The sequence below is a fragment of the Lathyrus oleraceus genome, chromosome 4, assembly GCF_024323335.1.
Source record: "Lathyrus oleraceus cultivar Zhongwan6 chromosome 4, CAAS_Psat_ZW6_1.0, whole genome shotgun sequence".
NCBI classification, from domain to species: domain Eukaryota; kingdom Viridiplantae; phylum Streptophyta; class Magnoliopsida; order Fabales; family Fabaceae; genus Lathyrus; species Lathyrus oleraceus.
Genome location: NC_066582.1, coordinates 236,511,871 through 236,583,959, shown reverse-complemented (window position 1 = coordinate 236,583,959; position 72,089 = coordinate 236,511,871). Strand labels below are relative to the sequence as shown.

Here is a 72,089-nt window from a genome sequence, read left to right as displayed (position 1 = left end):
ATTGGTACAATCAAAACATAGTCTAGCAGTGAAAGGCGTATGGCAACCCTTGGGAGAGATGATTACAACACCAACACCGTTGCCCAACGCATTAGAAGATCCATCGAAAACCATAGTCCATCGGGATTCCCTTTCGGGTCCTTCATTCGGTCCAGGTTCTTCGTAATCAGTAACAAGCATGACATCCTCATCTGGGAACTCAAAATTCATAGATTGGTAGTCATCAACTGCTTGATGAGCCAAATGATCGGCTAACACGCTTCCTTTGATTGCTTTCTGGGTAGTATACTGGATATCATACTCTGTTAAAATCATTTGCCATCTTGCTATTCTTCCAGAGAGGGCAGGTTTCTCAAATATATATTTGATAGGATCCATCTTAGAAATCAATAAAGTGGTGTGATTCAACATATACTGTCTTAGTCGGCGAGCAGCCCAGGCCAAAGCACAGCAAGTTTTCTCAAGCAGTGAGTATCTTGTTTCACAGTCGGTAAACTTTTTGCTAAAGTAGTATATGGCATGCTCTTTTCGACCAGACTCGTCATGTTGCCCCAACACGCACCCCATTGAACTTTCTAACACGGTCAAATACATGATTAGAGGTCTTCCTTCAACTGGTGGTATCAGAATTGGAGGTTCCTGGAGATACTTCTTGATTTTGTCAAAAGCTTCTTGACATTCATCATTCCATATCATCTCTTGATTTTTCCTTAGTAATTTGAAGATGGGTTTGCAGGTAGCGGTCAAATGGGAGATAAATCGGGCAATGTAATTCAAACGTCCCAAGAAACCTCTGACTTCTTTATTTGTACGGGGAACTGGCATTTCTTGAATAGCTCTCACCTTAGCCGGGTCAACCTCAATTCCTTTACCACTGACAATAAAGCCCAAGAGTTTACCGGATCTTACTCCAAAGGTGCATTTGTTCGGGTTTAATCTCAACTTGTATTTCTTCAACCTCTCAAATAGTTTGTATAAATGATCGAGATGTTCTTCTTCAGTATGAGATCTGGCTATCATGTCATCCACATATACCTCTATTTCATGATGGATCATATCATGGAACAAAACCACCATAGCACGCTGGTACGTTGCCCCTGCGTTCTTTAAACCAAATGGCATTACTTTATAACAGAAAGTGCCTCATTGCGTCACAAATGTAGTTTTCTCCATGTCTTCAGGTGCCATTTTAATCTGGTTATAACCCGAGAATCCATCCATGAAGGAGAATACCTTGTGTTGAGCGGTGTTATCTACCAGAACATCAATGTGCGGGAGTGGAAAGTCATCTTTGGGACTTGCTTTATTCAGATCTCTGTAATCGACGCACATTCGCACTTTACCATCCTTCTTCAGTACCGGTACCACATTAGCAACCCATTGAGGATAAGAAGTAACGGCTAGGAAACCGACGTTAAATTGTTTCATAACTTTGGCTTTGATTTTCTCGGACATTTCAGGACGCATGCGACGAACCTTTTGCTTAACAGGATGACAATCTTCCTTCATTGGCAAACGATGCACTACTATATCAGTATCCAGTCCTGGCATGTCTTTATAAGACCAAGCAAAAATCTCTACATATAACATCTGAATCAATCTTCCCTTGACACTGTTTTCCAAGCCTGCTCCTATTTTGACTTCTCTCTTGTCTACTTCATTACCCAGATTTATAATTTCAATCGATTCCTCATGCGGCTGTATAGTCTTTTCCTCTTGCAGTAACAGTCTGGCAAGTTCTCCAGGTACCTCACAATCTTCCTCACTTCCATCCTCGGCTTGGTAGATCGGATTTTCAAAGTCATAATGAACAGTAGCAGGATTATTATCAACAGGATCCAGAGTGGGTATGGATCTGCAATTTGTTACGTGAGTGTGTGTAAGAAAACATAACTTGTTTGGAAGATGACAGGAAAGATAAAGAGCGCAATATTTGAATGCAAAAGTCCATTGATTTATTGAATGCGAATATGCTTATGAAAATGACAAAACCCTTAACAAATTAGCTATTGTGCCCCGGGCATAGACACAATGCTTAAAGAAGTTCAATTAAAAAAATTTGCAACACTAAAATAGACAATAACAATTACTCCTGACTAAAGGAAATCGGGATTGTGTCTTCAGCCTTCCAATTATTGAGTCCGTCACCAATTGTTGGCAAAATCCAGCTATCCAGGTCGCAATCGCTATCAGCATCTTCTACAGCATTAATTTGATCTTTGACTATCTTTTCAGGGTTAAACCCCAGGCCAGACTTATCAGACTTGTACGGTACATCGATCAGTTGACCCCAGCCAGTACGACCAACATCTTCAACCACGGCTTGAGCATCTTTCAGAGAAATCATAGCAGGAGGAGCACGAATAACCTTGGGCACAAGGGGAGTTGGCTTAAGGACAGGACTGGGGGGAGGAACCACTTCAAATGACTGAGAAGGAGTCTCAAAGAATTCACCATCCATCTCGACGTATCTGAAGGCCTGCACACTACTGACAATATATTCTTCTTCTCCACACACAGTGACGATCTTACCCTCTATTGGATACCTCAGCTTTTGATGGAGAGACGAAGCTACAGCACTTGCCCCATGAATCCAAGGGCGTCCCAGCAAGCAGGAATAGGCAGGACGAATGTTCATTACGTGAAAGGTAGTGTTGAAAACTTGAGGTCCTATCTTGATAGGGAGAACCACTTCACCATGGACAACACTCTTCGCACCATCGTAAGCATGCACCACAATGTCACTAGGCTTCAGTTCAATGCTTTTACAGTCAAGTTTATCGAGCACGGCTTTCGGTAGCACATTCAAAGAAGAGCCATTATCGATCAACACATGAGACAAGGTGATCCCCTTACACTCAATGGAGATATGCAGAGCTTTATTGTGATTCTTTCCTGCTGGTGTCAGGTCAGCATCGGAAAAGCCTAGGCCATTGTCAACAGCCAGATGAGCAACATAATTTTCGAACTGATCGACGGATGTCTCCTGAGGTACATGAGCAGTCTTCAAGAATTTTATCAATGCATTGGCATGAGATTCAGAAGATAACAACAAGGATAACATCGAGATCTTAGACGGGGTATGCCCCAACTGTTCTACCACATCAAAATCACTCTTGCGGATGATTTTCAGCATTTCTTCCATTTCCCGTTTGGCAACATCTTCGGTAGTAACTTCGACCGGTGCCCTTGACTGAGAAGGATTGGTAGATTCCTTTCCTCGAGTTTCAGGGACGGGAGGTGAGATTTCTGGAGAAAAGATCCTTCCGCTTCGAGTAACTCTACTAGTCCCAACAATGTCAACGTCATTAGGATTAGCAGAATTATCAACTTGCTTTACGCCATGGATGTAAACATCACCTCCATAATTCCACGGAATGGCCTTGCTTGAGGAATACGGTATTGGGCCAGGTGCAGTAATAATTAGGGAAGCTACCCTGGGCTCAGCAGTAATCTTCACAGGCACTCTAGTAGCGGTAATCTTCACTGGAACTTTGGACCTAGCAATCACGGATATTTATTCAATATGGTTTTCCACCTCAGGAATCTTTTCAAAGAGAATTGTACGATCATCCATCAGCCGTTGAATACCATCTCTCAACTTCAGGCAATCATTGGGTCGGAGTATACAGAGATCACAACTTTCAGCGCAACCTGGAAATAAACCAGCTTGCAATAAATTCTTCTTGATGGTCAGGAGAGGAGACGCTAAGTCGGCTACATTAGAAATGTGAGAATTGTCATCCACAACATTAACAGTCTTGTCATGGTTAGGCATAGGTGCAGTGATGACATTCAGAGTCTCTGGAGGATCAAATTCAATTTCTCCAGCCTCGATCATATCCTGAATCTTATTCTTCAACAACCAACAATCGTTCGTATCATGCCCGGGGCTATCGGAGTGATATGCACACCTGGCATTGGGATTATAACGAGGAGAAGTAGTGTTGACATTTGCAGGGGGGCCCTGAGGGTAATTAGATTTGCCTTTAGCATACCCTGCAGTGCTTGTGCTAAAGTCATATTGATCTTGGTAAACTGCCTTCTGGGCCTGTCTTGTCTGTGTTGGAAGTTTTGAGATGGCGGTGCTGCAATCGTAACTGCTCCAACATCATGGTCACGGTTTTTCTTGTTATGACCCCTTTGACCGTACACAGCATTTGTTTCGTTCTTCCCCTGATAGGACTTTTTGGTGCTTGCAGAGGTAGCCGCCTGTATCTTTCCACTTCGAATGCCGCTCTCCACACGTTCACCTGTCAATATAAGTTCAGTGAAACCCGATGAGGAACTTCCCAATAGATGGCTGTAGAATGGGCCAGTCAGTGTACCCATGAACATGTCTACTAATTCTCGATCAGTCATAGGGGGTTTGACTCTGCCAGCCAAATCTCTCCATTTTTGAGCATATTCTTTGAAGCTTTCTTTAGAGCCCATAGTCACATTCTGCAACTGTAGCCGAGTAGGCGCCAATTCAGAATTGTACTGGTAGTGCTTGTAGAAAGTTGTCGCTAAATCAGTCCAGGTGTGGATGTTAGAGCTCTCGAGCTGGTAATACCACTCCAGTTGTGTGCCAGACAAACTCTCTTGGAAGAAATGGATCCATAGCTTCCTATCAGTGGTATACGGCTGAATCTTTCTCACATAAGCTCTCAGATGCATCTGAGGACAAGACGCACCATCATACTTAGTGAAAGCGGGGACCTTGAATTTGCAGGGAATGACCACATCGGAGACCAGACCTAAGCTTTCGAAATCCAGACCGGGCGCCTTCTGACCCTCCATAGCTAGCATGCGTTCTTCCAACAACTTATACTTATCCTCTTTTGGAGAGTACTGTTCATTTTCATAATCTTCATCGTCGTCCTCCTGGCTGAAAGGATCAGCATTCTCATCTTCTGAATCTGTCCCCTCTTCTTGATCCTTCGGAATTCTAATCTTGACTCCTGCAGCCTGTCCTTTAAGCCTTCTTCCCGGGTTAATGTAACTCACAGGTTTCTTGTCTTTCTTCTGCTCGAGCAAGAGAGCCTTCAGTTCCTCCTGCCCCTTGGATAAGCTCAAGATCATCTCCTGGAATTGAGCATTTTGAGCCTGGAGATCTTTGACAGTTTGTTCGAGAGCCATCTTTCTGTTTAGAAGGAAGACCGTGAGAACATTGATCTTTTAGAATACCTGTTATGCAATGTTATGTTATGCTATGCAATGTATGAAATGTTTTCAAGGACTTTTGGAATTTAACTTTGCGTAAACCACCAAAAAGAGAGGAACTTTTATTAATAATTTCTTTAATCAATGTTCATTACAACAAAATAATAAAATACAATGAAAGCTCAAGTCTCCCAGGGACGGCTTCTTTTTGGGCGAAGATATGCATTGAGTCTTCGTTCCTCATTAAGCTGGCTGGTGAGTTCTAACACTTTCTTCCTTTCAGCACAGAACTGGGCTTCAAAAGTATCCCTTTCCTCTCTCAGCTGGATCCAGGATCTCTTCAATTCTTCAACATCGGTAGGCATATCTGGATAAGGAATGATCTGAGGAGCACCTCTTTCAACTCCTGGTTCAACAATCAGCGGTCCAACTGCAAGATATGGCATGATAAGTTCGCGAGCTCTTGCGCGTACCCATCTGAGATAAGGTTCCATAGGAATAGAATTTTTCTTGCCTAAAGTGCTTCTTTTCACCATGCCCCAAGCTCGTACAAACCTTTGACGGAGACCTTGAGAGTCGTTGTCATAGTCAAACACAGTGCCTTGAAGGATTACTTCATGTGGACCATCTCTTCGAGCATAACCAAATTGACGTAGGGCTAAAGCTGGGTTATAAGTAATACCTCCTCTTATCCCCAGGAGTGGCACGTTAGAGAATTCTCCACAACGGTCAATGATGATAAAATTTCCTTTGGGATGAGAACACCAACGGATGTCTGAATGGGAGAGCGACATTATCCTTTGAGACCATTTCAAATTCTGCTCATTCTTCAAGACTGATTGAGGAAGGTGCGAAATAAACCACCTAGATAATAAAGGTACGCAGCACATGAGAGTCCCTTGCCTTTTCATAGTACGAGTGTGAAGGGAATGCAAAATGTCTCCAAGCAGGGTAGGCACAGGGTTATGAGTGAGAAATATCTTAATAGCATTTATGTCTATGAATTGATCCGGATTAGGAAATAACACCAAACCATAGATTAGTAATGCTAGGACATCTTCGAAAGCATGGACATCCATAACTTTTAGGAATTCTCGGGCCTTATTTATCAGAAATTTGGCAAGTAAACCCTTAACTCCACTTCTTGTTACCCAATTAGTTTCAATGTCAGACTTTGTCATGTGTAAAGCTGCGACAACTTCTTCAGACTTCGGAATCCTTTCTAAACCGCTGAAAGGTATTTGATCAAGGATAGGTATCCCAAGCAGCCTGGAAAATTCTTCTAATGTGGGTACCAACTGATAATCTGGGAATGTGAAGCAATGATGTTTAGGATCGAAGAACTGGAATAGGACTCTCATCATATCTTCCTTGAAACTGGTGGTAACTAAATTGAGGAGAGAACCATGTTTCTTGATGAACTGAGCCTGATCGGGAAGTTCTGACACTAAATCCCTGAGTTGAGGAGAGATTGCTACAAAATTGATCCGGATGGTCTTCTTGAAAGCCATAACCTTACAAAACAGAGCAACGTTAAATCCCTAAGTCCTTGAAATGGTTAGTACAATGCCATGATGTTATGATGTTATGATGTTATGATGTTAAGTAAATAACAAGCACAAGCAAGTCATACAACAATCATCCCTAAGTTTTAAGGCTTGCATGAGTTCCATAGGTAAGTACCCTCCCCACTGAAGTTTGGTTGGTTCCACCTGTCCTAGAATAGTAACCGGGTTCTAGAAGGATCTCAAATCATTGACCTTTCTTTATGTCCACTTCAGTGCAACACCAAGTGGTTGACCAAAGCTTCCCTAAAGTCCAATCTCAAAGAGTGTAGTATCGAGTCTCAACCAACCCCAGTCGGAACCGAAGTCAGTTATCTCACTACTTTCTAATGGCCAGGATGAGTCAATTAGGGTTCTAAAGGTCTGGTTAATACTTTGATGACACCACGCGGATGCCAAATTTTTCCTCAAGTAAACATGAGGAACATCAGGACATCCAAAGTGTCACATTAACCGTAGCCATCATTTTAACCATTCCAGTATACGCCGGATAGTCGCGATGATCTATTGCTACTTACCTAAGGTACACTAGATCCGGGTGTAGGATCTTTCACCCAAGCATAGAATACCCAAGCAATCCCTTAAAAGTAAATCATACAATAAGTGATCTTGTTTTTTTTTTTTGATTTTTTTTTAAGGTAACCTCTCTTTGTCCCCAGCAGAGTCGCCAGTTCTGTCATACGGTGAACTGACTTTGTGTGTTTTTGCTTTGGAAAGCAAATGTCGCGGATAGCAAGAGTCGCCACCGACTTTTCTTTTATCCCATAAGGAAAGGTGGAAAAGAACAGGAAAGACCTTAATTAGATTTTGGGTTCGGGAGGTACATTATACAAAGGGAAGGTGTTAGCACCCTTTGTATCCATGGTTATCCATGGGCTCTTAATTGCTTGATCACTTATGTTATTTTTCTTGTCTGAAAAAGTGTTTGTGAATTGCTTAGAAAATGTTTTGAGAAGAGAGTTTAACTTTGTAATGATTCTTGTATGAATGTATACAAAGTATTTATCTCGTTTAATCTTGAAAGCTGTTTAGAAAAATATAACTTGGTAATGATTCTAGTACGAATGTATACCAAGTGGTGATTTTCTAATAGATGTTTTGCAAAATGTGAGGTGTGAAAAAGTATTTTGAGTCGTGATTCAGCATTTAAGAGTTATACCTACCCAAGGTCTTTATGGGCATTTCCTATCCTTATGAGGGTAGAACTGTCCTTACTATTGAGAAGTAAGTAGTTTCATCCTTTGGATGTAAAAGGGACATCGTAGGGTCATCGATTGGTCATTGAAAGCAACAGTTGTAAGGATACCTTAGCATTCGAAGGGGCGATCATCATTTAACCGTAGGCTACAACGACGGGACATCGAGGGACAAAATCATATATTCGAAGGCAACATCTGAGGGACTATGATTTATCTTATAGGGACATGATGATTTAACCGAAGGGTCTTTGCTAAGTGTATCCCCACATTCGCGGGACATGACCGTAATACCGTAATACCGTAAGGCAACAAAGAGGGGTCCAAGATCACATATTCAAAGGCAGTATTTTACAATCAATTAGGTAGTTGTAATCAATCAGGTAATTAGGTCCATATTATAATCAATTAGGTAATTAGGGTGAATCTTCCCCAGGGTATCCCAAAAATAAAGTGGAATACCCAGCAAGCTACCTTCTCGAGAATACGTGAGCCCTTACAAAATTCAGCAAACAAGTTAGAATACCAAATCAGGGTGCAATCGAGACTTGCACCAAACAAAAGGAACATAGCGGTAGGAATGTCAGACAAAATAACACATGGTTAGAATAAAACAGATCCGATAAGCCTAGAACAGAACAGAAAAATCGGTGACTGTCACGTTCGCTCCTGCCTCGCCTAGCGAAGGCTTAGCGAATGCTCGCTACATGCTCGCTTAGCGATGTGCTAGCGAGCGGCTGCGGGTTCTGGGTTGTAATAACAGTACAATTCCAAAAAGCTCCACACCCTATGGCATCCATCACAGAAATTAAATGGTTAAATAGTCAAGATATTCATACATACTTAAATTCACATGCGAAGCTTAAGATATTTTTATAAATTCAATCATAATGCCATATGCAAATTAAGAACATAAGGCGGTAATAGTAATGCAAACCTGTTTGCAATTGAATTGCAACCTTGTATTGGCAAGTCACTCTTAGGGTTGGCGTCGGATTGAGTTGGGCGGAGATAACCTTGGTGCAGATGAATTTCCTTCGGGGTTTCCTTTAGGGTTGCTCTGAACTCTCTGGGTTAGCCTCCAGGGTTTGCTGTGTTGCTTCTGTGAGGGTTTCCTTGCTAGGGTTTCTGTCTGTCTGCCTCTGTCCTCTTTTTCTGAATGAAGCTCTGCTATTTATAATAGTTTTTGTGACCTGATGGGCTCAGAATGAAGCCCAGAATTTTCTGGTATTCGCAAGCTTCGCTAGGCGAGTGGCGTAGCGAAGGGTTCGCTAGGCAAAGGAGTTGCTCGCCTAGCGAGCATGCCAATTTGAGCCATTTTCTGGATTTGGCCGTCTGTGAGCTGGGTCTTTGTTCCTTTAAGATCAATGCCTTGAAAAATAAGTTGGAGTGCCTTGAAAAATGCCTTGTAATATTAACGGGCAAATTTTGGGGAATGACAGATTGTATTTTCATCCGGATTTTATCCGAAGTATCCGCTGTTGATAGTTTTTTGCTGTATTGGCATATTCCCCAATACATGTATCTTCGAGTCAGCTTGAGTCTTTCCATTGGATCTTTTCCCTTTGGAATTCGGTTCCCCACGCTTTGAGTCGTGACCTGCTCGCACATTTTTATCCCTTTTCTATCCCCAGGAGAGTCCCCAGGGTCTTGGTCCCATGTGTCGCATCCGCGAAAAACAACCGGCTGGAAAAAGAAACAAACAGAGCCGCCACCGTGCGTTATTTATTCCAAAAGAGGGAAAGGAAACGCTCGAAGTAAACCTGGAAAGGAAATGGTCTTACGACCGGAGATTACAAGGATCGGGAATCGGTTACGCAAGGGGAAGGTATTAGCACCCCTCACGTCCGTCGTACTCGACGGGATCCACGCTCAAAAGAATAGAATAAGGTTGCTAAATAACTGCTCAAAGAATGCACACACACTGGAATCAAACACAGATGGAAGAAAACGGAGGAAGCGGACTCGGCATGATGTCGCATCCTGGGCCTACGTAGTTTGTCAGAAACAAACATCAAAGTCAACGTAGTTCGGGGAAATGGGGAACGGGCTCGCTAGGATATCGCATCCTATGCCTATGTATCTCATCTGGAATGAGAATCAGAGCTACCGTAGTTCGGCTCACGCATGCCGAAACAAAACACACGCACAGACGCTGAGACGTCAAAACAAACACACCAATGGAAACAAACTGCCAATGGCTGGTCTTACGTCCGACTCCAAACAACAAACATAAACAAGGAAACCGAATGCCAATCACTGGACTTACATCAGACTCCACACACAACAAACAAACGCACACAGGAAACCGAATGCCAATTGCTGGAATTACATCAGACTCCTAACAACAAACCTAAACAAGGAAACCGAATGCCAATCGCTGGACTTACATCAGACTCCAAGCAAACAAGAGGTTAACCGGACGCTGAGTCGTCAAAAGCAACAAAAAGTTAAACAAACAAACCAACAGGGAGTCTGGTACTCGAGCCGGCTAGCTGTCAAGCAAACGCACACAAAAAAGGAAAAAGGGTGCCCGGAGAGATCTCGTACGATCTCCTGCCTACGTACCTCATCTGGTATGAGGATCAGGGCAACGTAGTTCCCCTTAACAAGGAAGAAACTTTCTCCTAACCAGAGACCGGGAAATAACAAACCAAAATGGAGACTGACTCGAGCCTAATAGTTGTCATGTAATCCACAATAGTCCTAGGTTGAGGTATCTGAAACAAAATCTAACTCGCACAGGCAGCAAGTCAACAACACAACAAGTAAGCAAACGGGTGAACAGGTATCACACACTATATGCAAACAAGAAGGCTCACTGTCATACGGTGAAATGACTTTGTCTGTTTTTGCTTTGGAAAGCAAATGTCGCGGTTAGTAAGAGTCGCCACCGACTTTTCTTTTATCCAATAAGGAAAGGCGGAAAAGAACAGGAAAGACCTTGATTAGATTTTGGGTTCGGGAGGTACATTATACAAAGGGAAGGTGTTAGCACCCTTTGTATCCATGGTTATCCATGGGCTCTTAATTGCTTGATCACTTATGTTATTTTTCTTGTCTGAAAAAAAAGTGTTTGTGAACTGCTTAGAAAATGTTTTGAAGAGAGAGTTTAACTTTGTAATGATTCTTGTACGAATGTATACAAAATATTTATCTCGTTTAATTTTGAAAGCTGTTTAGAAAAATATAACTTGGCAATGATCCTAGTACGAATGTATGCCAAGTGGTGATTTTCTAATAGATATTTTGCAAATTTGTGGGGTGTGAAAAATATTTTAAGTTGTGAGTCAGCAATTAAGAGTTATACCTACCCAGGTCTTTATAGGTATTTCCTATCCTTATGAGGGTAAAACTGTCCTTACTATTGAGAAGTAAGTAGTCTTGTCCTTTGGATGTAAGGGACATCGTAGGGTCATCGATTGGCCATTGAAGGCAACATTTGTAAGGATACCTTAGCATTCGAAGGGACGATCATCATTTAACCGTAGGCTACAGCGACGGGTCATCGAGGGACAAAAGCATATATTCGCAGGCAGCATCCGAGGGACTATGATTTATCTTATAGGGACATGATGATTTAATCGAATGGTCTTTGCTAAGTGTATCCCCACATTCGCGGGACATGACCGTAATGCCGTAATACCGTAAGGCAACAAAGAGAGGGCCAAGATCACATATTCAAAGGCAATATTTTATAATCAATTAGGCAATTAGGATGAATCTCCATATCATAATAAATTAGGTAATTAGGATGAATCTCCACAAGGGTATCCCACAAATAAAGTGGAATACCTAGCAAGCTACCTTTTCCGGGAGTATGTGAACCCTTACAAAATTCAGCAAACAGGTCAGAACACCAAATCAGGGTGCAATCGAGAATTGCACCAAACAAAAGGAATCACAACAGTAATAGGGTCAGGTAAACAATGCATGGCTATGATAAAACATATCAGATGAGCAAAAATCAGAACAGAAAAGTCAGCGACTGTCACGTTCGCTGCTGCCTCGCCTAGCGAGGGCTTAGCGAACACTCGCTACAGGTTCGCTTAGCGATGTGCTAGCGAACGGCTGTGGGTTTTGAATTTAAGAACAGTACGATTTCATCGAGCTCCAAACCCTATGGCATCCATTACAGAAATTACATGGTTAAACATTCAAGATATTATTTTGCACATTCATATATACTTAAACCCATATGCAAAATCTAAGATGTGTTTATAAATTCAATCATAATGCCACACGTAAATTAAGAGCATAAAGCGGTAATGGTAGTGCAAACCTGTTTGCAATTGAATTGCAACGTTGAATTGGCAGATCACTCTTGGTGTCAGATTGAGGTGGGCGGAGGTAACCTTTGTGCAGATGAGTTGCCTTCAGGGTTTCCTTTAGGGTTGCTCTGAATTCTCTTGGTTAGCCTTCAGGGTTTGCTCGGTTACTTCTGTTAGGGTTTCCTTGCTAGGGTTTCTGTCCGTCTCCTTCTGTCCTTTTCTCTCACTGATCTCCATTTTCTGAATGAGGTCTTGGTATTTATAATAGTTTTTGTGACCTGATGGGCTCATAATGAAGCCCAAAAATTCTGGTATTCGCAAGCTTCGCTAGGCGAGTGGCGCAGCGAAGAGTTCGCTAGGCGAATGATTTGGCTCGCCTAGCGAGCAAGCCATTTTAAGCCATTTTCTGGATTTGACCACCTGTGTGCTGGGTCTTTGTTCCTTTAAGATCAATGCCTTGAAAAATGAGTTAGAGTGCCTTGAAAAATGTCTTGCAAGATTAACGGGCAAATTTTGGGGTATGACAGCTGCCCCTGTTCAATATTCTTGAACCGAGAGAGTTAGAATGGTATGTACGCCATTCGTGGTCTGGAGGTGGAAGATTATTGAACACTTAGAATGCCCCAAAAATTTGCACTTGTCAATTAGTGTTGATGGAGATGGGCTTAAAGATGTCATCCAGGAAGTTCGATGATAAGAGCTTCAGAGTGCGTCGTACATCAGACCAATTTGAAGACATGGGTGCCACGTCGGGTCATACGCTAGACCGTATAATCAGTCATCCATTAGGTGGTATTAGGGTGAGTTGAACCTGATGAGATAAGGATCCGAATGGGTCATACCCTGCTGGGGATAAAGGATCAGAATGGATCATACGCTAGATCGTATCTGAATAGCAGAATGAGTCGTCCCTTAGGCGGGTGATTTCACTGGGGATGAAAGATCAGAATGGATCGTACGCTAGATTGTATCTGAGTCGCAGAATGAGCCGTCCATCAGGCTGTATCTGAGGATGAAAGGGGAGTCGTACGCTAGACCAAATTTCAGAATGTACCGCATGCTAGGTAGTATCTGAGGAATAAAGATCAGAATGGATCATACGCTAGATCGTATCTGAGGGGATGAACATCCAAATGGGTTGTACGCTAGACCGTTTTGGAACAGTTGGAGGAACCATACGTTAGGCTGAATCAGAATGAACCGTACGTTAGGCTATGTCTGACAATATTTGTATATGTTGTATTTGCAATAAATGTCTAGGGTGGGCTTAAAGATGCCACCATTAGGAGGATATCAGAGTGCTTGTCGGAATGGATGTTCATGTGGATTATATCTAAAAGATGTAAATGTAATCGATAAAGATGTTCGTCTGAATGGATCTTTATTTTGACCGTATCCGGAGGATAATTAACCTGAAAAATAAAGTTAGCTTCATGCCATGTCATGATGCATGAGATGTTTTATGCTTCTGAAAATAAATGCGCACAATGTATGCATGCGTATGCTGTGAAATGATGTAATGAATGAATTATGCGTCTGAAAAGTTCTTCCAGGGGAAAATAAATCCCAATATTCTGGTTGGAGATACTTGTATTGATGACCCTTTCTTAGCTGGGGATACTTGATTTCTGTCTGATGGTGGAAATATCCAACAGAGCCTGGCTGGGGATGGAAGAGATGACCAGTCTGTCTGGTGATGCCGACCTCTTCTGGGAAATAGCTGGTTTTTGTTGGGGAATAGAATTAGCAACCGGATTCCTTGGAACGCATGGTTAGACCTTCTCCTCGATCCTGAAGTCTTTTAGTAATTGCTATTGCTATTTTATGCATGTATTTTTGATAAAAATCGATCATATTCAAATGCATATATTAATTCAAACTAAATCAATGGACGTTTACGCAAACAAAACAGAGGAAGTAAAACAACAACATTTTTTTTCGAAATAAAATTGTACTGATTTTGAAAGAGGGCCTATAAACAGGCAATTTGTGTACAAGGAGACAGAAATCCTAGTAAGAGGAAATTGTCAATAAAACAAAGAGAAAGCTATGCAGAAAAAGTCCTATTGATTTTAATTCCACTACTGTCATTATGTCTTCAAGCCTCTCATCTCCTGCGGTCGGATAAAAGTGATTAGCTTGTTCAGTCCTTTGAACTTGGGTGAAGCTGACTGAGAACGGGACATAGTCATACGCTTTAATCCCTAATTTTTGCCTGGACCGCCTTTTCAGGTTTTCAGTCCACCAGGATACCCTTTTTTGCCCAAGCCGCCTTTTCAGGTTTTCGACTTGCCGGGTGTACATTTTTATATGTTTATCCCTAATTTTTGCCCGAACCCTTTTGGTTCGCCGGGATGCCCTTACTTTTGCCTAGATACGTCGACCTAGCGGGTCTCTTTTATGCGTAGTATTTTTTAACTATGTCCGCGTTCACAGGATGCGGGAAATCTTCGCCATCCATTGTAGCAAGCATCATGGCTCCACCAGAGAATACCTTCTTAACTACAAATGGCCCTTCGTATGTGGGAGTCCATTTGCCTCTGGGATCACCTTGTGGTAGAATGATACGCTTGATCACCAAGTCGCCAATTTGATACACCTGTCTCTTGACTCTTTTGTTAAATGTCTGGGTCATGCGCTTCTGATATATCTGCCCATGACAAACAGCCGCAAGTCTCTTCTCATCAATCAAAATTAAACATCCACAAACATTGCCTCTTAAGGAGGGCTTCAGACAGGTGCCTGCCAAAGTAACATGACAGGTCTTCCAGACTACATGAAGTCAAAAGAATTATACCTCAGTGGTAAGCAAACCACAAGCTAGCAAAGCAAAGTTCAAGTGAACTCAAAGCAACTTAGGTACCTGTGAAAAGATCTAAACCAATCAGTTCAACTGTACAGACAAACCATCAACAATTAACATCACAGACAGGCAAAGCATCAGGCAACAATGAGCAAGGCATTAGGCAAGCACAAATGAATTGCTCTCAAAGCCTACAAAACACACAAAGGTTAGCCAACAACAACCAATAATCAAGCTCAAATGAATGAACCTCTCCAATCATGGCAATGTGCATCTGAACCTGAAATCACAACTCAAATGATAAGTCCAAACCACTAGGTCAAAGCCTAGGGTCAAAAGAGGATCAAAAAGTCAAAACAGAACTTCAAACTTGACATGAAGCAACTACAAACACATATTGACATATCCTAAAAAGGCTCACATCAAAATCATTAACCAAATGCATTTCATGATCAAGTGAAGTCAAAGGCAATTTCAAAGTTCATATGTGGTCATGATGAATGAAAAATTCAAATCAAAACAGAAATGATTCAAATAAATCTGGAAAAATTCATGAGCAAACAAGACATCTATAACATTCCTCACACAAAAAATCAGAAGCATTGGACATCATTAGGCATGGCAATCACATGGAACAAAATAGACAACCAAATGTGTGACACAAATTGTCACACCAAGTTAGCATGATCATAAAACAGAAATGGAGCATGGGAAAAATATCAAACCAAAGCCAAAATGTCCAGCAATGTGTCTATAATTAGCATGCAAAATTTCACATTCATTGGATAAGTAACAAGCATTTCACAAAGGAAAGAGTAAGGCAAGGTCACAAATGCACATGTGTTCAATAAACCTAGAGCAAATAAATTTCCAGCCAGGCACAACTTGCAAATTCATGATCATAAAAAACTAGACAAAGCAAGGATCATTATGCAAAAAATTGGGAGTGATTTGAAGCATTTTTCAATTTATTATGATTTTTCTAAGTTGGAAGAAAAATTAAAATCAAAGCATGGCAAAGTAGAGGGAAAAGATGAAAATATGAAAGCATTTGAAAAATCTCACTCAGCCGGATTCGAACCCAGCACAAATTCAAAAAGTGGCGCGCCAACACAAAACCCTAACCAGAGAGGAGTCGACGCAAGGCCAGCTATGGTCGACTCAAAACTGTCGAACGGTCGACGCAACATTGCTGTATGGTCGACGCAAAGATGAAAATCAGACACAGAAACCCTAACCAGAAACTGGAGTCGACGCAAGCCAGCTATGGTCGACTCAAAACTGTCGAACGGTCGACGCAACATTGCTGTATGGTCGACGCATGGCTGAAGATCTTCATCTTCTTCATGAAGAAGAAGATGAACAGTGCGCGAACTTCAACATTTTTCCAGAATTTTTTTCAGAACTCAAAAACAAACACATCAACATGAAGCTCTTACAATGGAGAGCAAAGATCAGCAATCATTTAAGCATAAATCATCAAGATCTAAGAGAATCAAGCAAGAACATTCATGGATGTAAAACTTTAAACACTCATATCTTGCTCAATAATGCACCAATTCACACGATTTTTAGATCAGAATCACCAGGAGAACAAGATCTACCAGAATATATACATGAATTTGAGAATTAAGAGATTCGAAAACTGAACCTCTTGAAGAGCAGTTCTTGATTTTGCACGATCCACAGCTTGTAAGTATCCAAATCCACTCTACAATGCTTGAAATGATGTTTGGTGAAGAAAAGGAAGCTTGCACACGTGTAGATCTAGCTTAATCTTGACTTTCCATTTTCAACTTCATGAGCTTCAACCACTTGATTCTTGCACGAATTCTTCAAACAAATACTTGATCTGCACTAAATCAATGCTAGGGAACAAGAATATGAAGTAATATTGCCATGCTATTTGGAAAATTTTTGAATTATGAATGGAAGAAAATTTTGGAGGGAGAGAGAATTTTGGATCTAGAAATGTGAATTGTGATTAACCTCCCCAAATTTTGTTATGATTTAGTATATATACCATGTGCTAATCCTATTTTAATTAAAATTAAGCAAGGTTTAGTTGAAGTTAAGCAAAAACAAGGTGTATGGCAAAAATTGAAAATTTGCATGGTGCATGTAGTAAATGGACGTGAACAGTAACATTTTTTTGATCAAAGTCACTCAAAAATCATTTTTTAAACACATTGGCAATGGCAAAAAGCTCCCATGATGCATATATTTCAAATTTGTGAATCTCCCTCCAAAAATGGCTTGAAAAATCACATGATTTTGTGATGAGATTTTATGAAATGTGATGAATGATTTGGAAATTTCATGTCAAGAGAAGAGTTTTAGAAAAAGAGGCACCAAATTTGGAGTTATGAAACAAAAGTTATGCCCTTTTGAAGTTCCATGTACACTTGGCAATGATTTGACCATATCTCTTCAACCATTCATCAGATGCTCTTGATCTTGGACTTTTTGGAAATGGGAGAGAAAGATATTCAACTTTCATGTTGGACAAAATTTCATTTGAAGCTTCTTTGATGATGCGAGATCAAGTTGAATTTGAATCAAAAACTTTCCATTTTGGGAAACTTTCAATTATAGGTCACTTTCCATTTTTGGAAACTTTTGATCTGACCTCAAATTCTTCAAGATATGCATTTGTAATGATGAATAAGCCTCTTTTGAATGTGAATGAGATGTTGAAACTCATTTCTCCACCTTCTAGCCCTCATTTGACTTTCTGTTGACTTTCTGGTTGACAGATGACTTGAACATGCTCTGATCAGCCTGAGCCTTAACCACTTGATTAAATGGCTCCAAAATGAACCCCTAGCTCTTGTAAGCTCCACATAATAATCATATGATGATCTCCTTCTCAAGAAAGACCTCATCTCTTTGAAAAACCCTGACTGGTAGAATGCAACTGATTAGGGTTGACCAGAGGTCAAAAACCCTAATCCCAAAGAATCTGAGCATGAACAATGAGCCCCTTGAGGATGACATATCCATGATGATGATGATGTACCTTTTCCAATAAGATAATACTCAAGCTCCTTGAAGGACCAAGAAACCCTAACTGAAGCACAAAACCCTCAGATGGTTGGTGATCAATCCAGTAAGACCCTTAGGCTTGAACCTCTTAACCTCTCTATCTTCTGACAAGACCTAGGAGGATGACATCATTATTTCCATATGATATGCAATATGCAAATGCCTAATATCCTAAAACATGAAATGCAACATGTTAAACTAGTCCCAAGAGAGGAGGGCAAATTTTGAGGTGTTACAGCTGCCCCTATTCAATCCACTGTGAACCTGTCGATATGAATAGCCTCGGCTTTCAGATGATCAGGGTGAAGAGTGATTGAATACCAAGAACAGACGAACAATTTGCGCTCCGCTGGGGATTATTATATTTTTTGCTTTTCTTTTACTTTTTCTTGAACCCCGGAACTTTCTGATTGATGATTTTTTCGTTTTTCTTGAACCCCGAACCAATATTTTCTTTCACGCGAATGATCCCGGATCACCGCAGTTGAACCCTGACACCTTCATAGTAGTCTGGTTTGCCAATTAATGGACCCCGCTCTCCAACTGAACCCCAATCGCCTAACGATAACTCGTGATCGCCGTTGTGAACCCCGTTCTCCAGAAAACACCCCGTGTCTCCCTTTCTCCATTTTCTTGTGATAATTCCGCTGGCAACGCCGGAAATAACACCACAACACCACCATGATGGCGACATATCAGCGGGTACACCTTCACAACAGGAAGGTAACATAACATGTGCATTTCTTCCTCAGAAGACACCCATAACGAATTCTGTTGGCCTCAGTCAAAGCCTAAGGTGACACATGATCAGAAGACAACCCCGAGGACCTCATCCCGGATATAATCTTCAACTCCAATCTCCATTTGAACCCTGTTCTCCAGAAAATGCCGCAACACTTCCTTTTCTCCAGTTGAAATGTATTTTCGCGCTGACCGCGTAACGTTCTTCGATCTTCATTTCCATCTCTGTCCGACGGAAAATTTTCCTCCAGTATCGCACTACTGGGGAACATTATTGCTCCAACTCATGATGCCAAACTCCTCAGAGTAACATCTTCCAATTTCTATCTCGCATGACAGAAATCTCTTCCAGTATCGCACTACTGGGGAATACGGTTGACCCAACACCACAATGCTAAACTCCTTGGAGTAACATCTTCACCATCCGGCGAAACCGATTCTCAGGCAGTAACCACGGCTTGAATAACCAATACTTGTAATGCTGAGGCTGATCTTCCAACCAGCGAAACCATTCCTCAAACGGTAACCACGGCTTGAGTAGCATCTTCACTAATTGGCGAAACCAAATCTCAAACGCTAACCACGGCTTGAAACTAGCTTATGCTTGCAATGATGATGCATGATTCTTTTTCAGCGTAATGCTCCATAACTATGGAAATGCTACGCAATTAGGCATGCAATGATATGCTTATCTACATGATGAATGCATAAAAGTATCCCCCTCAAGGGACTCTTCTGGGGAGCTCGAGGCACTCTGCTGAGGAACTCAACAACACTCCAATCTCCACCCTGCTGGGGAATAACGTTGCTGCTGGGGAAAGGACCACCCTTACCAGGGATGACCTCCACTGAACCCGATCCACTTGGGGACTTCGTTGGGGACGAAACTCCCAATGCATTCTGCGGGGAAAACAACAACCTTTGACTTGCTGGGGGAAAAACTAACAACGGACACCTCCGCTGGGGAAATAGCAACCTTCAGGCCTGGCTGCTGAGGAAACACCGATCTAAAACCTGCTGGGGAGATAACCATCCCGACCCTGCTAGGGAAGTCACAGACCTTGGATCTGCTGAGGAGGTAACAATCCCAACCCTGTTTGGGGGAACAAAGAAAGTCTGCCACGGAACACCCGTCGACTCGTCGAACCATGGCATTCACCATCTAAATCCTATTGTCAGCTTTCCACTTTTGAGAACTCCCAGACTCGTCTGGACTTTTCTGATTCATCACCTTGTATTCTCGACTTCCCCGTACTCCACAGAGAGCGAACTTCTTAGATTCATACCAACTTTCCAGTCCCTAGACTTTGAAGAGTCTTCTTGATTAATCCTCCAGGATCGTCGCACGTTTCTTCCGTCGTCTTGTCCCTTCGTCAATTCCTTTGTCCCTGATTGGACTCCACGGGGATCTTTTGTCAAAAGCTTCCACATCACAACCTGCAAGTGAGTGAAAATACCTAACAGCACCTGCAAAAGAGATCGTTAGATAAAAACGTGCCCCAGGCGTGCCAAGATTTCAACACCTGAGTCACTCAACCTTCCGAATAAGATTTCAAGTTTTCAATATTATAGGCATGGATAGGAAGGGATCTCCATGTTTTAAAATGCAAAGATTCTTTATCAAAATAACTGGATGTTTTTGCAATCAAAGCGGTAATGACGACAAAAACAAAATTACTTGACTGAATATGCATTTTATTGATTGAAAAGGTGGCTCATGAATGAGCAATACAAAGGAAACAATCCTTGAAAAGAGGTAATTGCGCACAAAAGGAAAAATCTATCCTAATGGCAATGAGAAACCGTGATCTCATCGAGTTCCAACTCGGTTACACCCCATATGTCCTCAGACTCTCCTTGCTTTCTGCCTTCTGAACAAGACGCTTCAGACCGATCCCTGCCGGGGATTATCCATGTCATATCCAAAGTAAACGATCATGCTAGACGCAGTTGTTCGTTTCAATCCCTCTTTTGCCTGGACCGCCCTTTCGGGTTTTCAGTCCACCGGGATACCCTTTTTTGCCCAAGCCGCCCTTGTGGGGTTTCGACTTGCCGGGTGTACAGTTTTTTTTCCTTTTTATCCCTAATTTTTGCCCGAACCTTTTTTCATTTTTTTCTTCGGTTCGCCGGGATGCCCATTTTTGCCTGGACTATTTTATTGTTTTCGTCCAGCGGGTCTCTTTATACGAAGTATTTTTTAACTGCGTCCGCATTCACAGGGGATGGAAAATCCTCGCCATCCATGGTCGTTAACAACAAGGCTCCGCCAGAGAAAACCTTCTTGACCACGAATGGACCTTCATAATTAGGTGTCCACTTGCCCCTACGATCGTTTTGAGGAGGAAGGATCCATTTCAGCATCATATTACCTACGTGATACACACGAGGTCGCACCTTTCGGTCAAAAGCACGTTTCATCCGCTGCTGGTACAACTGCCCATGACAAATGGCTGCCAGCCTCTTCTCCTCAATCAGGCTCAACTCTTCGTACCGAGTTCTTACCCACTCAGCCTCTTGCAATCTCACGTCCATCAGGACTCTCAAAGAAGGAATCTGAACCTCAACCGGTAGCACGGCTTCCATCCCATACACAAGTGAGAATGGTGTTGCCCCAGTAGATGTGCGCACCGAAGTTCGATACCCATGTAATGCAAACGACAACATCTCGTGCCAATCCTTATAGGTCACGACCATCTTCTGCACAATCTTCTTAATATTCTTATTGGCTGCCTCAACCGCCCCATTCATCTTCGGACGATAAGGAGAAGAATTGTGATGCTCGATTTTAAATTCTCGGCACAGTTCTGCCATCATCTTGTTATTCAAATTAGAACCATTATCAGTAATGATACTTTCAGGAACCCCATATCTACAAATGATGTCTCTCTTCAGGAATCTGGCGACAACCTGCTTTGTCACGTTTGCATAAGAGGCTGCTTCCACCCATTTGGTGAAGTAATCAATAGCCACTAATATGAACCGATGCCCATTCGAAGCCGTAGGCTCAATCTTCCCAATCATATCAATGCCCCACATAGCAAACGGCCACGGAGACGACATCAAGCTCATCGGATTTGGAGGCACGTGCACCTTGTCGGTATAAATCTGGCATTTATGACACTTCCGCACGAAATTGAAACATTGAGCCTCCATTGTCATCCAATAATAACCTGCCCTCAGCAGCTTCTTCACCATTGCATTCCCACTAGCATGGGTACCGAACGACCCCTCGTGAACCTCTTTCATCAATTGGCTTGCTTCTTTATCATCAACACATCTGAGCAAGACCCAATCAAAATTCCTCTTGTACAAAACCCCATCCTTATTCAGATAGAACACCATGGCCAACCTCCTCAGAGTCTTTCGGTCCTTCTTGGATGCTCCCTCAGGATACTCCTGGGTCTCCAGATAGCGCTTGATATCGTAATACCACGGCTTCTCATCATCAGGCGCTGCGTCAACAGCAAACACATAAGCCGGTCTATCCAGACGTCCCACCTCAACACTGGGGAACGTATTCCACCATTGCACCTTAATCAAGGCGGCTAGAGTAGCCAAAGCATCTGCTAAAGGATTCTCTTCTCTAGGCACATGATGCATTACCACCTTGGTGAAGAACGTCAACAATCTCCTCGTATAGTCACGGTATGGAATTAAATGAGATTGATGCGTATACCATTTTCCGTTAACCTGGTTTACGACCAAAGCTGAATCTCCATAAATGCCAAGGTTCTTGATCCTCAAATCAATCGCCTCTTCAATCCCCAGGATACAAGCTTCGTATTCAGCCACGTTGTTGGTGCACTCAAATGTTAGCCGGGCAGCAAAAGGAATGTGGGATCCTTTCGGCGTAACCAAAACAGCGCCAACACCGCTACCATTCACATTAACGGCCCCATCAAACATCAGAATCCATTCGGATTCAGGGTCAGGCCCCTCCTCCGGGATTGGTTCCTCGCAATCTTTCGATTTGAGAAACATGATGTCCTCATCAGAGAACTCAAACATCATCAGTTGATAATCCTCCATGGGTTGCTGGGCGAGGTAATCAGACAATACACTCCCCTTGATTACCTTATGAGCGGTGTACTGAATATCACATCAGTCAAGAATCGTTTACGACCTTGCAACCCGTCCGGTCAATGCTGGCTTCTTCTGCTGGCTTCCCAAATGCATACCTGATCAGATCCATCTTGGAAATCCATAAAATGGTATGAACCAGCATATACTGTCTTAGTCGGCGAGCAGCCTATGCCAAAGTACAATAAGTTTTCTCGAGCAATGAATATATTGTTCCATAGTCGGTAAACTTTTTGCTAAGGTAAATTGCATGCTCTTTTCGACCAGACTCGTCATGATGCCCCAGTACGCACCCCATAGACTCCTCGAGGGTTGTCAAGTACAGAATTAATGGTCGTCCTCCACAGGAGGCATCAAAATCAGAGGTTCCTGCAAATTCTTTTATTTTCTCAAATGCCGCTTGGCAATCATTATTCCACCTGACCGTTTGATCTTTTCTCAACAGCTTGAATGGGTTCACACGTGACTGTTAGATGAGATGTGAACCGTGAAATGCAGTTCAATCTACCTAAGAAACCACGAACCTCTTTCTCCGTTCTCGGTTCAGGCATTTCTCTTATTGCTTTTACTTTAGCAGGATCAACCTCGATTCCTCTTTCACTTACAATAAACCCCAGCAATTTACCGGACCGTACTCCGAAAATGCACTTGTTCGGATTCAACCTCAGTTTGAACTGTCTCAACTGGTCAAACAACCTGGCCAGATCTACCAAATGCCCCTCTTCTGTTTGGGACTTTGCTATCATGTCATCAACATAGCATTCAATTTCACGATGAATCATATCATGAAACAAAGTCACCATGGCTCTCTGATAAGTAGCACCGGCGTTCTTGAGACCAAATGGCATCACCTTATAACGCAAAGTGCCCCATGGTATGATGGACGTTGTTTTCTCCATATCATCTGGCGACATTTTGATCTGACTACAGCCAGCAAAGCCATCCATGAAGGAAAACACCGAGAACTGAGCTGTATTATCTACCCACACATCGATGTAATGGGAAATCACCATTCAGAGTGGCTCTGTTCAATCTCGGTAGTCAACACACATTCTCACCTTCTCATCCTTCTTCGGGACCGGCACAATGTTCGCGACCCAAGGCGGATAATTAGTAACAACTAGGAAACCAGCATCCAATTGCTTCTGCACCTCCTCTTTAATTTTCATGGCCATCTCAGGTCGAGTTCTGCGCACCTTCTGCTTCACTGGAGGACAATCTGCTCTCAATGGTAACTTGTGCACAACGATGTCAGTATCCAACCCTGGCATATCCTGATAAGACCATGCGAAGATATCAACATATTCTTTCAGTAATGCTACCATTCTGCTCTTGACGCCTTCCTCCAAAGAAGCCCCAACTTTCACTTCCCTTCTGACCTCGTCGGTACCCAGATTAACAATCTTGAATCGCTCCTCATGCGGTTGAATCACCTTCTCCTCTTGTTTCAACAACCTGGCTAATTCCAGCAGATCACAATCTTCTTCGCCTTCTTCTTCGGCATGATAGATCGGATTGTCGAAGTCATACAAAGGTGTAACCGAATTTTTATCAATGAGATCAGGAAGATAGTCACTTTTGAGGTCGGAACAAGACGAATCAAAAGGAAAGAAAATGAAAACAAGCATTGCCATTTTTATTATTTTTTAAATTGCAAAAATAAATGAAAAACAGGGAACACCGCTTTTAATACAAAAACATCCATTTATTAATGATGCAAAATGTTACAAAATGAAACACATGAGATGGCCCTTACAATGGACCATTACGTTTCGGGCAAAACGTATGGCTTTCATGCAAACGGAATTTGAAAAGTAGAAATACTACTCTTCAGGATGAGTGATAGTGATGATCTTTAAGGCCTTCCAGTTCCCTGGTACGCACGATTTTATCCACGAGTCAAGCTCGCAGTCACTGTCAATCTCTTCACCCACCGCATAGGCATGACCTGGATCCAGCACTCCGGCACTGACGAATGTGAACGGTTGACGGTGTCCTCTGTTTTGTCTAGACGAGTCTTGGTCTGGCTGATAGCCAACTCCAAACATATCTGCTTTCACCACAATGTCTATGATCTTTCCCCAGCTTAGGGCTTCTCCACTCTTCACCGCTTCCATGGCCTGTTTGTAAGAAGAAATGGACAGCTTCTTCTCTTTCTCAGCTAGAATGGCATCCTCTACCTTGACGGTTTCAACTGCCTGACTTGGTGTTTCAAATAATTCACCGTCCATTTCTACCTGCTTGAACGATGACAAATGGCTGACAAAGATGTCCTCCTCCCCCCAATCAACTTTCTCAAATCGGAGACGTCCTTCATCCATCATTCTCTAAATCGTCTCCCTCAGCATTACACACCCATTTGTAGTGACGGTGCAGGCAGCACAACGATTATCACAACCAGAGAAAACTCCACTCTTCATCAGATGTCTCTTGACCATAGACATTGGAGTCCCCAACTGATTCACATCCGTCACCTCTATTTTTCTCTTATCCTCTAACATTACGTTCACCCCCATAGGACCATGCACCAGCATGGGGTTAGCATTAACATTTGGCGTCGGTGCAAAATTGATGGCTTTAGAATCCACCAAATCTTGAACGACATGCTTAAAAGCTTTACACCCCTCAATATGATGTCCGGGTGCATCAGAATGGAACTCACATCTGACATTCTCATCATAGTTTGCCAGCCTCTGATCCGGTCTCACTGGAACCAATGTCCTTGGCTGAACCAACCCAAGATCCTTCAACCTCTTAAACAGAAAGGCATAAGTCACGGGTGGCCTATCGAACTGACGGTCTGTCGTCCTTCTTCTTACTTGGTACCCCACTCTCTGTGCTCTCTTTTGAGGTGACTGTTGTCGCTGTTGCACAGATTGATTACTAGTAGGAATCGTCACTGTAGCAGCATACGGGTGGTAACGATCCCTACCGTGTTCCTTTCTGGTATACACATCACTCGATTCTCCCTCCTTCTTGCGCTGACTATCACCAAAGGACTTCTTTACTCCAGTCGGCGGAGCGTTTCCCTGTATTTCCCCGATTTTCAGCCAGCTTTCAATCCTTTCCACCTTCTCAGCGATGGATTTCTGCCCCAAGGCAAACTCTTGCATGGCGTTGATCACCCCCCTCATCATCTTTTTCAATTCGAGAATGTCAGCGTTGGGTGGATTCATCGTTTCTCAGTCAATCAAACATGTTAGAAACTGACACCTACAAAACAGAAGACAGTTATTATGACTCACGCATGGATGCAATGTCTATCCGTATGAGGAACATTCTATCCTTCGATTCTGGCTTCATCGAGACAGATAATAATTTGACAACAATATTCTAACACCATGATGTCTCTCAACCGGGATCTCAATCGAGAATGTACCCTGAGTATGGATAGACATGAGTTAGATGCAGATAAATGCAAAATGTGAACGATGCTGATGTATGAATGCAATGCACTGTGCCATCCTCCAAGTCATCTGAACATCCACTGCACTGAGTTACAGCCTCTAAACTGATCACAACCATCTGAGGTACTGAGCAACCATAAATCCAACTCAGGAGTTCCGAAATAAACGGAACTGAAGGATATATCACCATCATCACTAGGAAATCACAGAACTGATAACCACAAGACCCTCTGAACCAACCCAGGGAATCCTGAAATAAACGGATCCCCACTGATAAATACCACGGACAGAACTCCGGCATCTCAAAAATAAATCCATAAATTCGACTTATAAATAGGACTCTGATCAATAACTGAACCATTAGTCACCATCAAAGTCACCATCAAAGTCACCATCAGAACATGCATCTGTAAGAATCAACCCTCCCCTCACAGGTGAACTCTAATCAGGTCATCCTAAGGCGGATAATGATCTCGACAATCGGGCAAAGATACTCAACGGATTTGCCCTTTCGGGTGTGCCGTTGCAGCTCTCTTAAGATCATCTAAACCAAAGATCCGGGAAAGAACGGTCACCGAAGTCAATAGCTCAAATGAAGTGACTCAACCAAAGTGGATACTCCACAAAGGAAGAGCTCCCTCAAAAGAACCTCGTCCGGCTTGTGGTATGTCACGTCGCCCAAAACATGTTGATCTAACATGAAAGGCAACATGAGACCACGCAAATCCTAGGTGTATACTCGGGCCTGGGTTTTAGCCCCACTCAGAACACCCACCCCAAATCAGAGGAACCAACCTGTACAGAAGACAGCACAATGATAGTATGATGCATGCAAACATTTGTGCAAATATATACACAACATAATAATCATAAATGCAATAAATAAAACAGCAAAAGCAACCTAAACTATCCTAGAGAGCGCTAGGAGTGACTCGCTTAGGGAAGATGGACCAGCAAGAGGTCAACTTCTTAAATCCCCAGCAGAGTCGCCAGCTGTCGCATCCGCAAAAAACAACCAGCTGGAAAAAGAAACAAACAGAGCCGCCATCGTGCGTTATTTATCCCAAAAGAGGGGAAGGAAACGCTCGAAGTAAACCTGGAAAGGAAATGGTCTTACGACCGGAGATTACAAGGATCGGGAGTCGGTTACGCAAGGGGAAGGTATTAGCACCCCCTCACGTCCGTCGTACTCGACGGGATCCACGCTCAAAAGAATAGAATAAGGTTGATAAATAACTGCTCAAAGAATGCACACACACTGGAATCAAACACAGATGGAAGAAAACGGAGGAAGCGGACTCGACAGGATGTCGCATCCTGGGCCTACGTAGTTTGTCAGAAACAAACATCAGAGTCAACGTAGTTCGGGGAAATAGGGAACGGGCTCGCTAGGATATCGCATCCTATGCCTACGTATCTCATCTGGAATGAGAATCAGAGCTACCGTAGTTCGGCTCACGCACGCCGAAACAAAACACACGCACAGATGCTGAGACGTCAAAACAAACACACCAATGGAAACAGATTGCCAATGGCTGGTCTTACGTCCGACTCCAAACAACAAACACAAACAAGGAAACCGAATGCCAATCGCTGGACTTACATCAGACTCCACACACAACAAACAAACGCACACAGGAAACCGAATGCCAATTGCTGAACTTACATCAGACTCCTAACAACAAACCCAAACAACGAAACCGAATGCCAATCGCTGGACTTACATCAGACTCCAAGCAAACAAGAGGTTAACCGGACGCTGAGTCGTCAAAAGCAACAAAAAGTTGAACAAACAAACCAACAGGGAGTCTGGTACTCGAGCCTGCTAGCTGTCAAGCAAACGCACACAAAAAAGGAAAAAGGGTGCCCGGAGAGATCTCGTACGATCTCCTGCCTACGTACCTCATCTGGTATGAGGATCAGGGCAACGTAGTTCCCCTTAACAGGGAAGAAACTTTCTCCTAACCAGAGACCGGGAAATAACAAACCAAAAGGGAGACTGACTCGAGCCTAATAGTTGTCATGTAATCCACAATAGTCCTAGGTTGAGGTATCTGAAACAAAATCTAACTCGCACAGGCAGCAAGTCAACAACACAACAAGTAAGCAAACGGGTGAACAGGTATCACACACTATATGCAAACAAGAAGGCTCACACAAGGCTGGGCTTTAGTCAAGGGGTCAAATCAACCTCGACAAACAAGCCAACTGGAAATGGGTGATTTGAGCTCTTAACCCTAACATTGAGAGTTAGGGTGAAGCAGATGAAATGGGAATGAGGGGTGTGCCTCATAGCTTTTATCCCTGGCCTGGGAGAGCTTTAATCAATAGAAAGTGTGGGAGTTCAGAATGAAGGAACTCTTCTCCACAGATGACTGACACAACAAGATCTCGGGTTCTTATTCATAATGCATCAACACATGGTGTGAGCAAAGTGAATGACACAACTGAATAGCAGGGGATGGGTTGCACATCCCTTTTATCTGCCAATTGCCTCTTAAGAGGTCTTTACCTGCTTGGCACAAAATTAAACATCCACAAACATTGCCTCTTAAGGAGGGCTTCAGACAGGTGCCTGCCAAAGTAACATGACAGGTCTTCCAGACTACATGAAGTCAAAAGAATTATACCTCAGTGGTAAGCAAACCACAAGCTAGAAAAGCAAAGTTCAAGTGAACTCAAAGCAACTTAGGTACCTGTGAAAAAATCTAAACCAATCAGTTCAACTGTACAGACAAACCATCAACAGTTAACATCACAGACAGACAAAGCATCAGACAACAATGAGCAAGGCATTAGGCAAACACAAATGAATTGCCCTCAAAGCCTACAAAACACACAAAGGTTAGCCAACAACAACCAATAATCAAGCTCAAATGAATGAACCTCTCCAATCATGGCAATGTGCATCTGAACCTGAAATCACAACTCAAATGATAAATCTAAACCACTAGGTCAAAGCCTAGGGTCAAAAGAGGATCAAAAAGTTAAAACAGAACTTCAAACTTTACATGAAGCAAATGCAAACACATATTGACATATCCTAAAAAGGCTCACATCAAAATCATTAACCAAATGCATTTCATGATCAAGTGAAGTCAAAGGCAATTTCAAAGTTCATATGTGGTCATGATGAATGAAAAATTCAAATCAAAACAGAAATGATTCAAATAAATCTGGAAAAATTCATGAGCAAACAAGACATCTATAACATTCCTCACACAAAAAATCAGAAGCATTGGACATCATTAGGCATGGCAATCACATGGAACAAAATAGACAACCAAATGTGTGACACAAATTGTCACACCAAGTTAGCATGATCATAAAACAGAAATGGAGCATGGGAAAAATATCAAACCAAAGCCAAAATGTCCAGCAATGTGTCTAGAATTAGCATGCAAAATTTCACATTCATTGGATAAGTAACAAGCATTTCACAAAGGAAAGAGTAAGGCAAGGTCACAAATGCACATGTGTTCAATAAACCTAGAGCAAATAAATTTCCAGCCAGGCACAACTTGCAAATTCATGATCATAAAAAACTAGACAAAACAAGGATCATTATGCAAAAAATTGGGAGTGATTTGAAGCATTTTTCAATTTATTATGATTTTTCTAAGTTGGAAGAAAAATTAAAATCAAAGCATGGCAAAGTAGAGGGAAAAGATGAAAATATGAAAGCATTTGAAAAATCTCACTCAGCCGGATTCGAACCCAGCACAAATTCAAAAAGTGGCGCGCCAACACAAAACCCTAACCAGAGAGGAGTCGATGCAAGGCCAGCTATGGTCGACTCAAAACTGTCGAACGGTCGACGCAACATTGCTGTATGGTCGACGCAAAGATGAAAATCAGACACAGAAACCCTAACCAGAAACTGGAGTCGACGCAAGCCAGCTATGGTCGACTCAAAACTGTCGAACGGTCGACGCAACATTGCTGTATGGTCGACGCATGGCTGAAGATCTTCATCTTCTTCATGAAGAAGAAGATGAACAGTGCGCGAACTTCAACATTTTTCCAGAATTTTTTTCAGAACTCAAAAACAAACACATCAACATGAAGCTCTTGCAATGGAGAGCAAAGATCAACAATCATTTAAGCACAAATCATCAAGATCTAAGAGAATCAAGCAAGAACATTCATGGATGTAAAACTTTAAACACTCATATCTTGCTTAATAATGCACCAATTCACACGATTTTTAGATCAGAATCACCAGGAGAACAAGATCTACCAGAATATATACATGAATTTGAGAATTAAGAGATTCGAAAACTGAACCTCTTGAAGAGCAGTTCTTGATTTTGCACGATCCACAGCTTGTAAGTATCCAAATCCACTCTACAATGCTTGAAATGATGTTTGGTGAAGAAAAGGAAGCTTGCACACGTGTAGATCTAGCTTAATCTTGACTTTCCATTTTCAACTTCATGAGCTTCAACCACTTGATTCTTGCACGAATTCTTCAAACAAATACTTGATCTGCACTAAATCAATGCTAGGGAACAAGAATATGAAGTAATATTGCCATGCTATTTGGAAAATTTTTGAATTATGAATGGAAGAAAATTTTGGAGGGAGAGAGAATTTTGGATCTAGAAATGTGAATTGTGATTAACCTCCCCAAATTTTGTTATGATTTAGTATATATACCATGTGCTAATCCTATTTTAATTAAAATTAAGCAAGGTTTAGTTGAAGTTAAGCAAAAACAAGATGTATGGCAAAAATTGAAAATTTGCATGGTGCATGTAGTAAATGGACGTGAACAGTAACATTTTTTTGATCAAAGTCACTCAAAAATCATTTTTTAAACACATTGGCAATGGCAAAAAGCTCCCATGATGCATAGATTTCAAATTTGTGAATCTCCCTCCAAAAATGGCTTGAAAAATCACATGATTATGTGATGAGATTTTATGAAATGTGATGAATGATTTGGAAAGTTCATGTCAAGAGAAGAGTTTTAGAAAAAGAGGCACCAAATTTGGAGTTATGAAACAAAAGTTATGCCCTTTTGAAGTTCCATGTACACTTGGCAATAATTTGACCATATCTCTTCAACCATTCATCAGATGCTCTTGATCTTTGACTTTTTGGAAATGGGAGAGAAAGATATTCAACTTTCATGTTGGACAAAATTTCATTTGAAGCTTCTTTGATGATGCGAGATCAAGTTGAATTTGAATAAAAAAACTTTCCATTTTGGGAAACTTTCAATTATAGGTCACTTTCCATTTTTGGAAACTTTTGATCTGACCTCAAATTCTTCAAGATATGCATTTGTAATGATGAATAAGCCTCTTTTGAACGTGAATGAGATGTTGAAACTCATTTCTCCACCTCCTAGCCCTCAGTTGACTTTCTGTTGACTTTCTGGTTGACAGATGACTTGAACATGCTCTGATCAGCCTGAGCCTTAACCACTTGATGAAATGGCTCCAAAATGAACCCCTAGCTCTTGTAAGCTCCACATAATAATCATATGATGATCTCCTTCTCAAGAAAGACCTCATCTCTTTGAAAAACCCTGACTGGTAGAATGCAACTGATTAGGGTTGACCAGAGGTCAAAAACCCTAATCCCAAAGAATCTGAGCATGAACAATGAGCCCCTTGAGGATGACATATCCATGATGATGATGTACCTTTGCCAATAAGATAATACTCAAGCTCCTTGAAGGACCAAGAAACCCTAACTGAAGCACAAAACCCTCAGATGGTTGGTGATCAATCTAGTAAGACCCTTAGGTTTGAACCTCTTAACCTCTCTATCTTCTAACAAGACCTAGGAGGATGACATCATTATTTCCACATGATATGCAATATGCAAATGCCTAATGTCCTAAAACATGAAATGCAACATGTTAAACTAGTCCCAAGAGAGGAGGGCAAATTTTGAGGTGTTACAACTGCCCCTATTCAATCCACTGTGAACCTGTCGATATAAATATTTAAAAAAAACACTGTAAAATTAAAAATATATAATTTTTTAATTACAAATTATACCATTTTTTTTTAAAAGTGCTAGAACTTTCTCTCAAAATATGTTTAATAGGGTTTTATAATTAATTTGTTTAAAATTATTTAATAAAGTATCAAATAAGCTTAAAATATATACAATTTGTAGAATTAATCACTTTAATATTAACTTTCCAATAAAATGAGTGAATTATTTATAATAAAATATAAAATAAAATAAATTATATAAAAATTAAAGTATTAACATTATAACATAGTATTATTCACCTCTTCAAGAGTAAGAGGAGAACGAGTTGTTTTGCTTGTGACAACACAAGTTTCAATACATTATCTTGAGTGTGCACTTTGATTTTCTGAATCAATAACATCTTTTACAACCAATGACATCTTATACAATCAATAAAATTAAAAAGTTAAGTTCAACTTTTTTTTTTTTTTTAACTTTGAAAAAAGTGTACCGACAATTTTAAAATAATCTACAGTATTTTATTTTGTGTGACAACGTCAGTTTCCATAACTCAACTTTTGTGAGTAAGTCTAAAAATACCATATTGTCATTCTTTCAAATAATCTTGTGGTGTTTTAAAAATAAAATAATCTTTATGTTTACAAACATTATATACTAAAATAACAGTTATTTAAAACATTCAAGAAGTCTAATAATAAGACATTTAAAAGTGACATTTGAAAAAATGTCTTATTTCGAAAAAATTGAGTTGAATATATATGCGTGCTACCTTGATTTTCCGGCTCAATAACTTATTTTACAAGTAATGAAAAGTTAAGTGAAAAAATAATAAATTAAATATATTAATTAAAAAAATAAAATAAATAAATAAATATAAAATTGTTTTAATAAGCTAAAATGACAAGTATTTTAGAATAAATAATTTTTTAAATATAACATTTGTTTTGAGACTTAAATGAATATATATTTTTTAACTTTGTGAAAAGTGCATCTACAATTCTACAATAACCTGCGTATTTTATTTTGTGTGATAATCTCGGTTTTCATTCATTATCTTTTGTGAATAAATTCAAAAATATTTTTAATGTTATTCATAAAAAAATTATTTTTTATATTTATTAAGATAATCAATATATCTAAATTATATAATAGATTAAATACATTTTAATTATTTAATAAATATAAAAATTCAACTTTTACTTAATAATTCAATAAATATAATTTAATAAATATTATTTTTGCAATTTCTAAGATTTGTTCTCCTCACTTTGACTTACATCAACTCTTCAATAACTCAATTTTTAATATTTTTTATTATTGTCACTTGTCTATATCTTTTCTGCTCTATAACAATTGTGATTTTATGTTTTTTTAATATATCATCATTTTATTTTATAAATGTTATTTTTTAAAGAATTTTTAATTATTTTAAATGTTTTTTTAAAGTTTAAATTAATTTTAATGCAGTTTTATGAAAATTAGTTCTAATAATTTATTTAAAAAATGTCAAATGAATTATACATGATTAATAGTATTAAATAATTTTTTTTTAAAATGTAATATTTTTTTTAAACCTAAATATTTTTTTTAACTTTGTGAAAAGTGAATGAACAATACATTTTAAAAGTACTTTTAATTTTATTTTGTGTGATAACCTCAGTTTCCATGACTTATATTTTGCGAATACATTTAAAAATACTTTTAATTTTATTTATAAAAGAAATACTTTTTTTATATTTATTAAAATTAAATGGTATAATAGATCAAATACATTTTAATTATTTAATAAATATTAAAATTCCATATTTTCTTAAAAATTCAATAAATATTATTCAATAAATATCACTTTTACAATTTTCGAGGCTTCTTCTCCTCACTTTTACTTTGAATAACTCAATTTTTAATAATTTTTATTGTTGTCATTTGTTTATATCTTTTCTGCTCTATAACAATTGTGATTTTATGTTTTTATTTTAATATATCATAATTTTTTTTATAAATGTTATTTTTTAAAGAATTTTTGTTTATTATAAAAGTTTTTTAAAGTTTAAATTAATTTTAAGGCAGTTTTATCAAAATTACTTCTAATAATTTATTAAAAAAATGTCAAATGAATTAAACATAATTAAGAGTATTGAAATATTTTTTTAAATGTAACATTTATTTTGAGACTTAATTTTTTTTTTAACTTTGTGAAAAGTGTATCTACAATTCTAATATGCATTTTGCGTGATATTTTCAATTTCCATGACTCATCTTTGGTGAATAAATTCAAAAATATTTTTAATCTTATTTATAAAAGAAAATATTTTTTATATTTATTAAAATGTAACTGTATAATAGATCAGATGTATTTTAATTATTCAATACATATAAAAATACAATTTTTTCTTAAAAATTCAATAAATATTATTCAATAAATATCACTTTTGCAATTTCCGAGGTTTTTTTTCCTCACTTTAACTTGCATCAATTTTGAATAATTCAATTTTTAATAATTTTTGTTGTTGTCATTGATTTATATATTTTCTGCTCTATAACAATTATGGTTTTTTTTAATATATCATCGGTTCTTTTTATAAATGTTATTTTCTACATAATTTTTGTTTATTTTAAATGTTTTTTTAAAGTTTAAACTAATTTTAATGTAATTTTATCAAAAGTACTTCTAATAATTTATTTAAAAAAATGTCAAATGAATTATACAATTATACATAATTAAGAGGATTGAAATAAATTTATTTATTTTTTACAAAAAGAGGACAATGTCCTTAAGAGTATTATAATTAAAAAGAATATTTATTGATTAAAAAGTAACAAAATCTATAAACTTTCATAACATGCCTAAAATGTCAAAAATGAACTTATAAAAATGGAAGGAGTAAAAAATATGTATACAAGAACAAGAACAGTTTAATGGACCGTTATAAAATAAAATAACATTTATTTAAAACAGTCTATATACTAATTTTTCATGATTAAATCATAATTAAGCAAAGTTTATACTATTTTTTTAGAAACTCTATATTATTTTGTCACGGTTAAATTATATATAATTTATATAAGATTAATATATATTTTAGTTTTTAATTTAATTTAGTGTTTTATTTTAATAAAAAAAAATATTGAATTATGATGACGTGACGTGACGTGATAGTAAGGTTATTGGTACAAATCTAAATTAGAATATCGGGTTAAAAATTGACACACTGATTAAACTAAGTCAACTTTATTTTTAATCTCCGAAAACAAAACTCCCATAGTTTAAATAATATATTAGTTTTTAACTACCTATATTAACTCAAATTTATATCATTGACATTGTTGTCAAGTCATCTCACCAGAATTTAACAATTTTTTCATCAGAAATTGACGGAAGAGAGACTAAATAGGATAATAGAAGTGAAGTTAAAAAACTAATTTATAACGTTTTTTAATTAATAAACATTAAGTTAAAATGATTAATTATGTCTTTATATAAAATCTCAATTTTAAGACATATCCTCTAATACCAAAGTTGTTAAAATGCCTTGATCATCCTTGACCATACTCCTAACCCCAAAATTGTATATACATTTTAATGAGATAAATGTTTTTCAAATACATAAATTTGCTTACGCATTGAATTGATAAGGTTTGCCGATTTTATCAAGAGACTACATTTGAAACAAAACATTTCCAACACATTTAAATAAATAATCCATGATGGAGTACAAATTTTCAAGACAAAACATGCACGATTAAATAAAAAACTTTAACATCACAACTGAACAAACATTATTAAAATGAAAAAAAACTTTAAAACACATTTAAATAAGTAATCCATGATGGAGTACAAATGGAGCCACTTATTATAATGATATACTAATTTGTAGCTAAATTTATCCATCCATGTTTGACACATATGATTCAAACCTCACTTATATAAACTTAAGCGAAGTTCCAAATCAACTTCTCCATTACTAGCAGAAACCCTAGGCACATTCATGAAAGTACTAGGTTCTTCTCTATAATCTTTCATAGGAAAAAGATCGAGAGTTTCTTTGTTTTTTCTAGAAACAAAGTTGTTGGTATTTGAAGATAGTTTCTTTCTCTTAAAACGATCCACATATGAAGCTGGTAGATATTTGAAAAAGTTACGAGCATAACATTGAACTTGTTGTGGTGTCTTGTTGCATACATAGTGCTTTGCTATTTTGCTCCATTTCCCTTTTCCATATTCAGTAAGCCCCATCACAAATAAACTAAGACAATAAAACACAACACTTGTATTACATATCAAAGATAAATATTAGAATTAAATATACTTAAATCACAATTCGTTAAGTTTATCTCCTAAAGAAAATTGTTTGACTTTTATTTTCATTTTATAGAGACTATTTTTAAGAGTAAATATATTCATTTTTTTTAGTTGTGATTATTCTTACAAACTAGATGACTAACATTTAAATACAAATTTAAATTTCATAGAGATTAAACTTAAAAACTTGTGAGTTTGTATATATTAAAAATATTCTTAATCAAAATATTTAAGGGTGAAAAATCAATACTCGCACATTATTTAATAAAAGTATTACAATAATTTTTTTTAAATAATGACTTGTGTTGGAGAAGAAAAAACCGATAGTTGAATTCCTTGTTGAAAAAATAATTAAAATAAAAAATTGTAATTATTTCATTTTTAAATTTTAATAGTTATTTAATCTTTACTAATATGAAAATGTAGTTTAAAAAATACGGCTAAAAGAAGTTGAAATAAGCGGATTAAGTAAAGAAGACACGAAGATATATATAAAAACAGTTAGAAAAACAAAAATAAATATTAGATAAGAAAACAACTAAAATTGATCACTAAATTAAATATATAATATTTTGTGATAAAATTTGAGAGATTCGTTTTTAAAAGTAATTTTAATTTTACTCTAAAAGTAAAGTAAGATCATAACAACAAAATATTAATTAAATTTAATATTAATAGATGTAATTACTCATGTTCTTGTTGTGACCATGGAACCCTGAGCCTAGATCCATTTGGGAATGGGAAGGTGTTTGGTTTAGGTAACGGTGGTAGAACCCTCGCACCCGAGCTACCACTGTGCATACCAAGTTGGGGCAAAGCAGTGATCTGGGAAGGTGTTATTGTTGAATCAGAAGAGTTTGTAAGATCAATCATCTCAATATGAGACATTTTTGTTAAACAAAGGTATCAAATTATATTATAGATACGTTACCTAAACTATGCATTGGAGTATGCTTGAGTCATGATTTATAGAATTCTTAGATAAATATTTGTGTTTCAATTTACTAAAATGCCCATGAACTTCGTTGTTTTTATTAAAGTTACTTATGTTATTATCTCCTTAAATGTTAATTTATTTACTCTTTTGGCATTATTTTGATAAATTACGTATATGTTTGAAAACATAGTGAAATTGTGATAAGAACGCGTGCGTTTGAAGTTTTATAATACAACTTCAAATTTTTTGTCGTGTATATGATGCCATAATAAAAATATATTTCAACTATATGCAAATGACGTCTCAACTATATATATATATATATATATATATATATATATATATATATATATATATATATATATATATATATATATATATATATATATATATATATATATATATATATATATATATATATATATATATATATATATATATATATATATATATATATATATATATATATATATATATATATATATATATATATATATATATATATATATATGGGATTTATTCGGTGAGAACTGATATCTTTTGTAAATAACGAAAATTATAAATATTAATCGTTAGATTTAATTAACAATCGAGATTAAAAAAAACTAAAGAGCACATTAAGATTTTTCGTACCAGATTTTTTTATAATTTTTATTAGCTAATTGATTACCTCTTATCTGTTAGTGTTTGAGACACTTTTAGTGAGGAGAGAAAGAGAGAATAAGAAAATAAGGATTGTATTATTGAATTGAATAATAAAACTGAATTACAAAGTGTCTATTTATATACACTTAAGTGACTTGACTATTAAGTAAAATAGCAAACTAAGTAACAAATCCTAAATCCTAATTAGCTTTGGGCTTGGGCCACACAACTCAACTTGGATTATATTTAATATCTCAACATACCCTCCTATAATTCAAGTTGTCAAAACACACTAATCATTAACAATCTGAATTATTACAAATTTCTTTCTCAACGTTAGGAACCTGTCGATCTTCAATCTTTTGGTGAAAATGTATGCAACTGTGCTTCACTTGAGCAACGCCTTACTTCAAGTTCACCTATATTCACCTTTTCCCTTAAGAAGTGAAATCTAGCTTCTATGTGTTTACTTCTTCCATGCAAAACTAGATTTTTTTGTAACGTTTATGACTTAATTGTTGTTGATCTGCAGTACCAGAGGTTTCTTCACTTCGACCTTGATCTCTTCCAGCACATACCTGATCTAAATTGCTTGACACACAACATAGGATCATGTTATATATTCAACCTCACACGATGATAATGCCACCACGAGTTACTTTCTCGAGCACCATGAGATTGAGACACCAAATACTTGACAGAAATATCCAGTAGTGCTTCTTCGATCTTCCTTAATTCCGTACCAATCAACATTTGAATAACAAGTAACCATAGCTTCTTTGCTTTCAGAGTCTCGTAGAAATAAAATTCCAAAGTTTTTCGATCCTTTTAAGTATCTCAGGATTCTTCTTACAACCTTCATATATGATACACTTGGTTCATCATATATGTGCTCATTAATCTGACTGAGAAACATATATAAGGTCGACTGTTGCACACATATCTCAGAGATCTAACAATTTGTTTGAGCAAAGTTGCATCAAATTTGTCTTCCTCTTCATGCTTCTCCAACTTTAAATTTGGTTCGATATTAGAAGATGCAGGAGTTGAATCATCCATCCTGAATCTATTGAGTATCTCCTTGACATACTTTCTTTGAAGTAACACCATACCTTGCTTCGACGTTTGAAATTCCATACCTAGGAAGTATCACAACTTTCCCATATCTGACATTTCAAATTCCTTCTTCATTAGCTCTTTGAACTTTGACAAGTTTTTCAATCTATTTCCATTTACTAGCAAGTCATCGACATATAAGCATATGACTATTATATCTTGTGCCACAACCTGAACATATACACCATACTCAGATTTGCATTTTACTAATCCTAATTCGAAAAAGTATGAGTCGATCTTCTTGTTCCATGCCCCAGGTGCCTTCTTGATACCATAGAGCACTTTGTGCAACTTGTATACTTTCCTTGCTTCCTCTTAAATCACAAACCCAGGAGGTTGTGTGACATACACCTCTTCATCTAAAGGTTCATTCAAAGCCGCCGATTTCTCATATAAGTGAAAATACGACCAACCCTGCTTACATGCCAAGGCTATCATTAGTCTAATAGTTTCCAATCTTGTGACAGGTGCAAAGACTTCAGAGAAGTTGAGTCCTGCTCGCTGAAGAAATCCTCGAGCTGCCAATCTCGTCTTATGTCTTGCTATCGACCCATCAACATTGTGCTTCAACTTGAACACCCACTTCATTTTGATAGCTTTTATATGTGTTGGAAACTCGACCAACTCCCACATGTTATTTCTTTCGATTGCTTGTAACTCTTCCACCATAGCAAACTTCCACTTCATATTATTTAAAGCCTCTCTATAGTTGATTGGTTCAGTACCTGTAAGTAAAGAAAAATGAACTAGTTATCCCTTTATTGTGACTTCATCATCACCAACCACTTCATAGTCTTAAAGTCTTGGTGGACGAGCTCTAGTTCTTCGAGGTCTCTGACTTGTGCTAGTCATAACCTCTTGACTTCGACTGTGTCGGGTATGTCAGCAACAACTTTAACTTCAACTGGAATATCGACAACATCTTCGACTTCGACATCATTACTTGCTTCGTCGAAATCATAGCTCATAAATCGCTTGTCAATTGCATTACTAGAATTCCAATCTCAGGCATAATTTTCATCAATCACAATATCTCGACTAATCATAATCTTTTGATTAATTGGATTGAACAACCTGTATGCTCCAGTATTATGATATCCTAATAGAATCATAGGCTCACTCTTGTCATCAAGCTTTATTCTTCTTGCATCAGGAACATGCTTGTAACACAAAGAGCCAAACACCTTCAAATGACTCACCTTAAGGGGCTCATTGTTCATGCTCAGAATCTTTGGGATTAGGGTTTTGACCTCTGGTAAACCCTAATCAGTTGCATTCTTTCAGTCAGGGATCCTCAAGGAGATGAGGTTTATTTGCTTGGATGAGGATCATATGATTATTATGTGGAGCTTACAAGAGCTAGGGGTTCATTTTGGAGCCATTTCATCAAGTGGTTGAGGCTCAAAGTCATCTGAGCATGTTCAAGTCATCTGAAGACCTAGAAAGTCAACAGAAAGTCAACTGAGGGCAAGGAGGTGGAGAAATGGGTTTCAACATCTCATTCATGTTCAAAAGAGGCTTATTCATCATTACAAATGCATATCTTGAAGAATTTGAGGACAGATCAAAAGTTTCCAAAAATGGAAAATGACCTGTAATTGAAAGTTTCCAAAAATGGAAAGTTTTTGATTCAAATTCAACTTGATATTACATCATCAAAGAAGCTTCAAATGAATTTTTGTCCAACATGAAAGTTGAAGATCTCTCTCTCCCATTTCCAAAAAGTCCAATATCATGAGCATCTGATGAATGGTTGAGGAGATATGATCAAATCATTGCCAAGGGTTCATGGAACTTCAAAAGGCCATAACTTTTGATTCATAACTCCAAATTTGGTGGTTCTTTTTGCAAAATGCTTGTCATGACATGAAGTTTCCAAAACATCTATCACATTGCATGAAATTTGAACATATGATCATTTGTGCATTCAAGTCAATTTTGGAGGGAAACTTGAAAATTTAAAATTGGTGCATCATGAGAACTTTTTGCCATTGCTAATATGTGCATGGAGTGTTTTTAAGTGCATTTGATCATTGGTTTGGTACTGTTCACGTTTGGAATTGCCATGCACCACAAAATTTCAATTTTTGTCACCACACCTTATCTTGATTAATTTCAACTAAACCTTGATTAATTTTAATTAAAATAGGATTAGCACATGGTATATATACTAAATCATAACAGAATTTCAAGAGGTTAATCACAATTCACCATTTCTAGATCTAGTTTTCATTTCCCTCCAAAATTTTCTCCCAATCTTAATTCAAATTTTTCTCACATAAGCCTTGAATCTTCTTCCATATTCTGGTTCTCTAGTGTTGATTTAGCAGAGATCAAGCCTTGGATCATCAAGTTTGGACCAGAATTGTGCATGTGAAGTTCAAGAACTCAAAAATGACAAATGCAAATTGAGTTAGATCTACACGTTTCCAAGCCTTAATTTCATCATCAAACTTCATAACAAGTGATTTGGAGTGGATTTGCATGCTTGCCTGGCCTGGAATCTGCAGAATTCAAGAACTGACCTTCAAGAGGTCACATTTTCGATCACCTTAATTCTCTGTTTTATGTACATAATCTTGTAGATCTTGTTGTGGTGAGAATTCTGATATAAATTTTGTGGAATTTGGATGAAAAGTGAGTGAGATATGATGATTTCAAGTTTAGATCTAGAAACTTCTTTGCTTCGATTCAGAAAATCCAGGGAGATTTAGGCTTAGATAATATGATATTTGAGTTCTACATTGAAAGAGATTTCCAACGATATATAATTTGTAAAATTCTGGAAAATTCTGGAAATTCTGGAAAAATTTGTATGAACTTCATCTTGTTCATCATCATCTTCATGAAGAAGATGAAGATCTTCATCTTTGTGACGGCTTAGCGTTGGCCTAGCTTCGCTCCTGCTAGCACTAGGGTTCTTGTTCAAGAACGCGCCCAGACCTTGTTTGATCTGTGATCCTCCCTTCGATCCCTGGCGCTTGCGTTTTTGAATTTTATTTTCATTTTTTCAGTTACACGCTTCGAATCCTGGTGTTAGCATAAATTTCAAATTATTTTCTCATGTTCATTTTCCCTCCAATTTAATCCATGCCATGATCATTTGATTTCATTTTGTTTCTCCAACTTTAAAAATCCATAACTAATTGAAAAATCATCCAATTAATCCCATTCTTTTTGCAAAATGATCCTTGGAATGTATAGAATTTTGTGATGTTGATTTCATGATTTTACACTTCCTGGATTTTGAATTGTATTGGATTATGTGAACATGTATGCATATGTGACCTTGCCTTACTCTTTCTAATGTGAAATGCTTGATATTGATCCAATTGCTACCAAATTTTGCATGATGATTCTTGACATGATAATTGACATTTTGGTTTTGGTTTGACATTTTTCCCATGCTTCATTTCTGTTTTGTGTACATGTTAGCATGGTGTGACAATTTGTGTCACACATTTGGTTGATCAACTTGTGCAATTTAATTTCCATATCAAATGACCTCTAATGCTTCTGATTTTTTGTATGATGACCATGTTGGATGTGTTGGATGCTCATGATTGTTTCCAGAATTATTTGAATCATTTCTGTTTTGATTTGGAATTTTCACTCTCAATGTCCATTTGTGAGCCTTGAAATTATCTTTGACTTCTCTTGCTTATTACATGGCCTTGCTTGATGATTTTGACTTGGTCCTTTTTAGGACATGTTAATATGTGTTTGAAGTTGCATTGTGTTGAATTTCAGCTCCTATTTTGAATTTTTTCTTCACCTTTGACCCTAGGCTTTGACCTAGTGGTATGTACTTACATGTGAGCTTTGAATTTCGGGATCAAGCACTTAATCTCCATGGTTGATGATGCTTCATCATTTAAATGTTGATATTTGCTATTGATTGCTAATATTTGTTGTTTTGTAAGTTGATGGTAACTCACTTGAGTTTGCCTTAGGGTTTATTTGTTGTGCATTGGGATTGCCTGTTTCATATTGATTGTTGTCTGTTTGTCTAAATTTTGTACTGATTGGTAGTTGTTTACACAGGTACCTAAGTTGCTTTAAGTTCATTTGAACTTTGCTTTGCTTTGCTTGTGGTTGGCATACCACTTAGGTAATGACCCCTAACTTCATGTAGTCTGGAAGACCTGTCATGTTACTATGGCAGGCACCTGTCTGAAGCCCTCCTTAAGAGGCAATGTTTGTGCTTGTTTATCTTTGTGCCCTGTACATATAAAGACCTCCTAAGTGAAGAGGCATTGGCAGATAGAAGGGATATGCAATCCATCCCCTGCTATTCAGTTGTGTCATTCATCCTGCTCACACCATGTGTTGATGCACTTTGAATAAGAACCCAAAATCTTGTTGTGTCAGTCATGTGGAGTAGAGTTCCACATTCTGGACTCCCACACTTTCATTGTCTGAAGCTCTCCCAGGTCAGGGATAAGAGCTGTGAGGTTTTACCCTCACTTCCCATTTCATCTGCTTCACCCTAACTCTCAATGTTAGGGTTAAGAGCAAACAACACCCCTTTCCAGTTGGCTTGTTTGTTGAGGTTGATTTGACCCCTTGACTAAAGCCCAACCATGTTGTGTGAGCCTTCTTGTTTGCATATAGTGCGTGATACCTGTTCACCCGTTTGCTTACCTGTTGTGTTGTTGACTTGCTGCCTGTGCGAGTTAGATTTTGTTTCAGATACCTCAACCTAGGACTATTGTGGATTGCATGACAACTTTTAGGCTCGATCCAGTCTCCCTTTTAGTTGTTATTTCCCGGTCTCTGGTTTAGGAGAAAGTTTCTCCCCTGTTAAGGGGAACTACGTCGTCCTGATCCTCATACCAGATGAGGTACGTAGGCAGGAGATCGTGCGAGATCTCTCCGGGCAACCTTTTATTTTTTGTGTGTGTTAGGAGTCTGATGTAAGCCCAGCGATTGGCATTCGGTTTCCTATTTGTGGTGTGTTTGAAGTCTGATGTAAGTCCAGCGATTGGCATTCGGTTTCCTTGTTTGTGTTTGTGTGGGTGTGGAGTCTGATGTAAGTCCAGCGATTGGCATTCGGTTTCCTTATTTGTGTTTGTGTGCTTGGAGTCTGATGTAAGTCCAGCAATTGGCATTCGGTTTCCTGTTGGTGTTTGTGTGCGTGGAGTCTGATGTAAGTCCAGCGATTGGCATTCAGTTTCCTTGTTTGTATTTGTTGTTTGGAGTCGGACATAAGTCCATTGATTGGCAGTCTGTTTCCGCTTGTATGTTTCTTTTGACGTCTCAGCGTCTGTGCGTGTGTTTTGTTTCGGCGTGCGTGAGCCGAACTACGGTAGCTCTGATTCTCATTCCAGATGAGATACGTAGGCATAGGATGCGATATCCTAGCGAGCCCGTTCCCCGTTTTCCCCGAACTACGTTGACTCTGATGTTTGTTTCTGACAAACTACGTAGGACCAGGATGCGACATCCTGCTGAGTCACCTTCCTCCTCTCCCGCCTGTTTATTCTAGTGTGTGTGCATTCTTTGAGCAGTTATTCAGCAACCTTATTCTTTCCTTTCTGAGTGTGGATCTCGTCGAGTACGACAGACGTGAGGGGTGCTAATACCTTCCCCTTGCGTAACCGACTCCCGTGCCTTGCAATCTCTGGTCGTAAGACCATTCTTTTCCAGGTTTACTTCGAGCGTTTCCTTTCCCTCTTTTGGGATAAATAACGCACGGTGGCGGCTCTGTTTGTTTGCTTTTCCCGCCGGTTGTTTTTCGCGGATGCGACAGCTGGCGACTCTGCTGGGGAAATAAGAAGTTGACCTCTTGCTGGTCCATCTTCCCTAAGCGAGTCACTCCTAGCGCTCTCTAGGATAGTTTTGGTTGCTTGTGTTGCTCTACTTATTGCATTTATGATTATTATGTTGTGTATATATTTGCACAAATGTTTGCATGCATCATACTATCATTGTGCTGACTCTGGACAGGTTTGGTTCCTCTGATTTGGGGTGGGTGTTCTGAGTGGGGCTAAAACCCAGGCCCGAGTATACACCTAGGATTAGCGTGGTCTCATGTTGCCTTTCATGTTAGGTCAACATGTTTTTGGCGACGTGACATACCACAAGCCGGACGAGGTTCATTTGAGAGAGCTCTTCCTTTGTGGAGTATCCACTTTGGTTGAGTTACCTCATCTGAGTTGTTGACTTCGGTGACCGTTCTTTCCCGGATCTTTGGTTTTGATGATCTTAAGAGAGCTGCAGCGGCACACCCGAAAGGGAAAACCCGTTGAGTATCTTTGCCCGATTGTCGAGACCATTATCCGCCTTAGGATGACCTGATTAGAATTTACCTGTGAGGGGAGGGTTGATTCTTACAGATGCATGTTCTGAGGGTGACTTTGATGGTGACTAATGGTTCAGCCGTTGATCAGAGTTCTATTTATAAGTCGGATTTATGGATTTATTTCCAAGACGCCGGAGTTCTGTCCGTGATATTTATCGGTGGGGATCCGTTTATTTCAGGATTCCCTGGGTTGATTCAGATAGTGTGGTGGTTATCATTTCAGTGGGTTTCTGATGATGATGGTGATGTATCATTCAGTTCCGTTTATTTTGGAACTCCTGAGTTGGATTTATGGTTGCTCAGTTCCTCAGATGGTTGTGATCAGTTCAGAGGCCGTAACTCAGTGCAATGGATGTTCAAATGATTTGGAGGATGGCATAGTGCATTGCATTCATACATAAGCATCATTCACATTTTTCATTTATCTGCATCTAACTCATGTTTATCCATATGTAGGGACATTTTTTATTGAGATCCTGGTTGAGATACTTCTTTGTTCCAGACATGAGGACCGGTTTGAAAGACGATGTTGTCTACAGCTTCTTTGACCCAGAGATTGGTGTGCTGAAGGATATGATAGCATTGATTACACCTGACCATGTGGGGATGTTCCGTGAGACTTATGGTGGTATCCTGAAGTTGGTTTTCAGGCTCACAGACAGTGATAGGAGTGCCATCCATACTCTTCTCCAGTTTTATGACCCGGGTTTGAGGTGCTTTATTTTCCCGGATTACTTGTTGGGACCTTTGATGGAGGACTACGCCAGTATCCTGGGTATGCAGATCCGAGATCAGATTCCATTCTATTTCACTAAGGGGGAGCCTGATATTGCTGAGATTTCTCGTGCTCTTTATTTGAGCCCAGAGGTGGTCAAGGGGGGTTTGAATGAGAAGGGAAGGTTGCCCGGTTTTCATCTGAGTTTCTTGGAGGCTAAAGCCAAGGAGCATGCTGTTGTGGGTAATTGGAGAGTCGTTTGTGCTTTGATTGCTGTGAGCATCTATGGAATCATCATGTTCCCTAATCAGAAGAACTTTGTAGATATTAATGTTGTTCGGTTGTTTATGCAGAGAAATCCTATTCCTACCTTGGTGGGGGATGTGTATTACTCGGTCCATAATCGGAACGAGAAGAGGCGAGGGGGATTGATCAGATGTTGTGCTCAACTGTTGCACAAGTGGTTCGTGGGATATCTGCCTTCCAGAGGTGCTTTTGTTTCTCTTGATCCTACGATTAATTGGGCGACCAAGTTGATGGGTTTGCGGGCTAAGGACATAGCTTGGACTCACAATGGTATGGCTGGACGAAACTTCATTTACAATTGTGGGAGTTTTCCAAATGTACCTCTTATAGGAGTTCAAGGTTGCATTAATTACAACCCGGTGCTTCTTAGGAGACAGATGGGGTTTGCTGTGGAGGGTCCTCCCCTTGGACGAGAGATTCGGGAGTCTTTCTACTTCCCGATTGAGGGTAATCAACCAAGGTTGAGGCAAGTGTCTGATGAGTGGCGTGACATTCAGAGAAAGGGTAAGGTTCCTTTTGGTAAGGTTAATAGCAGGTCTTTTCCTCCGTTTGATGATTCGCTTAGGAAGAGGATTGAGCTCACACATTTACCATTTCCTGGAGGTGATCCTTGGTGTCCATTGATTGAGGGGCCATGTTCTTCTGTCAGCCTGGAAGAGTTCCTTGAGATGAAGAAGGCCATAGATCAGCTGCAAGCAGAGAAGACTGAATTGGAGATGAGTGTTGCTAGAATTCAAATGGCTAATCAGGAAATTAAAGGGAGAATAGAAGATCAGGATAAGAGACATGCCATTGAGGTGAAGCGCTTTGAGATAGACACTGCCTATTATCGCAAGATCAACCAAGCGTTGGAGTCATCTACAAAGGAGCACGACATCACTAAGGAGAAGCTAGCTAGAGCTTTGAGGGATATTGAAGATGAGAAGAGAAGACAGATTCTTGTGAAGAATCAGAGAGATGCCAGAGCCAAAGTCCTTGCCACCGATTGGGAAGCTGAGAAAGCGAAGATTATTGCTAAGAGAGATCACTATCTTGCTGAGAGGGATCATTACTTCAGACAGATGAAGATTCACCAGAAGGAGATAGGAAGATTGCAGCAGGAGAACACTGAGCTCAGGTTCGACGTGAAGTTTACCAGGATGGTTGATGATGCAGAGCCCTCTAGGGGACCTCCTTCAGTGTAGACTTTTATTATTTGTGTTGGATTACCGTCAGGCCTGTTGACGGAATTCACTTACTTGTATTTTCTTTCTGATTCTGGAGAATTGTATTTGATTTGTATCAGCCTGATGTATGACTCTTGCACGTGTAGTGCACTTTTGATATACAGTGGTTATTTTCATTCAGTGATCGATCTTCGAGCTTTATTTGCTTTCCTGTGCACACTCACATCGCACACACATGGTTGGGTGGTATCTTTGCTAAATGATATATCCCTGCTCTGAATGGCAAAACTAGACGATTGATGTCAGAATGTGGCTGCCGGATTATTATCTGTCTCGATGAAACCAGGATCGAAAGACAGAGTGTTCCTCATATGGATAGACATTGCATTCATGCATGAATCATAATAACTTGTCTTCTATTTTGCAGGTGTCGGCTTCTAACGTGCTTGATTGTTTCAGGAATCATTGCTCGCGCACGTAGAATCATTCCTTTGCACGCAGCACGTCCGCACAGATATCCTACTAGACACAATACATCCAGGCTGATGGATCTACCCAACGCAGATTTTCTCAAGCTGAAGGAGAAAATGAACGAACTGATCAATGTCATGCAAGGGTTTGCCGTGTGGCAGAAAGCACTTGCTGATAAAGTGGAAAAGCTCGAGCGGGCTTCAGCTGCTAATAGTGGTGTCAATTTAGAGGGTGTCTCCAACCATGGCCTTGGTGGTTCCATGGATGGAGGAGATCTCAGAAAAAAGACAACTGTTGGTGTAGTGACTAATAATGGAGGTGGTTTCGGTGTTGCCACAGGCGGTGGACCAGGTCCGATGGGTAACAATCTGAAGGATAGCCTGTTTCCTCTTTTCTTCGGGGCCGAGGAAGATAGAGAAGAAGACCAGTTCTCCGTGCTTAATGGACAGTTTGGGCAATACGGTGTCCAACCACCAAACAAGGAGATTCAGGTGTTGGCGGAGAAAATCAGGGCTCTTGAAAGCTATGCTACTCCGGGGGTTGTTAACATGTCGAACATGGGGATTGTTTAGGGGATTGTGATCCCGCAAAAGTTTAAAGCGCCCGCGTTTGACAAATATAATGGGAGTTCTTGCCCAGAAACTCATCTCCAGGCTTTTGTCCGAAAGATTTCTGCTTATACAATGGACCAGAAGCTTTGGATGTACTTCTTCCAGGACAGTCTGTCTGGGGGGTCTTTGGAATGGTACACCAAATTGAGGTCATCTGATGTCAAGAGCTGGCAGGATCTTGGGGATGCATTCTTTAAATAGTATCAATTTAATGCTGATATGGCTCCTAGCCGTACCCAATTGCAGGGTATGTCTCAGAAGCCTAATGAGGGGTTTAAAGAATACGTGCAAAGGTGGAGGGAGCTGGCTGCCTGAGTTCAACCTCCGTTGGTGGATAGAGAAATGTCAGATCTATTCATGGGTACCCTTCAGGGGACGTTTGCTGAAAGGATGGTTGGATGCCTGGTTACCAACTTCGCTGATATAGTGGTGGGCGGAGAAAGAATAGAAAGTTGGTTAAAGATGGGAAAGATCCAGGGTAGTGCTTCGTCGTCTGGATCGAAGAAACCCTTTGGTAATGGCCAACGTAAGAAGGAGGGTGATACAAGTGCCGCGTATACCCAGAGGGGACAGAGTAGGGATCGTTACTACCAGCACACTGCTGCGGTAACCATTCCTGCTGATAATCAACAACAGCAACAGCAACAACCGCAACAACAACGACAACCATTTCAATAGAGACCGCAGAGGGCTGGGTATCAAGTAAGAGGGCGAATGACTGATCGTCAATTTGATAGGCCACCTGTGACTTACTCATTCCTATTGAAGAAATTGAAGGACTTGGGGTTGGTTCAGCTGAGAACGTTGGCTCCGTTGAGACCTGACCAGAGGCCGGCCAGTTTTGGTGAGAATGCCAAGTGCGAATTCCACTCTGGTGCACCTGGACACAATGTGGAAAATTGTAAAGCTTTTAAGCATGTTGTCCAGGACTTGGTGGATTCTAAAGCCATCAATTTTGCTCCATCACCAAATGTGAATGCTAATCCCATGCCCGCGCATGGTCAAATGGGGGTGAATGCAATTTCTCAGGATGAGGGCCGAATCTGGGTGACGGATGTGAGCCAGTTGAAGACTCCTTTGGCTGAGGTCAAGAGGTAATTGTTGAAGAATGGGGTCTTCCCGGGCTGTGATGGTTGTTGTGCTGCGTGCACTATTGCTGTCGATGGTTGTGTCTTATTGAGGGAGGCTGTCCAGAGGCTCATGGATGAGGGAAGCCTCAGGTTCGAAAAGATGGATTCGGGGAAGGAAGATGTCTCCACCATAACCATTTACTTCGACCCGGTTGATTTGTCAACGCTGGCAGATGCGGCTCCAGTTACTATCACGGTACCTGGGCCAATTTCTTATGACAAAGATGACGCCGTGCCGTGGAATTATGGTGGAGAGGTCTATTGTAATGGGGAAAAGTTGGATGATCAGGCTTCAAGTGAAACCACCATTTCAAAGGTGGATAATGCCGGACCCAGTGGTTTCACTCGCAGTGGAAGGTTGTTTGCACCTGATGCTTTGAGGAGTGGGGATGGAGAAAAAGAAAAGAAAGATAAGGTCGAGGCTTTAGCCAGGGCAAGAGGAAAGCAGGTGGTAAATGAGGGTACTCCTGTGGTGACACCGGCGCTTGGTGGGTCGGAGAAAGAACTTGATGATAAAGCTGAAGAATTTTTGAGAATCATCAAGAAGTCAGAGTACAAGCTTGTTGACCACTTGCAACAGACTCCATCCAAGATCTCAATCTTATCTTTGTTGCTGAGCTCCGAGGGGCATAAGGAGGCTTTGCTGAAAATACTGAAGAGAGCCTATGTTCCCCAGGAGATAACCATCAATCAGTTGGAGACAGTGGTGTTAAACGTCAATGTCAGCCATGGGCTGGGTTTCACTGACCTTGATCTAACTGTGGATGGGCGGAATCACAGTCGGGCTTTGCACATTGCTATGGAGTGTAAAGGAGCGGTGCTCTCGCATGTGTTGGTTGATACCGGCTCCTCTTTAAATGTGTTTCCAAAGAAAGCCCTGGCGAAGCTGGACTGTGAAGGGTTGATCTTGACGCCCACGGACCTGGTGGTGAGAGCTTTTGACGGTTCGAAGCGGGCTGTGTTTGGGGAAGTGGAGCTCCCCGTGAAGATCGGGCCTGAGGTGTTTAAGTCCGTTTTCTATGTCATGGATATTCAGCCGGCATACAGTTGCCTGTTGGGTCGCCCATGGATACATGCTGCTGGGGCAGTGACTTCGACTTTGCACCAGAATTTGAAGTACATCTGGGACGGGCAGGTTGTCACCGTTTGTGGGGAGGAGGATATCTTCGTCAGCCACCTATCATCGTTCAAATACGTGGAAATGGACGGTGAAATTGTTGAAACGCCAAGTCAAGCATTCGAAACCGTCAAGGTGGAGAGTGCTCTCTTTGCCAAAGAAGAGGAGAAACCATCCATTTCTTCGTACAAGTAGGCTGCTGAGGTGGTGAAGAATGGAGAAGCTCCAGGTTGGGGGAAGATGATGGACATCGCCGCCAAGAAAGACCGATTTGGGGTTGGTTATCAGCCGGGCCGAGGCTCGTCTAGACAGGGCAGAGGACGTCGTCCGTCATTCACGTTCACCAGTGCTGGAATGCTGGATCCAAATCACATCTGTATGGTGGGTGAAGAAGTTGACAGTGATTGCGAGCTAGATCAATGGATAAAGCCGTGCGTACCAGGGATAGAGATCCAGAACTGGAAGGCTGAAAAGATCATCACTGTCACTCTACGTGAAGAGTAATATTTTCTGTTTTTCAATTTTGTTTGCATGAAAGCCATACGTTTCGCCCGAAACGTAATGGTTCATTGTAAGGGCCACCTCATGTGTTTCATTTTGCAATATTTGCATCATAAATAAAAGGATGTTTTTCATTAAAAGCGGTGTTCCCTGTTTTTCATTTATTTTTGCAGTTTAATAAAAACAAAATAAAATGGCAATGTTTTCATTTTCCTTCTTAAATTGTTTCGCTCCGGTTCTAAAGCAGTGCATGAATCAACATTCATGCAGATGCGATCTTTCTCCGGATCTCATTGATAACAATACTGTTACACCCTCGTATGACTTCGACAATCCGATCTATCATGCCGAAGAAGAAGGCGAAGAAGATTGTGAACTGCCGGAGGAATTAGCCAGGTTGTTGAAACAAGAGGAGAAGGTGATTCAGCCGCACAAGGAGCAAGTTGAGGTTGTGAATCTGGGCACCGAGGAGGTCAGGAAAGAAGTGAAAATCGGGGCCGCTTTGGAGGCAAATGTTAAGAGCAGATTGGTAGCACTGTTGAAAGAGTATGTCGATATCTTCGCCTGGTCTTATCAAGATATGCCAGGGTTGGATACCGATATCGTTGTGCACAAGCTACCGTTGAGAGCAGATTGTCCTCCAGTGAAGCAGAAGTTGCGCAGAACTCGACCTGAGATGGCCATGAAAATTAAAGAGGAAGTGCAGAAGCAGTTGGATGCTGGGTTCCTCGTTGTCACTAATTATCCGCCTTGGGTTGCAAACATTGTGCCAGTCCCGAAGAAGGATGGGAAGGTGAGAATGTGTGTGGACTACCGGGATTTGAACAGAGCTAGCCCGAAGGATGATTTCCCACTACCTCACATTGATATGTTGGTAGATAATACAGCTCAATTCTCGGTGTTTTCCTTCATGGGTGGCTTTTCTGGCTATAATCAAATTAAAATGTCGCCAGATGATATGGAGAAAACAACGTTCATCACACAGTGGGGCACTTTTTGCTATAAGGTGATGCCATTTGGTCTCAAGAACGCCGATGCTACTTATCAGAGGGCTATGGTGACTTTGTTTCATGATATGATTCATCATGAAATCGAATGCTATGTTGATGACATGATAGCAAAGTCTCAAACAGAAGAGGGGCATCTGGTAGATCTGGCCAAGTTGTTTGACCGGTTGAGACAGTTCAGACTGAGGTTGAATCCGAATAAGTGTACTTTCGGAGTGTGGTCCGGTAAGTTGATGGGGTTTATTGTAAGCGAAAGAGGAATCGAGGTTGATCCTGCTAAAGTAAAAGCAATAAGAGAAATGCCTGAACCGAGAACAGAGAAAGAAGTTCGGGGTTTCTTAGGTAGATTGAACTACATTTCACGGTTCATATCTCACCTAACGGCCACGTGCGAACCTATATTCAAGTTGTTGAGAAAAGATCAAACGGTCAGGTGGAATAATGATTGCCAAGCGGCATTTGAAAAGATAAAAGAGTATTTGCAGGAGCCTCCGATTCTGATGCCTCCTGTGGAGGGACGACCGTTAATTCTGTACTTGACAGTCCTCGAGGGGTCTATGGGGTGCGTATTGGGTCAGCATGACGAGTCTGGTCGAAAAGAGCATGCCATATACTACCTTAGCAAAAAGTTTACCGACTGTGAAACAAGATATTCACTGCTCGAGAAAAATTGTTGTGCTTTGGTCTGGGCTGCTCGCCGACTGAGACAGTATATGCTGGTTCATACCACTTTGTTGATTTCCAAGATGGATCCGATCAAGTATATTTTTGAGAAGCCAGCATTGACCGGACGGGTTGCGAGATGGCAGATGATTTTGACAGAGTACGATATACAGTATACTTCTCAGAAAGCGATCAAGGGGAGTGTATTGTCTGATTACCTCGCCCAGCAACCCACTGAGGATTATCAACCGATGAAGTTTGAGTTCCCTGATGAGGACATCATGTTTCTCAAATCGAAAGATTGTGAGGAACCAATCCCGGAGGAGGGGCCTGACCCTGAATCCAAATGGATTCTGATGTTTGATGGGGCCGTTAACGTGAATGGTAGCGGTGTTGGTGTTGTTTTGGTTACGCCGAAAGGATCCCACATTCCTTTTGCTGCCCGGCTAACATTTGAGTGCACCAACAACGTGGCAGAATACGAAGCTTGTATCCTGGGGATTGAAGAGGCAATTGATTTGAGGATCAAGAACCTTGTCATATATGGAGATTCAGCTTTGGTTGTGAATCAGGTTAACAGAAAATGGTATACGCATCAATCTCATTTAATTCCATACCGGGATTATACGAGGAGATTGTTGACGTTTTTCACCAAGGTAGTGTTGCATCATGTGCCTAGAGAAGAGAATCCTTTGGCAGATGCTTTGGCTACTCTGGCTGCCTTGATTAAGGTGCAGTGGTGGAATCAATTCCCAAGTGTTGAGGTGGGACGTCTGGATAGACCGGCTTATGTGTTTGCTGTTGACACAGCACCTGATGATGAGAAGCCGTGGTATTACGATATCAAGCGCTATCTGGAAACCCAAGAATATCGTGAGGGAGCATCCAAAAAGGACCGAAAGACCTTGAGGAGGTTGGCCATGGTGTTCTATCTGAACAAAGATGGGGTTTTGTACAAGCGGAGTTTCGATTGGGTTTTGCTCAGATGTGTTGATGACAAAGAAGCAAGCCAATTGATGAAAGAGGTTCACAAGGGGTCGTTTGGTACCCATGCCAGTGGGAATGTAATGGTGAAGAAGTTGTTGAGAGCCGGATATTATTGGATGACAATGGAGGCCCAGTGTTTCAATTTCGTGCGGAAGTGTCATAAATGCCAGATTTATGCCGATAAGGTGCACGTGCCTCCAAATCCGTTGAGTTTGATGTCGTCTCCATGGCCGTTTGCTATGTGGGGCATTGATATGATCGGGAAGATTGAGCCTACGGCTTCGAATGGGCATCGGTTTATATTAGTGGCTATTGATTACTTCACCAAGTGGGTGGAAGCAGCCTCTTATGCAAACGTGACAAAGCAGGTCGTGGCCAGATTCCTGAAAAGAGACATCATTTGCAGATATGGGGTTCCCGAGAGAATCATTACTGATAATGGTTCTAATTTGAACAATAAGATGATGGCAGAACTGTATCGGGAATTCAAGATCGAGCATCACAATTCTTCTCCTTATCGTCCGAAGATGAATGGGGCGGTCGAGGCAGCTAATAAAAATATTAAGAAGATTGTGCAGAAGATGGTTGTGACCTATAAGGATTGGCACGAGATGTTTCCATTTGCATTGCATGGGTATCGAACCTCGGTGCGTACTTCTACTGGGGCAACACCATTCTCGGTTGTGTATGGGATGGAAGTCGTGTTGCCAGTTGAGGTTCAGATTCCCTCTTTGAGAGTCCTGATGGACGTAAAATTGCAAGAGGCTGAATGGGTAAGGACTCGGTACGAAGAGTTGAGCCTGATTGAGGAAAAGAGGCTGGCGGCCATCTATCATGGGCAGTTGTACCAGCAGCGGATGAAGCGTGCTTTTGACCGGAAGGTACGACCTCGGGTATATCACGTAGGTGATATGGTGCTGAAAAGGATCCTTCCTCCTCAGAACGATCGTCGGGGTAAGTGGACACCCAATTATGAGGGTCCATTCGTGGTCAAGAAGGTTTTCTCTGGAGGAGCCTTATTGTTAACGACCATGGATGGCGAGGACTTTCCATCCCCTGTGAATGCGGACGCAGTTAAAAAATACTTCGTATAAGAGACCCGCTGGACGAAAAGAATAAAATAGTCCAGGCAAAAATGGGCATCCGGTGAACCAGAAAAAAGAAAAGGTTCGGGCAAAAATTAGGGATAAAAAGAAAAACTGTACACCCGGCAAGTCGAAAACCCCACAAGGGCGGCTTGGGCAAAAAAGGGTATCCCGGTGGACTGAAAACCTGAAAGGGCGGTCCAGGCAAAAGAGGGATTGAAACGAACAATTGCGTCCAACATGATCGTTTGCGCTTTGGATAAGGCACGTGGATAATCCTCGACAGGGATCGGTCGGAAGCGTCTTGTTCAGAAGGCAGAAAGTACGGAGAATTCTGAGGACATATGGGGTGTAACCGAGTTGGAACTCGATGAGATCACGGGTTCACATTGCCATTAGGATAGATTTTTCCTTTTGTGCGCAATTACCTCTTTTCAGGAATTGCTTCCTTTGTATTGCTCAGTTTTGAGCCACACCTTTTCCAATCAATAAAATGCATATTCAGTCAAATAATTTTTGTTTTTTGTTTTCATTACCGCTTTGATTGCAAAAACATCCGTTTATTTTGATAAAGAATCTTTGCATTTTGAGACATGGAGATCCCTTCCTATGCATGTTTATAAGATTGAAAACTTGAAATCTTATTCGGAAGGTGGAGCGACCCAAGTGTTGAAATTTTGGTACGCCTGGGCACGTTTTTGTCTAACGATCTCTTTTGCAAATGCTGTTAGATATTTTCACTCACTTGCAGGTTGTGATGTGAAGCTTTTGACAAAAGATCCCCGTGGAGTCCAATCAGGGACAAGCGATTGAAGAATGGTGAAAAGACGGTGGGAGAACGTACGACGATCCTGGAGTATTAATCAAGAAGACTCTTCAAAGTCTGGAGATTGGAAAGTTTGTATGAATCCAAGGAGTTCGATCTCCGTGGAGTATGGAGAAGGCGAGAATGCAAGGTGATGAATCAGAAAAGTCCAGACGAGTCTGGGATCTCTCAAAAGTGGAAAGCTGACATTGGATTTGGATGGTGAATACCGGGGTTCGACGAGTCGACGGGTGTCTTGTGCCAGACTTTCCTGGTTTCCCCAAGCAGAGTTGGGATTATTACCTCCCCAGCAGATTCAAGGTCTGTGACTTCCCTGGCAGGGTCGGGGTGGTTATCTCCCCAGCAGGTTTGAGATCGGTGTTCCTCAGCAGCCAGGTCTGAAGGTTGCTATTTCCCCGACGGAGGTGTCTGCTGGTAGCTGTTTCCTCTAGCATAACGGAGCTTGTTAGTTCCCTAGCAAGTCGAAGATTGTTGTTTTCCCCGCAGAGCGCGTTGGTGGTTTCTTTCCCAGAGAAGTCCCCAGGCGGATCAAGTACAGAGGAGGTTATCCCTCGTAAGGGTGGCCTATTCCCCAGCGGCAATGCTATTCCCCAGCAGGGTGGAGATTGGAGTGTTGTCGAGTTCCTCAGCAGAGTGCCTCGAGCTCCCCAGAAGAGTCCCTTGAGGGGGATACTTTTTATGCATTCATCATTTAGATAAGCATAGCATATTGCATAGCTAATTGCGTAGAATTTCCATGATTATGGAGCATTACGCTAAAAATCATCATGCATAAGCATTGCAAGCATAAGCTAGTCTCAAGCCGTGGTTACTGTTTGAGAGGTGGTTTCGCCAGAGGGGAAGATGTTACTCTGAGGAGTTTGGCGTCGTGATTTTGAATCAACAGTATTCCCCTAGTAGGGCAATATTGGAGGAAGGGTTTCTATCAGGCGGAGATGGAAATGATAATCAAAGAAGTTTCAGGGTCCAAAAAGAAAAGTAAAGAGAGAAAAATCCCCAGTTGAGCGCGAATTGTTCGTTTGCTAGGGTCGAATAGAGGATAGCATGCTCATGGCTTGTTATCCCCAGCATGGGTCATGGGCACGCGTGCCGCCTTGTTTATCACTTTTCCTTATTTCTGCCGTTGCTGACAGGCAAGAAGTTTCCGATTTCCAGATCGAAGAAGTTTCCGACGATCAGGTCGAAGTACTTGTGGCACTCAGGCCAGTTTCCGATTTCCAGATCGAAGAAGTTTCCGACGATCAGGTCGAAGTACTTGTGGCACTCAGGCCAGTTTCCGATTTTCAGATCGAAGAAGTTTCTGACGATCAGGTCGAAGTACTTGTGGCACTCAGGCCAGTTTCCGATTTTCAGATCGAAGAAGTTTCCGACGATCAGGTCGAAGTACTTGTGGCACTCAGGCCAGTTTCCGATTTTCAGATCGAAGAAGCTTCTGAAGTTCAGATCGATGCAGCTTGTGGCATTAAGGCCAGTTTTCCGGTATCCAGACCGAAGTGGTATCCAGACCGAAGTGGTATTCAGACCGAAACGGCATTCAGGCCAATCTCTCGGTGTTCGGACCGGCATTAATAATCTCATATTCCGATGCTCAGTATTCAGACTGATGAACAGCGTTCAGGCCATGGTTATCCCTGTGTTACCATTTATTTTGGTATCCAGGTCACCGTTCCTTTTCGGTATTCAGGCCGACTTTCTTCGTACCAGACGGATTCTTCTTTTGAGATTGTTTCCTAGCCGATTATGCCAGGCATTGTTAATTATTATCCCCAGTGGAGTGCAAATTGTTCGTCTGTTCTCGGTATTCAATCACTCTTCACCCTGATCAATCTGAAAGTCGAGGCTATTCGTATCGACAGGTTCACAGTGGATTGAATAGGGGCAGCTGTAACACCTCAAAATTTGCCCTCCTCTTCCTGGGACTAGCTTAGCATATTGTATTTAATTTTGTAGAACATTAGTCATTGTATATTGCATGTCATGTGAGAATAATAAAGTCATCCTCTAAAAGTCTTTCTCAGAAGATATAGAGGTTAAGAGGTTCAAGCCTGAGGGTCTCAGGGATTGGTCACTAGCCATCTGAGGGTTTGTGCTTCAATTAGGGTTTTTTGGTCCTTCAAGGAGTTTGAACATTATCTTATTGGCAAGGGTACATCCTCATCATCATGGTTACGTCATCCTCAAGGGGCTCATTGTACATGCTCAGAATCTTTGGGATTAAGGTTTTGACCTCTGGTCAACCCTAATCAGTTGCATTCTTTCAGTCAGGGATCCTCAAGGAGATGGGGTTTATTTGCTTGGATGAGGATCATATGATTATTATGTGGAGCTTACAAGAGCTAGAGGTTCATTTTGGAGCCATTTCATCAAGTGGTTGAGGCTCAAAGTCATCTGAGCATGTTCAAGTCATCTGAAGACCTAGAAAGTCAACAGAAAGTCAACTGAGGGCAAGGAGGTGGAGAAATGGGTTTCAACATCTCATTCATGTTCAAAAGAGGCTTATTCATCATTACATATGCATATCTTGAAGAATTTGAGGCCAGATCAAAAGTTTCCAAAAATGGAAAATGACCTGTAATTGAAAGTTTCCAAAAATGGAAAGTTTTTGATTCAAATTCAACTTGATCTTACATCATCAAAGAAGCTTCAAATGAATTTTTGTCCAACATAAAAGTTGAAGATCTCTCTCTCCCATTTCCAAAAAGTCCAAGATCATGAGCATCTGATGAATGGTTGAGGAGATATGATCAAATCATTGCCAAGGGTGCATGGAACTTCAAAAGGCCATAACTTTTGATTCATAACTCCAAATTTGGTGGTTCTTTTTGCAAAATGCTTGTCATGACATGAAGTTTCCAAAACATCTATCACATTGCATGAAATTTGAACATATGATCATTTGTGCATTCAAGTCAATTTTGGAGGGAAACTTGAAAATTTAAAATTGGTGCATCATGAGAACTTTTTGCCATTGCTAATATGTGCATGGAGTGTTTTTAAGTGCATTTGATCATTGGTTTGGTACTGTTCACGTTTGGAATTGCCATGCACCACAAAATTTCAATTTTTGTCACCACACCTTATCTTGATTAATTTCAACTAAACCTTGATTAATTTTAATTAAAATAGGATTAGCACATGGTATATATACTAAATCATAACAGAATTTCAAGAGGTTAATCACAATTCACCATTTCTAGATCTAGTTTTCATTTCCCTCCAAAATTTTCTCCCAATCTTAATTCAAATTTTTCTCACATAAGCCTTGAATCTTCTTCCATATTCTGGTTCTCTAGTGTTAATTTAGCAGAGATCAAGCCTTGGATCATCAAGTTTGGACCAGAATTGTGCATGTGAAGTTCAAGAACTCAAAAATGGCAAATGCAAATTGAGCTAGATCTACACGTTTCTAAGCCTCAATTTCATCATCAAACTTCATAACAAGTGATTTGGAGTGGATTTGCATGCTTGCCTGGCCTGGAATCTGCAGAATTCAAGAACTGACCTTCAAGAGGTCACATTTTCGATCACCTTAATTCTCTATTTTATGTACATAATCTTGTAGATCTTGTTGTGGTGAGAATTCTGATATAAATTTTGTGGAATTTGGATGAAAAGCGAGTGAGATATGATGATTTCAAGTTTAGATCTAGAAACTTCTTTGCTTCGATTCAGAAAATCCATGGAGATTTAGGCTTAGATAATATGATATTTGAATTCTACATTGAAAGAGCTTTCCAACGATATATAATTTGTAAAATTCTGGAAAATTCTGGAAATTCTGGAAAAATTCGTATGAACTTCATCTTGTTCATCATCATCTTCATGAAGAAGATGAAGATCTTCATCTTTGTGACGGCTTAGCGTCGGCCTGGCTTCGCTCCTGCTAGCGCTTGAACGCGCCCAGGCCTTGTTTGATATGTGATCCTCCCTTCGATCCCCGGCGCTTGCGTTTTTGAATTTTATTTTCATTTTTTCAGTTACACGCTTCGAATCCTGGTGGTAGCATAAATTTCAAATTATTTTCTCATGTTCATTTTCCCTCCAATTTAATCCATGTCATGATCATTTGATTTCATTTTGTTTCTCCAACTTTAAAAATCCATAACTAATTGAAAAATCATCTAATTAATCCCATTCTTTTTGCAAAATGATCCTTGGAATGTATAGAATTTTGTGATGTTAATTTCATGATTTTACACTTCCTGGATTTTGAATTGTATTGGATTATGTGAACATGTATGCATATGTGACCTTGCCTTACTCTTTCTAATGTGAAATGCTTGATATTGATCCTATTGCTACCAAATTTTGCATGATGATTCTTGACATGATCATTGACATTTTGGTTTTGGTTTGACATTTTTCCCATGCTCCATTTCGGTTTTGTGTACATGTTAGCATGGTGTGACAATTTGTGTCACACATTTGGTTGATCAACTTGTGCAATTTAATTTCCATATCAAATGACCTCTAATACTTCTGATTTTTTGTATGATGATCATGTTGGATGTGTTGGATGCTCATGATTTTTTCCAGAATTATTTGAATCATTTCTGTTTTGATTTGGAATTTTCATTCTCAATGTCCATTTGTGAGCCTTGAAATTGTCTTTGACTTCTATTGCTTATTACATGGCCTTGCTTGATGATTTTGACTTGGTCCTTTTTAGGACATGTTAATATGTGTTTGAAGTTGCATTGTGTTGAATTTCAACTCCTGTTTTGAATTTTTTCTTCACCTTTGACCCTAGGCTTTGACCTAGTGGTATGTACTTACATGTGAGCTTTGAATTTCAGGATCAAGCACTTAATCTCCATGGTTGATGATGCTTCATCATTTAAATGTTGATATTTGTTATTGATTGCTAATATTTGCTGTTTTGTAGGTTGATGATAACTCACTTGAGTTTGCCTTAGGGTTTATTTGTTGTGCATTGGGATTGCCTGTTTCATATTGACTGTTGTCTGTTTGTCTGAATTTTGTACTGATTGGTAGTTGTTTACACAGGTATGTAAGTTGCTTTAAGTTCATTTGAACTTTGCTTTGCTTTGCTTGTGGTTGGCATACCACTTAGGTAATGACCCCTAACTTCATGTAGTCTGGAAGACCTGTCATGTTACTTTGGCAGGCACCTGTCTGAAGCCCTCCTTAAGAGGCAATGTTTGTGCTTGTTTATCTTTGTGCCCTGTACATATAAAGACCTCCTAAGTGAAGAGGCATTGGCAGATAGAAGGGATGTGCAATCCATCCCCTGCTATTCAGTTGTGTCATTCATCCTGCTCACACCATGTGTTGATGCACTTTGAATAAGAACCCAAAATCTTGTTGTGTCAGTCATGTGGAGTAGAGTCCCACATTCTGGACTCCCACACTTTCATTGTCTGAAGCTCTCCCAGGTAAGGGATAAGAGCTGTGAGGTTTTAGCCTCACTTCCCATTTCATCTGCTTCACCCTAACTCTCAATGTTAGGGTTAAGAGCAAACAACACCCCTTTCCAGTTGGCTTGTTTGTCGAGGTTGATTTGACCCCTTGACTAAAGCCCAGCCATGTTGTGTGAGCCTTCTTGTTTGCATATAGTGTGTGATACCTGTTCACCCGTTTGCTTACTTGCTGTGTTGTTGACTTGCTGCCTGTGCGAGTTAGATTTTGTTTCAGATACCTCAACCTAGGACTATTGTGGATTGCATGACAACTTTTAGGCTCGAGCTAGTCTCCCTTTTAGTTATTATTTCCCGGTCTCTAGTTTAGGAGAAAGTTTCTCCCCTGTTAAGGGGAACTACGTCGCCCTGATCCTCATACCAGATGAGGTACGTAGGCAGGAGATCGTGCGAGATCTCTCCGGGAAACCTTTTCTTTTTTGTGTGTGTTAGGAGTCTGATGTAAGCCCAGCGATTGGCATTCGGTTTCCTATTTGTGGTGTGTTTGAAGTCTGATGTAAGTCCAGCGATTGGCATTCGGTTTCCTTGTTTGTGTTTGTGTGGGTGTGGAGTCTGATGTAAGTCCAGCGATTGGCATTCGGTTTCCTTATTTGTGTTTGTGTGCTTGGAGTCTGATGTAAGTCCAGCAATTGGCATTCGGTTTCCTGTTGGTGTTTGTGTGCGTGGAGTCTGATGTAAGTCCAGCGATTGGCATTCAGTTTCCTTGTTTGTATTTGTTGTTTGGAGTCGGACATAAGTCCATTGATTGGCAGTCTGTTTCCGCTTGTATGTTTCTTTTGACGTCTCAGCGTCTGTGCGTGTGTTTTGTTTCGGTGTGCGTGAGCCGAACTACGGTAGCTCTGATTCTCATTCCAGATGAGATACGTAGGCATAGGATGCGATATCCTAGCGAGCCCGTTCCCCGTTTTCCCCGAACTACGTTGACTCTGATGTTTGTTTCTGACAAACTACGTAGGACCAGGATGCGACATCCTGCTGAGTCACCTTCCTCCTCTCCCGCCTGTTTATTCTAGTGTGTGTGCATTCTTTGAGCAGTTATTCAGCAACCTTATTCTTTCCTTTCTGAGTGTGGATCCCGTCGAGTACGACAGACGTGAGGGGTGCTAATACCTTCCCCTTACGTAACCGACTCCCGTGCCTTGCAATCTCTGGTCGTAAGACCATTCTTTTCCAGGTTTACTTCGAGCGTTTCCTTTCCCTCTTTTGGGATAAATAACGCACGGTGGCGGCTCTGTTTGTTTGCTTTTCCCGCCGGTTGTTTTTCGCGGATGCGACAGCTGGCGACTCTGCTGGGGAAATAAGAAGTTGACCTCTTGCTGGTCCATCTTCCCTAAGCGAGTCACTCCTAGCGCTCTCTAGGATAGTTTTGGTTGCCTGTGTTGCTCTACTTATTGCATTTATGATTATTATGTTGTGTATATATTTGCACAAATGTTTTCATGCATCATACTATCATTGTGCTGACTCTGGACAGGTTTGGTTCCTCTGATTTGGGGTGGGTGTTCTGAGTGGGGCTAAAACCCAGGCCCGAGTATACACCTAGGATTAGCGTGGTCTCATGTTGCCTTTCATGTTAGGTCAACATGTTTTTGGCGACGTGACATACCACAAGCCGGACGAGGTTCATTTGAGGGAGCTCTTCCTTTGTGGAGTATCCACTTTGGTTGAGTTACCTCATCTGAGTTGTTGACTTCGGTGACCGTTCTTTCCCGGATCTTTGGTTTTGATGATCTTAAGAGAGCTGCAGCGGCACACCCGAAAGGGAAAACCCGTTGAGTATCTTTGCCCGATTGTCGAGACCATTATCCGCCTTAGGATGACCTGATTAGAATTTACCTGTGAGGGGAGGGTTGATTCTTACAGATGCATGTTCTGAGGGTGACTTTGATGGTGACTAATGGTTCAGCCGTTGATCAGAGTTCTATTTATAAGTCGGATTTATGGATTTATTTCCAAGACGCCGGAGTTCTGTCCGTGATATTTATCGGTGGGGATCCGTTTATTTCAGGATTCCCTGGGTTGATTCAGATAGTGTGGTGGTTATCATTTCAGTGGGTTTCTGATGATGATGGTGATGTATCATTCAGTTCCGTTTATTTTGGAACTCCTGAGTTGGATTTATGGTTGCTCAGTTCCTCAGATGGTTGTGATCAGTTCAGAGGCCGTAACTCAGTGCAATGGATGTTCAAATGATTTGGAGGATGGCATAGTGCATTGCATTCATACATAAGCATCATTCACATTTTTCATTTATCTGCATCTAACTCATGTTTATCCATATGTAGGGACATTTTTTATTGAGATCCTGGTTGAGATACTTCTTTGTTCCAGACATGAGGACCGGTTTGAAAGACGATGTTGTCTACAGCTTCTTTGACCCAGAGATTGGTGTGCTGAAGGATATGATAGCATTGATTACACCTGACCATGTGGGGATGTTCCGTGAGACTTATGGTGGTATCCTGAAGTTGGTTTTCAGGCTCACAGACAGTGATAGGAGTGCCATCCATACTCTTCTCCAGTTTTATGACCCGGGTTTGAGGTGCTTTATTTTCCCGGATTACTTGTTGGGACCTTTGATGGAGGACTACGCCAGTATCCTGGGTATGCAGATCCGAGATCAGATTCCATTCTATGTCACTAAGGGGGAGCCTGATATTGCTGAGATTTCTCGTGCTCTTTATTTGAGCCCAGAGGTGGTCAAGGGGGGTTTGAATGAGAAGGGAAGGTTGCCCGGTTTTCATCTGAGTTTCTTGGAGGCTAAAGCCAAGGAGCATGCTGTTGTGGGTAATTGGAGAGTCGTTTGTGCTTTGATTGCTGTGAGCATCTATGGAATCATCATGTTCCCTAATCAGAAGAACTTTGTAGATATTAATGTTGTTCGGTTGTTTATGCAGAGAAATCCTATTCCTACCTTGGTGGGGGATGTGTATTACTCGGTCCATAATCGGAACGAGAAGAGGCGAGGGGGATTGATCAGATGTTGTGCTCAACTGTTGCACAAGTGGTTCGTGGGATATCTGCCTTCCAGAGGTGCTTTTGTTTCTCTTGATCCTACGATTAATTGGGCGACCAAGTTGATGGGTTTGCGGGCTAAGGACATAGCTTGGACTCACAATGGTATGGCTGGACGAAACTTCATTTACAGTTGTGGGAGTTTTCCAAATGTACCTCTTATAGGAGTTCAAGGTTGCATTAATTACAACCCGGTGCTTCTTAGGAGACAGATGGGGTTTGCTGTGGAGGGTCCTCCCCTTGGACGAGAGATTCAGGAGTCTTTCTACTTCCCGATTGAGGGTAATCAACCAAGGTTGAGGCAAGTGTCTGATGAGTGGCGTGACATTCAGAGAAAGGGTAAGGTTCCTTTTGGTAAGGTTAATAGCAGGTCTTTTCCTCCGTTTGATGATTGGCTTAGGAAGAGGATTGAGCTCACACATTTACCATTTCCTGGAGGTGATCCTTGGTGTCCATTGATTGAGGGGCCATGTTCTTCTGTCAGCCTGGAAGAGTTCCTTGAGATGAAGAAGGCCATAGATCAGCTGCAAGCAGAGAAGACTGAATTGGAGATGAGTGTTGCTAGAATTCAAATGGCTAATCACGAAAATTAAAGGGAGAATAGAAGATCAGGATAAGAGACATGCCATTGAGGTGAAGCGCTTTGAGATAGACACTGCCTATTATCGCAAGATCAACCAAGCGTTGGAGTCATCTACAAAGGAGCACGACATCACTAAGGAGAAGCTAGCTAGAGCTTTGAGGGATATTGAAGATGAGAAGAGAAGACAGATTCTTGTGAAGAATCAGAGAGATGCCAGAGCCAAAGTCCTTGCCACCGATTGGGAAGCTGAGAAAGCGAAGATTATTGCTAAGAGAGATCACTATCTTGCTGAGAGGGATCATTACTTCAGACAGATGAAGATTCACCAGAAGGAGATAGGAAGATTGCAGCAGGAGAACACTGAGCTCAGGTTCGACGTGAAGTTTACCAGGATGGTTGATGATGCAGAGCCCTCTAGGGGACCTCCTTCAGTGTAGACTTTTATTATTTGTGTTGGATTACCGTCAGGCCTGTTGACGGAATTCACTTACTTGTATTTTCTTTCTGATTCTGGAGAATTGTATTTGATTTGTATCAGCCTGATGTATGACTCTTGCACGTGTAGTGCACTTTTGATATACAGTGGTTATTTTCATTCAGTGATCGATCTTCGAGCTTTATTTGCTTTCCTGTGCACACTCACATCGCACACACATGGTTGGGTGGTATCTTTGCTAAATGATATATCCCTGCTCTGAATGGCAAAACTAGACGATTGATGTCAGAATGTGGCTGCCGGATTATTATCTGTCTCGATGAAACCAGGATCGAAAGACAGAGTGTTCCTCATATGGATAGACATTGCATTCATGCATGAATCATAATAACTTGTCTTCTATTTTGCAGGTGTCGGCTTCTAACGTGCTTGATTGTTTCAGGAATCATTGCTCGCGCACGTAGAATCATTCCTTTGCACGCAGCACGTCCGCACAGATATCCTACTAGACACAATACATCCAGGCTGATGGATCTACCCAACGCAGATTTTCTCAAGCTGAAGGAGAAAATGAACGAACTGATCAATGTCATGCAAGGGTTTGCCGTGTGGCAGAAAGCACTTGCTGATAAAGTGGAAAAGCTCGAGCGGGCTTCAGCTGCTAATAGTGGTGTGTTTGGAGTCTGATGTAAGTCCAGCGATTGGCATTCGGTTTCCTTGTTTGTGTTTGTGTGGGTGTGGAGTCTGATGTAAGTCCAGCGATTGGCATTCGGTTTCCTTGTTTGTGTTTGTGTGCTTGGAGTCTGATGTAAGTCCAGCAATTGGCATTCGGTTTCCTGTTGGTGTTTGTGTGCGTGGAGTCTGATGTAAGTCCAGCGATTGGCATTCGGTTTCCTTATTTGTATTTGTTGTTTGGACATAAGTCCATTGATTGGCAGTCTGTTTCCGCTTGTATGTTTCTTTTGACGTCTCAGCGTCTGTGCGTGTGTTTTGTTTCGGCGTGCGTGAGCCGAACTACGGTAGCTCTGATTCTCATTCCAGATGAGATACGTAGGCATAGGATGCGATATCCTAGCGAGCCCGTTCCCCGTTTTCCCCGAACTACGTTGACTCTGATGTTTGTTTCTGACAAACTACGTAGGACCAGGATGCGACATCCTGCCGAGTCACCTTCCTCCTCTCCCGCCTGTTTATTCCAGTGTGTGTGCATTCTTTGAGCAGTTATTCAGTAACCTTATTCTTTCCTTTCTGAGCGTGGATCCCGTCGAGTACGATGGACGTGAGGGGTGCTAACACCTTCCCCTTGCGTAACCGACTCCCGTGCCTTGCAATCTCTGGTCGTAAGACCATTCTTTTCCAGGTTTACTTCGAGCGTTTCCTTTCCCTCTTTTGGGATAAATAACGCACGGTGGCGGCTCTGTTTGTTTGCTTTTCCCGCCGGTTGTTTTTCGCAGATGCGACAAAAGACATGAGACAATCAGAATGGTGATTGTGATAGCTGCTAACAGGAGTTGGCCTCATATGCATTTAGATGTGAAATCTTCATTTCTGAATGGTCCATTGCAAGAATAGGTATACGTGTCACAACCTCCTAGATTCGTGAAAAAGAATCAGGAAGGATTAATGTACAGGTTACATAAAGCGTTGTATGGAATGAAATAAGCTCCTAGAGCTTGGAATCTGAAAATTGATTCATTTTTCAAGCTCCATGGATTTAGAAAGTGTGAGACGGAGTAAGGCATTTATGTTCATCATACTTCTGAAGGCAATATGATTCTGGTGTGTCTCTATATTGATGACATATTGCTAACACGGAGCTGTGAACATGAGATAATTAAGTTTAAGAAAGTGTTGATGAATGGGTTTGAGATAACTGATCTAGGAAATATGACATAATTCTTAGGGATGAAACTTATGTGCTATGAGAATGGTACCATATTGCATCAACTGAAATATGTACTTGAACTTCTAAAGAGATTTGACTTGCTGCATTATAAGGTTGCGGTCACACCTCCAGAAAGAAATCACAAATTGGATTCTGATCCTGAAGGTGATGTTGTAGATGCTATAACTTTCAAGCAGTTGGTTAGTTATTTGAGGTATTTGTGTAATACCAAACCTGATATTTGTTATGCAGTTGTAATGATTAGTAAGTTCATGAGTAAATCGAAGTGGTATCATTACCAAGTTGCTGTCAGGATTCTGAGTTATATTTAGAGGACTCTTAAGTATGGAGTTTTGTTCCCATACGGAGAAAAGACGAATTCAGATTTGATGTGTTACTCAAACTCTGATTAGTGTGGAGACAAAGTTGAACGAAGAAGTACTTTTGGATATTTGTTTATGTATATATGAGGTCCTATATCTTGGTGTTCTTAGAAGCAACTAGTTGTTGCTTTGTCAACCTGCGAAGTTGAATATATTGCAGGTGTTGTGGCTGCATGTCAAGTTGTTTGGCTTCTGAATTTACCGTAGTATCTGAAGATCAAGGTAAACAAACCTCTAAAGATGATGATTGATAACAAGCCTATGATCAATCTTGTCAGGAACTCAGTGATGCATGGGAGAAGCAAGTATATTGAGACTAAGTATCATTTTATGATAAGTCAAGTTCATAATAGAGTCCTAAAAGTTATGAATTGTAGCACCCAAAAGCAGTTGGCAGATGTTCTGATGAAAGCAATCAAGACTGATCAATTTCTTCACTTCAGGGATGGAATTGGTGTTATTATTTTTGATTTGTCAAATCCCGAAGTAAGGGATGATGTTGAAGGGTAATTTATTATTTTGCCTATGTGGCACTTTTGTCTATGTATATAAGTGAGTAGTGTGCTTAGCCATTAAGTAATGTAACACGCTGTAGGAAAAAGTTGTGGAGTAACCATTCTCTGTGTAACCGTTAGTGGAATAGTAGTGGAAATTTGTTAGAGTTTGTTATTCTCTCTCTCTCTCTCTCTGTGTGTGTGTGTGTGTGTGTGTGTGTGTGTGTGTGTGTGTGTGTGTGTGTCTTCTATCATTTTCATCTTCTTCATCTTGTGCACCAACATAACTCTTTTATAGGATTAAACTCGAAAAAATTCTAAGGACATATTGTTTATAAATGTTTGAGAAAGTGTGTTCATGTTTGATAACTTCGAGTTTGAAAGTAGAACAGTCAGATAACATCATAAGAAATAAAGTATAGAATTATTTGAACAAATAAAGTAAATGAAGAAAATCTTAAAAGGGAATCGCGTAAAATTCTTGAGTTGAATGGTGTGACGTAAATTCATACATTTCTCACAAATTATATAATCTCTATAACTTGGATGTTTGAACTCTGTAGAGAATAATAATGAAAAATGCGAACCCTTGTTACAAAGATCAAATAAACTTATATAGATGAACGTAATTAACTGTCGACAATGGGAAATTCTCCATCACCCGACACGTACAATGTTACGTGACCATTTGTCCTCTGCATTGCTTTCATGTGTCTTCAGTTCTTGAACTGCTGCAAAACTAACCTCTCTGTCGAGAATCAATTTGTTTATTGTCATGCAAAACCAACTTTTCCGTCGAAAAACATCTTCATGCTTTCCTAACTAAAATTAAACATTTTTAACAAGCAAGGATAAGAGAAGATATTACATTAAGGAATCAACCTTAAAACTTTTTCCTTCTCTTGCAATCAATCCCAGAGAATGGTATTCTACTTCATTCTACTGCTTTCATTAACATTGATTTCATTAAGTTAAGTTTGCATTTCAGCGCTTTACATCCAAGATGGATCATTAAGACATTCATATTTTGATTGGTTAGTGAGAGTTTCACGTAGATCAATGATGTTTCATGAGGATTTATGAGTTGACAATATCTTGATTGTTGTTACTATATAAATGGATGACAATGATTCATTACTTAATTTTTTCGTCATATTTGATAAAAAAAATCCCCCCGGTTGCTAGCTCAATCGAGGTAATATGTCATAAATAGAATATATCAGATAAAATACTTTTTCATTCGATTTCCATCTCAACCGAGGAAACATGTCATAAACAAAAATAAAAAATAAAAAAATAAAAAATGCTAAAATGAAGTTGTCGGGATTCAAAGACGCGTCCTTTGAATAATTTTTCCCTAGGTTGCCTACTCATCCGAGGTAATAGGTAATAAACAAAAATATAAAAAAAATAATTAAAATTTACTAAAATGAAGTTGTTATGATTCAAATATGTGTCCTCCGAATACTTTTCCCCTTATTTGTCATCATCAAATTAGGGTTTTTTGGAGGTGAGTAGGATGACTTGTGTAGTCCCAAAAGGTCCAAGGATGCTTGAGGATAGAAATTAGAGTTAAGGTATCTTGGACACACCTCAACATGATAAGGGGATCTTGATGCTCCTTAGATGAACACCATGTCTTGAGTTAGTGTAATCTTGTTCTCTTCTTATGGAGGTAAATGCACATGAGATGATGCGATGATGAATACATGCTCATACATTGGGTTTATGAATTAATTTAAAATGTCAAAATTGCCATTGGGCCTAAGTGTGTGACTAATTGGGTCTTATTGAATCACAAATATTTTAAACAAAAACAAATAAAATCAAACTAATTATTTTATTTATTTTTCTTAATTATTTTGATAAAAATAAAATTAAAAGGAAATAAATTGAGCAAAATGCATATGCGCAAACATGCGAAAAAATAAATGAATGCACTAAAATAATGTACACACAATATAGTTCACTAAAACAGACAATCACAGATCAAACATCACAGTTAAAAATACCCGAATGAAAATGCACAAACTGATCAAGATACGAACGCGCACGGATGCAAAAAAACAAAATGAGCACACCAAACTAAACTACGCGTAATATAGTTTAATAAAACAAATAAATGCAGACCCAAACCTAAAAATATTGTTCCCTGATTTTACGCGTGATTAACAAATTGATTCAATCGATTTGTCTGTGAAACTGACATTTTATTATGAGTGCAACAAAACTGATTACTTGAAAGTTTAAAAATATTTGGACAAAATCGGGGTATGATAAATATGTCATAAGTTAAAAATTAAAAAAATATTTTTCCCTTCAATTTCCAACTCAACCGAGGTAATAGGTCATAAACAACAATAAATAAATAAATAAATAAATAAATAAATAAATAAATAAAAGATGCTAAAATGCAGTTGTCAGAATTCGAAGATGCGTCCTCTAAATACTTTTCCCTAGGTTGCCTACTCAACCGAGGTAATATGTCATAAACAAAAATATAAAAAAAATTAAAAGTTACTAAAATACAATTGTTATGATTCAAAGGTGTGTCCCCTAGATACTTTTCCCCTCAGTTGTCAGCTCAACCGAGAAAACGGATAGTATTTTTTTTTAAATAAAATAAAATATGGTGCGCCTTTAATTTACACCTAAATATTTTATTGGTTAAGGTGAAAGATTTGTCATAGAATATATTATTTGTAATATATATTATTTGTAGTAGTGATCATTTTATCAAGAAAATACATTTAAAACAAAACAAACATTACCAAAAACATTTGAATATATAATCCATAAATATTACATAACGGAGTGTAGATTTCCAAGACAAAACATACACGATTAAATAAAAAACTATGACATCATAACTAAATAAATATTATTAAAAATAAGGAAAAAGTTACAAAGAAAAGCCACTAATTATGATGATAAACTAGTTTGTAGCTTAATTTGGCCATTCATGTTAACACATATGATTTAAAGTCTCTCTTATATTTTTTGTGGTGGTGAGACCCATACATTAGTTTGGTGTTGATGATGATGTATATGATTGTAAATATTAGGATTGGTAGAAACGTGACCAATATTAAGGATCATTAGTACGTTAGATGAAAGTATGTGTGACGATGGAGAATAACCACAAGAGTTTGTAAGATCTATCATCTCAATACGAGATATTTTTGTTAAACAAAGGTATATGAGTATATCAAGGATAGGTTACCCAAAATATACATTGGAGTGTGCTTGAGTCTTGATTTATATAACTCCTAGACAATTATTTTATTTCAATATACTAAAATGCCCATGAACTTCTTGTAAGTGTGCATATCGTACTTTACAATGTATTATATTTCATTAAGTGTATTGTATCTTACAGTGTCCCATATCTTACATAAGTACACAATACCTTACGTTATTCCTTATTTCACTTAAGTGTATTGTACCTTACGATGTTCAATATTACACTTATGTATAATGCACCTTACGGTATAACGCATTTCTCTAATTAATGTTAGTGCACCGTAAGATCGAACAATCAAATAAGTTTCACTTATTTCTTTTCTCCCATCAATGTATCCTTTTGTGTGTGACTCTATAGATTCTCGTAAAGTTGGAAATTATATCAAATCATATTTAATATAATAATAGGGAGCAGTATCTAGCAACATATCACTAACTCAAGATTAATAGTGATCTCTTGTTAGTTCACAAGATCATCTTGATCCTTGAGAAATAGATCACCTAAATCATTATGAGA

General features: G+C 39.9%; 1 protein-coding gene across 1 annotated transcript; it reads right to left on the bottom strand.

The window, feature by feature from the left end:
- Window positions 1-35,914: 35,914 nt before the first annotated feature.
- Window positions 35,915-37,439, bottom strand: LOC127074793 (transcription factor MYBS3). The gene is made up of 2 exons (XM_051016157.1): window positions 37,197-37,439; window positions 35,915-36,452 (listed from the first exon to the last, which is right to left on the bottom strand). Exons 1-2 carry the CDS (start codon window positions 37,394-37,396, stop codon window positions 36,125-36,127), a joined length of 528 nt encoding a protein of 175 aa, XP_050872114.1. The 5' UTR covers window positions 37,397-37,439; the 3' UTR covers window positions 35,915-36,124.
- Window positions 37,440-72,089: the final 34,650 nt, after the last annotated feature.

Coding starts and splice junctions, on each gene's coding strand:
- LOC127074793 (XM_051016157.1), bottom strand. CDS start 37,396: ATGTCTCATATTGAGATGATTGATCTTACAAACTCTTCTGATTCAACA. Junction 36,453..37,196: donor TGGTCACAACAAGAACATGA/GTAATTACATCT, acceptor TTATTGTCTTAG/TTTATTTGTGATGGGGCTTA.